This window comes from Bradysia coprophila, unplaced genomic scaffold (genome assembly GCF_014529535.1).
Source record: "Bradysia coprophila strain Holo2 unplaced genomic scaffold, BU_Bcop_v1 contig_232, whole genome shotgun sequence".
Taxonomy (NCBI): Eukaryota; Metazoa; Arthropoda; class Insecta; order Diptera; family Sciaridae; genus Bradysia; species Bradysia coprophila.
This window is the reverse complement of record NW_023503493.1, coordinates 13,231,501-13,292,448: the sequence shown is the minus strand read 5'-3', so window position 1 is coordinate 13,292,448 and position 60,948 is coordinate 13,231,501. Positions and strand designations below refer to the sequence as shown.

General features: G+C 34.8%; 1 protein-coding gene across 1 annotated transcript; it reads left to right on the top strand.

Moving 5' to 3' along the window:
* Positions 1-23,964: 23,964 nt before the first annotated feature.
* On the top strand, positions 23,965-25,566 carry LOC119076772 (odorant receptor 94b-like). Its single transcript, XM_037183722.1, has 4 exons — positions 23,965-24,889; positions 24,954-25,053; positions 25,126-25,386; positions 25,451-25,566. Exons 1-4 carry the CDS (start codon positions 24,093-24,095, stop codon positions 25,502-25,504), a joined length of 1,212 nt encoding a protein of 403 aa, XP_037039617.1. The 5' UTR covers positions 23,965-24,092; the 3' UTR covers positions 25,505-25,566.
* The last annotated feature ends 35,382 nt before the right edge of the window (positions 25,567-60,948 follow it).

The window sequence follows — 60,948 nt, the reverse complement described above, 5'->3', positions numbered from 1 at the left end:
TTCTTGGAGTGCGTTGATTTTGTCTGAGATGAGGCTATGTTTGCTTCTGCGGATGATGGTGGGTTGTTTTCGGTCTATTCGTTTTTACGGTACGATGTAACAGACATATATCCCACCTATTCATACCTACTAAACTATAGAGGCAATGTACTGACACCTCTTTCTACAGACCCTGTGGGCCGAATTCATCACTCATAAAATTTATAATCAGCGTTTCACGCTGACAGGCACCGTTTAATAATTTCTCTGGTAATTTGTAACGAAATACTGTGAAAATGAGTGCGTTAACAAAACATTGATGTAGTCGATGTGGTCCCACTTAGCAAGGTTCTGAAAGAACAGGTTGAGGACTTTGATTTTGGTGTGAAACGATTACTAATACAAGTGCACAAACTGATATTTTATTCATAATACGACGGGATTAGTTCCCTTCTTTGGACGTATTTGTCTCCACTGCTCTTGCCTGGTTTACTTGACTCTGATTGTTTGATTTAGTTTGATGTTTGTCTATCTTAACGAAATTAACAAATATCTGCCCCTCACCCTATGTGCAACACTGCGTACAACTGTTATCACATTCAAAATAATTGCGGCTTGTCAACTTTCGGCACCCTGGACTTTACTTAAATAGTCGAGGAATACTTCCCAATAAATTTCTAAAAATCCAAAACTGAATTCTAGATTTTTAGAAATTTATTTGGAGGCATTCCACGACTATTTAAGTAAAGTCCAGGGTGCCGAAAGTTGACAAGCCGCAATTAATTTCAATGTGTTATCTACCTGACGAACGGACAGAGCAATACATCATCTTCAAGTTACGGAACTTTTAGATGTAACAAGTTTCGTTAAATGTTTCTTTAATTCATTCATTTCTCAATTGTAACATTTTTTTAACGCGGATGACATTTCAAACGACCTTGAAGATGATCTATGGCAGACTAGAATTTTTCGTTCTATTGATTCGGCTCAATTAAATATTTTACGCAAAAGTAATTCTCATGAAAATCCAATTTTCGAGTAAAATCGTTAAATTTCCATTAAAATTACCGAGAAAAAATCTGAGTAAACTCGAAATGGCGTCATTTTTTAATGATTAAGAAATTGATGAGCAGTACTGTTCCCATTAAAACAGTATTTTCTCGGTACTATGTTTTACGCTTCCTTTTTTTTCCGAATCAGGACAGCCAACACATTAAATTATGATAACGAAACTCTCCCTTTGATGCACGTAATTAGAATTTGATGATGTTCTTTTTCTCTAAGCTATTTAGTAGACTTTATCTGTAAGCTTTTTTCCCCGTTTCACTAACGGAAATTAATATTGTTTCTCGGGATTCCATGATTTGTTGACGTCTCCACAATAAATTTTAAGAATTTCCCCGGGTAGAACGTAGTCGGTTAGAAATACAGCAAAGCGCATAATGACTTTCGTTTTGTGTGGATAGTTTATAGCTGTGAACGAGTTAAGCAGACGAGATATGTTGACTTTGATAAATGCTACACAAACAGTTTTACGTGTCTACAGTCTAGATCTATAACAAACTGTTTATTTTTTCTTCAACCATGCATTCCATCCACCTCGTAATATATCCCTATTTCCTTTCCGAATTAATTCGATAAACTTTGTTTGTTTGCTATGCTAAAAAATACTTCACATTGTTCTTCTCTGGGGCAACGATTTTTTTTGTTGTTGTTGTCGTTGTTCGTTGTCGTTGCATGGTTAGACACACAAGATTAGTATCAACTAAATTATTTGAAAATAAACGAAAATATGTAAAGGAAGAAAAAAACCCGTCAGGTACGTAAAAATACTTTCAGATATCTAGTTCGTACGGAGACGACGATAATAATTGTATGTACTTGTGCAAACAAAATAGAAGATTATGTGTTAGATGTTAGATGCGGTGCTTGAGCGAGAATGTACCGTACAACCGTGTATTTATACTTAACCACAGTAAGTCAACACGAGTTACAATCTAAAATTTTCATCATATCCATGTACATATTTACTCACTGGGATAAAAAGTTTTTTTTTTAGATTGAAAAGTAGGTTATAAACTCTACACTGTCGGGTAGGTATTGTATATGTATTATATGTGGAAAGATACGGATACGACGCGCTGCAGTGGCTGGGGTAAGTTAGCAGTTACCTTTCAACTTTTTATTTGTAAATGGATAGATGTTCAAATATTTAGTATTTTAGTTCCAAAAGAAATGATATTTTCGTTTATTAACATCCTACGTTTGTGTATAATATAGATATGTGAGCTCTGTTGTCGCTGGAAAAATTCTTCACAAAATGTATACATGAATTCGCTAGTCATATTCACTGAAGGAAATGTACCACGTACCACACCAATAAAATTCACGGCGAGAAACGCTAGAGGTGAGCTGTCGGAAGCTTTTCTTTCTGAGTGGTACGAGACTTATAAACCCATGTTCACAAATTTTCCAAAATATTCACAGTTTTCAAAAACTTTCATAGTTTTTTTCAGTCGGAGGCATTGAAATTTCAGCAAGAATTTGCTTACACATACAATCAAAACTGTAAAACGTAAAAGGAGTTTTGATTGTTGTGTGGATCACCTGAAAAACAGCTGAAGCAAATTCATTTTTAGGCAATTAGTATTTATCCCTACCCACTCATACTGTCATAAAGATTCTCACAGTATTGTGAAAATTGTCGAACAATATTCACTGGTTGAAATTTAGTCCTCGAACGACTAATTTTGCAGAACATTCCATCCACAGAGAACGCTCTAAAAAGACTTTAAAACTGGTCTCTTCTACTGCAGTACACAAACTCAATGCAGTGCGTAATAATAATCTGCTGTAACATCACACTAAATGTATGCATGGATTACTACCAGACCCAAACAACCCCTACGGTCAATCAGAATATGTCCGAAGTAATTTTGTATGATCAAATAGCCTCTTACAAACTATTCCCATTTAATGCCCAACATTGCCGACTCAATAGACTCTCACTGAATAATTGTGTTAGAAGTTTGTGGGTTCGAAATCGCTGACATAACAGTAACAAAATTCATATTGAATCAATAAATTGTTATTCGTAATAAAATCATTACCAGAGGAAAGCACAGTGCAAACTGGGCGACAAACTCATCTATGATTTACTATAGAAGTAAAACTAGTAGGAATATCCGGGATAGACACTTACGTCACATGGACGAAAAAGTTGAAAACTTTCGGAAACGTGACCTTTAATTTCTTGATGGACATGAACGGTTTTCGACGCAACGAGTACCACACAATCGGATTATTTTTTTTTCTTCGTGTACAAGAACTCCATTCCAAGCCATATATCTCGAAGAAAATACACTCTAGACTCTGACTCAACTTTCGCAGATAGTTGGTTATATAGTTTGGAGCATTGAACAAGGTATACATCACAAAGACGGAAAAACAAACTTATCGATTTCGAGATGGTCTCTGTGTATTATATTCGCTGAAACCGTACAATGGTAGAGGCAAACAAAGTTTTTCCAAACAATTTTCTGGTAGAATGTTTGCAAGAGATACATACTTATATGCTATGTATAAATGTGACTGGACATAAAAATGAAAAGTATACATTACTGATAAAGGAAAAATGTAATTTCATGCTATTTCCGCACAAAATGGTAAATGTGGGTGAAATGTTGCAAAGGTAGCAATTTTTCTGTATTTGCACATCACAAATTAAGATTATCTGTGAACGTAGTCAGTCAATTTACTCGAGGTTTTCCAATAAAAAAAAGCCAGACAAGTTATCACAAGCAGGTCTTTGGCGCCATAATACACCCATTCTCACCGAAAAGAGATTTTTCTTTGCTACATTTTATCGAATTGTTTGGATGATGTAAGATGTATCATAAAAGTATTGTTGTTGCCGGGATAAAGATGAATAAAATCAAAACCGACCCCGATTGAAAAATGGAGAAATTTTACTGAGCCAAATGGGTTGTAACTTATTCTGGATGGACTTAAGCTTGTTTTCAATAGAAATTGGAAAAAGTCATCGATTTTCGCTGAGTCTTTTCAGTGGAAGCTTAGCTCAAGAGCTATGACAGAAATGATTTTTCGATGTGACAGGTATATCAGAACGTTAAATATGGTTGCGACAACGAGATTTTTGAAGGTATAATCTCTCTAGACATGGTAAGACTTCTCCTCCTTATTTGATATGAATATATCAACTTAAAGGTTACAGTTGGGACTAAAAGACGGATTTTTAAAATCTAAGGAAAATCGCCCGAATTTTATTTTGGATCATACTCTGGCATTTTTATCGACTTAAATTGATCGAAGTTTGCATTCGGGTACAAATAGCCACAACTGGGATGCAATCTCAAATTTACTTTTTGCACCAGGGTGTAAATAACGTTTTTTTGATACCAACATCGAAAGTTGATACTTTCGCCCTCGAAATTCGGGCGAAAGTAAAAAAAATGCAAGTTATGTGTTTGAGCGGGGAGAAAGAAAGAATACATAAAGCGAAAGTCAATATATATAATGCGAAAGTCGACTACATAATGTAATAGTCAACTCCTGTCAATAAGTGTACTGCGATCAAAATTGAAATGAAGCGTGCGCCAGTGCTCTTATTGAAATTAACATACGAAGTTGATACTTTTTGTTGCTGAATGATTTGTTAGTTATTTGTTAATTTTTGTGTGTGTTATTATTGTGATTGCTGAATAATTAAATTTTTGATATGCCAGGAGGCTGCCGCCCCCTGGACCCCCGCATTTTCTGGCTAAATGCCTTCATATTTCAACATTTTGTTCTGCTGTTTGCGATACGTATCAACTTTCGATGTTGGTATCAAAAAAAATAGTATGAACGACTCGGGACAAGGGTAAAAAAATTCAACCTGTGCGATTGAGGCCCTTGCCTTCGGCGCGGGCATCAACTCTCGCACACGGTCGAATTTTTTTACTTTCGCCCCTTGTCATTCCATGTACGAATGGAACACTGTTGCGTCCATAAAATCTTGCAACAACAAAGGCATGAAAAAGTACATTTTCATGTGTCGGGGCCGAAAATGAGGGAGTTTCGAGATTTTTCTCGGGTTTTCGACCCCTTACATGAAAAATTTTTTCAGTATCTGTTTTGGAAGATTGATTTTAGGCACTTTCGCATGTAACCCTCACTTCGTTCGGGCTACAACTCGCGAAATTGCCTAAAAACAATAGTCCAAAACAGATACACAAATAACTATTAAAAACTTTAAAAAAAGGACATTAACATTTGACATATTTTCAAATGGCTTTCTACATACACGTTCTGTTTGTTTGCTTATCTACCCTATATTATATCGATGGATAAATCTCGCTGGAATGGAGGATTTGTAAAAGCTGGTATTTTACACTTCCTGGAAAATTCCACAATTTAGTTACATAATTAATAGTGTCGGTTTACTCACTTATACATGTGTACGTAAATAGTAGCATGAGCACCAGCTGGTAAACGACCATCTGTTGGAAATTCTGCACTCCAGTGAAAAAACTACGGCTACAGATCGTAATAGAGATTGTGGCATCATTTAAAATTTACTCAGTGTAGAAGAGAATTGGTAAAATTACGTTCGATCCATCTAGTGACGTCTCAATTACGAGTCAATAAGGAATGGCGAAATCATTTTTTTGTTCGCTTTTTTAGCATAAACTGGTTAATAACTCAAAATGAAGAGGTTGCTATCACTTGATTTTACGAAAAAAGTTTAAAATGAAATTGATTGCGCTCTTTTTCCATATTATTCCACATAGACACATGGAGTATGAAGTTAGTGATGATGCATTATTGCAATAATTTGCAATTTAATCAGAAATGTTCCGATAATCCCACAAGTTTAAAGATTATATCCAACGCACTTCAAGCAAAAATGATACTCTAAATAGGGTACTGAAACTTGACTGGAAGATGCGGGAAAAGGCAATAAAAACGCATCAGATTCAATACGGTACAATTAAGCTGTGTCACAGCACATTCTTCAAACGAATTAAAATTTCTCATATAAGTTGACATTTTTATTCCGAACATTTCTAACTACAAACTAAGCCTACACGCCAAATTTCCTAGTAGTTCAAAAAACTAATCCGCGCCGAGTTAATACTGCAAAATACGAATACACATAATTTTTGACTTGGACTCTGCCAAACAAAAACAAATTGACAACACAATAGCATTACAGTTGATCGCTAACAAAAATTGAATAGACACAGCACTGTCCTACAAGTTCACCACACTAATTTGAACTGAAAGCCAGAGTTCCACTTCCAAGGTCTTTAGGCAATATACCTTGCGATTTGTGTATTTTTAAGGAACATGCAAACGTTCATCACAGAAGGCTATTGAACCCACTAAAATCTAATTTTAAGTCGCTAGAATAACTCCATCAATCTAAATGTGATACTAAGAATCCACGTGTTTCACTAAGTCCTGTGAGCGATCCTGAAGGCATGGACCTGATCTTTTTTGGGCTTAACAGCACACTTTCGTACACTTTCCCAAGCCCTTTCAAGAAATAACACTAAATAACTAAAGAAATCCAACATTACAACTACATTACATTTCACATTGCGCATTACATTACATTGTAATGCAATGTAATGTAATGTAGCGTTACAAACTGCACCTTTGATTTCTGAAGGCATTCGGCGAGATAAAATTTTTTGGTTTGGGAACTTTTAAAGTACTCACAAAAGTTCACCAAAGTGCAATGTGCTGTGACACAGCGTAATTGTACCGTATTGAATCTTATACGTTTTTATTGCCTTTTCCCGCATCTCCATACAAAATTTTACACTGTAAAAAGCGTGAGGATAAAATTTAATACAAAATAGTACTCTATTTGACAGCTGTCATTAATAGTACTTTTGCTTGAAGTGCGTTGTTATATCACAAATTTGGTTATTTATCGCATGGTAAACGTGCATTTCCGCCGAATTTTTTTATTGATAAGTTGTGTTAAGCTTTGAAACACCATCATTGAAGCATCTTGACATAAACTATTGCTCTATTGATTGATTTATTGACATACATAGTCTCTTTGCCTACACGAATGGTTTTGTCTGCTCGACATCAACAAATTCAACCAAATAATCCGATTCCATATTATTCCCTAATTTGTTTGCAAGCGTTCTATAAATAAATAAATAAATGAATAAAACCATTTGCTGCCATCGACATTCTCCAACGAAATCAAGTTTCATCTTTAATCCGGTCACTAAACTTAAATGTACATCATCGTTTCGTAACGGAAAATGTTACAAGATCTTATGACGAGTTCAAAATACACAAAGTCCACGGTTCATTGATCTGAATTTGTTTGTGCATTAATACACATACGCTTCACCTTTACATGCGTTTCAATTATAAATCCTCTGTGCATTGCCAAAACAAGTTTCTTGCCGGTGACATTACTCCTCCTTTAGCATTATAAATTAAATTGCATAAAGAATGTAAGTGTACATATTTGACGACTGTGTGTATGTGTCTGGTAATATTGAAGCACACTTTCAACTGTACTATTATGCACTGCACTCATCATCCTTATTTATACAAACTTATCTCAAATGCATCGTATTCCCTGTTGAATACATTATATTTGTGGTGTATCAAAATATTCCGTGTGTGGGATTCAATGCCCCATAACGAGATACACAACCGCTCCACTTTGTATACTCATCCAATATATACGCCAGATTGGATTTCTTACAGACAACATAAATGAGCTGATATAAAATGTTCATATTAGTAATATGTTATGCAAATTAACTGTGTGATCGTGGGTGTCTGGGAATACAAACACAGCGCCTTGCACAGCGCACTTAATACGAGTTACACTTCTTGGCTTTAGAGTGGATGCTTACAAGTATATGTTGGTAGAGAGACCATCCATAAAGTACGTATGACGACACTAAACAGGGGGTTTTACGAAAATATAACGGGCAACCTATCTGTTTGAACAACTTCTGCCTCAACTCAATATGAGCTTTTGGCTTTTATGAATAGACGCTTCGAACCTTCGAAGCAATTTTAGAAAACAGAAGCCCAATTTTCGACATTATTAGCAAGTGGAAAAGTGATGAAAGAAAATACAAAAGTAGCTTGTCGACGCTGCTGACGTAAATGGTACGTAACACGAATTCAAAACTCCAAATTATAGTCAATGAAACGAAAGAACGATTAAAGTGCCTTCTTACACACTCATTGCTTTCGCTTTGTAATGATTGATTGCATTTTACCCATGCTAGCTGTGGTTCTGTTGGTAACTAAGAAATTAAAAATAACAAAAGTCTGGATTTGCTTCTCTACCGTTCAGAACAAAATAATTTGCATGTGAAGTGGAAACAGCAAAATGCTGGGAAGTCTATCAATATTCAGATTAACGACCTGAATCGCGTTGTTACCTTGAAACATCCACTCTTTACGTTAAGTGCAACCATAAACCGACACATTTCTTAGATGAGTAGTGCTAGTTCTAGCATTATCGAAGATGTGGTACAATTAAATATAAATGACGATGTAGGAACAATCGAGGATATGCAATGTTGTTGTTGCGTTTGATTGTGCGATTAATTTGATGCTGATGTTTTTGCTGGCAACATGATATTGTAACACATTGTCGTCGCATGCAAATAATCTTTACATCTTTACCTAAATGGATTTCTGTAGACTAGAAAGAAATAGACCTACAGGAAAACGGAATTGAAGGCGGCAGAAAAAAATAGGAAAGAGACGGTGGAACAATGAACATTCTAGAAAATTGATATTTTCGCTACCGCCTTCCTGATTATTATTTTTTGCTTGTATCTGATATGTATTTTTATGGTAGAACAACATCAACATTCAACATCATGTGCCGGTCAGATAAAAGGTTTCCATGTCATATGATCGTTCTTTTCTTCGTACACTCACATCAAAATAATTAGCTATAGCTCTTCCCTTTCCCGCACATCACGTAAAGTGGCGAAAAAAAAGAAAATCTGTTTCGACCTCGAGAGCTAGCGGCGGTCACAGGTCAGAGTGGATGGTCAATCTTCAGTTGCTTCCGCTAGCCTCTTTCACAAGACAGCAGCAAAACTTTCCATGAACAACTGTAGGATAGTTTGCATTGAGACATTGCCATCTGCTGATGGAAAATTTGGAAAATTGTGGAAAGATGCTAAGAAATCACCCAAAAAAATGCAGCAAAGAAAAGAAAAGAATTGAGCCTGAGCTCCAAAAGTGAAAGTAAAAAATAATAAAAAACAATAATAAGAAATGTTTACGATTTCCACGCAATTCATCCAGTCACCAACCGCCCGATCCACTCATTAACACTACCGGTCCAGCCAGCGAAAATTCCACAATCACCAGCAAACAACGAAACGGAAAAACAATGCGAAAATATCGCGAAAAAACTTCGATCGAAGTCAATTTGACTGAAAATGTTTCTTAGCCTTCTGTGAAGCAACAATACTGAGCAAAATCAGTACAAGAAAATCTCTTAGTGAGTGAAGTGCGGCAAACAATTCTGGCTGACGAAACTATTTGCAGGGAATGACTTGCCTCGTCAGGACTCAATCTGCAAAGATCAGCCAGTTGGTTTCAATGTGTAAACGTAAACGTTGAAACTCAATTTGCAGATAATGACTCGCTAGCACTCGATCTGCAAAGATCAACTATTGTCGGCTTTATAATAAATTGAGATTGCCTCGTTCGGTTCGTGTTTTTTATGTAGGTGGAAGCACGGGGTTTCGGGGGGTTTTGAAATTAATTGTCGCTATGTTGCTCACATTGCAATGTCAAATATGTCTAAGGTCGTTTAATTTGTGCTAGGTGAAGTCCTTTTTCACTAAGCAATCAGCGTAACCTTCGTCAATAAAAAATCTTGAATTTGTCAACAATGTGTGGCAACATGTAAAAAACAAAAATCAAAACCCCCTCAAAACCAAAATTATAATTGCGAGTGAAGTAACAGCATAAGCAAAACTATAATTGCTGAAGTAATTAACAGCGAGTGAAGCAAAACAGTGAATGACAAAATTATTGGTCGAAAATGATTGGAATGACTTACTAGCACTCCATTTGCGAAGACTGACCTCCTATATCAACATAAAACATTTCCATTTCCGTTTTCCGCAATCTGCCATCCCTAACTTCTTTCACTCACTCTCGGCCAGATCCAGAATCGTTTGATACAGAGCATATGGCATTTAGAATCGTTTGATACCCTTGTCACAGAGCATATGGCATTTTTTACGTTGCGATTTGGAACAACGGACTATAGACAACACTAAGGCTTACCCACAGCGCGAGGCTATTAGTTTAACAAGCGAGAGCACAATCATTCAACAAACAAAGCAATTGCTTTTTCCTTTCCCATGGTTCACGTTTAGGGAATTTACTAGAAGAAGAGACGCTGTTTCGACCGCCGAGTGTGATGGCGGTCCCAGAATAGTACGTAGAACTATTCTATCAGTTGTTTCCATCACACTTGTTCACAAGACAGTCATAGTCATAGTACCCCTGAAGACGATGTTTTTCTTTGTCGGAAAAGTCTTCTGCATGAATAAAGAAATTGTCATCGAGTTTACTGATTTGTTTATGGGAATGGAAGGTGCTATTGGAATTCACGAGAGAATGCCTCCCGGTCCTGATAAGGTGCGTGTGAATGAGAACTAACAGCTTTATATTCCCTTGATTTTCGTTTAATTTATTTGAATTTTTTTTTATTTTATTTCGTTTTTACTTTCGAGTTGCTGATAAATTTTGGGTTTCAAAGGTTTCAAATTTCAAAATGCTTTCTAATGCAAATGCGTAGGCTTTTTCATGCATCGCATGACAAATTGATTAATTTTATCGTGTTGCTCGTCACTAGTTCAAATCGAGCTAGCACAACTGCTGTCTTGTAACGGAAAATTATTGGAACAACTGATGAGCGTTTCAGCTTTCCAACCAGTACAAAGAAATTTCCGAGGCCGAAACAGCTCTCTCTTTGCTCGATAGTTTAACTATCAAAATGATCTCTACAATAAGAATGGTGGGAAAGGGAAGAGCAACAGCTCTGTTAAGAATTACCGAAGAATTGCCATAAGCTTATGTTAGAGTACATCATCCCTCTATTGATCAAAATATCCAGGCTATTTTGTAATTTTGGATAATTATGCTACAACAAAAGGCGTTAACACTTACTCGTAGATATTCTAATAGTCCGTTGCCAATTCGCAACGTTACAGGGTAAACTGTAATGACAACTTAATGACAACTATCAACGCACTATCTAGCACCGAAGCTGACGTTGACGTCACTCAAATAGAGAACTGAACCGATCAAAGTTGGCTATTCTTTTTCATACAATGGCTATCAAAAAATTTTAAAAAAATAGTCAACAGGTGTGTTTTTGGCCTTCTAATTGAGTGATGTCAAAGTCAGCTTCGGTGCTTGACAGTGCTTTGCAACTATACTTCACGAAGACTGTTTACCCATTGACAATATTTATGTTGAGATTTTATATTGAAGTAAATTCTCCAACTCTATCCCACTGAAATGTATTTATTGTAGATAAATATGTTGAAAACGAAATTGTCCATATTTTCTTACCTTACATATCCAACATCGTTTCGTGTACAATAATTTCGATGATGAATTTTTGCATTGTAACCGGACAGATTTGTTAAACTCGTATTTAAGAATTTCCTGTATGCTTAAGGGGAATATGTACACTAATTCTAATCAAGGTGAGTCGAAACCTTAAATGGGACGTCGTAAGAACTATTGTTCTAACTTGTATTAGAGATATTGAGATATTCACTTATAATTATAGGGTGACGTAAAGCCATTGATTTATAAGTTGACTCAGCACATTTTGAATTTAATTATTTTTGCATTTGCCTTTATTGTTTGACATTTGCCTTTATGGTCAGGATTTAGGGTTAGCGTTATGGTTCGGCATTTATGGACGAAAAATCTGACGTTACCTATTGTAAGTGAAATTCGCATTCTTTCTATTGACAGTAAATGATTACACTTACCGTAATTATTCAATAGAATTCATATTTTAATAACTGTTCATGTGATACGCTTAGTTCTTGTTGTTTATGACTTTATTAGAGATGATCGGCCTTTATATTTCCTTGTGCAAACTCATAATTTCACAGGTAATGGCCCCAGATCACCGAAATAAAAATTTGAAACTTGAAGTAGAGATTCTTCTTTCTTATATTCACTGCGATTGAGTTATATTTGTAAATATAACAACTGCAAGAGACAATTTTATATTCCAAGGGAATATTAGGGGAAAAGCTGTATCTGTGAGCAAAGCGTATCAATAATTCACTTCGAACAAAACCAACACTCTACGTGCAAATGTCAAACCAAAGTAACTATCATAGTGCTAGAATATTGCACATGTCAAGTAGCAAAATATAATTTGGACAGGTCAAAGTCACGTTAGTGTATAATAGTGTAAAAATTACTACATTTGACCAAGGTAAATATATGGGCGGAGGTAATGTCATTCAGATGCGCGTTCTAGCACAATAGTTCGTTGTCACTGACATATTTTTTTAAAATGGTTTAAAATGGCATTACCTCCTCACTATATTTACCTTGCATTTGACTATGCTTTCGAACCAGGCCCGGACTGGCCACTTGGAAAATCACAAGTGCGTTTTTCTGAATTCATTCAATTTGCTATATTGGTGTCTTTTCTTCACATCAAGCGCTTTTTGCTACATTTCATTCGCTTTTTCCTGCATTTCACAAGAGCGCTTTTCAGTAGCCAGTCCGGCCTTTGGTCGAACGGACGAAGACAAAAAAAACTTGTAATCTCTTCATTCGGATCTTAAAAAAACTGAAACATTTGCTCCGACTGAAATTGAATAATTGAAGCGGCTGTGACGTAATTTTACTGGAGAATCATCGACTGAATAGCATTCTTCCTGGTCAAAATGTCTTTTACCGTTAACACTTGATTAACAACCGCAAATCTCGTAATATTCTGCCACTTGCACCGAACAAGATTTTGTTATGTCACGTCTTTTAATAACTTTTCGTGGCATATATGCTCGTAATGCTCGTATTTAAGTGAAAATTTTCAAGTATATATAAAACCATTCTTCCTTAAAATATTAATAAACTACAGAAGATCGATATTAAGTCATACAACATGCGATTATGGCATGTGAGAGAGTGATTATTCTTTCAGAGGTCTATGTAATGTATTAGATGATGTTGTGTTGTAAATGAAAATTATTGATTTTTAATGTGTTTTTTTGTTGTTGTTTTGTTTTGGAGCAAAGTTTTTAAAAATTAATGAGGAGAATAAGATCGGAATGGAAAAACGTTTTCGAATTAAAGTTCGGAAATTCTTTGTATGAACTTCTTTGCATTATATCAACAGCGAATCTGGGGCGAATATTCAGATAATAAAATCGACCCAACAAAGTACAGTGCTAAAATGAAAAGAATTATTGAATAAGTGGATAACAAGCAGTTAGACAGCTAGACTTTAAAGTATAATTAGCATTGGACGAAAGATATAAAAGGAAAATATCATCAATAAAATAGAAAGTTATCGTATAATTAGGAAGGATCGATTTTTTGTCACCCATCAGCAGAAACACAAAAAATTATAAACTCGTACATCGGAATAGTCCAAAATATTTAAAAATAAAAAAAATTACAAAAAGAAAATCGTTGAAAGAAACACTTTCCACTCAATTTCACATTCAAATCACATCCACGATAATTGTCTCTTTACTCTATTTGAACGAGAGAACACTATGGTGTTATCGGAATTGACCACTGATCGCCATTTGACAACTTTATCGAATCAATGAACAGTAAAGTTTAACAAGAATTTCGTTCTTCGTGTCTCTATCCACTAGTTATTTATCTACCAAGGTAGGTATGAAGGTATTTTTTCGCACTAGATGTCGATTGTCGACCCGAGGCGAAGCCGAGGTCGACAAGACGTCGTGTGCGAAAAAATACCGGCATACCTACCGTGGTAGATACAACGTTTTTCGCAATTTCAGGCCATAATCACCTTTCCAATGCAAAACATGTCCTACATTTTGTTCCAAAATTCTATTGTATACAGAAATTCATTTGAACGATCAAGAAGGCTGCATTATAATACACATTGCAATGTGATGTAAAGAGACGCGTTGAATGAAATCGAGTAGTCAATGCTTAGTATATACGCTTCAACAATACGTTCGGTATAATTGTGTGACTCTATAGCCGAATGGCTAAAGTCGCTGCTTTGTGCTCAAAAACCTTTTGGTGTCGGGGGTTCGATTTCTGGTCAATGCAAGATTTTTATTTATAAAAATTTAGCCCTCGTTGAAGGTAATAGGTTCTTTAGCGTGCGAAAAAAGTTGATATCGCACTGCGTGCGAAAAAAAAGTTGATAACGCACTGCGTGCGAAAAAAAAGTTCATATTGCGCTGTGTCCGGGAATACAGTGAATACAGGGAATACCTTCAAAACGACATTAAATGGATGCATGGAAAGGTGATGATTATGGACCGGAATTGCGAAAAGTATATTATATCGATGGATAGAACAGCAACTATACAATTTTCTTCGAAAGTCCTTAACATTTTTGAAGATACATGAGTATAATTTTGAGTCAGAAGACTTGCAAAATTGTGAAAAGACATGAAGGCCCTATTCGCTTTATAATTTAGATTCTTTTATCTTTGGATTTTCATGTTATATGTATTATATCAGTATACCATGCACTAGAAACACCACGGTATCGGGGAATCTGGCACACTGTGCCAAAAGAACGCACTTTTAAACTATGTAATGACTCCTTTCACAAAATTTTGGTATCGAAAAATCGTGTGTGAGTTCACCTTTTACGTAGTTGAAAAATGCGTTGTTTTATCACCGTGTGCCAAATTACCCCACGCCATCTACTATACAAAATATTAGTGAAATTCGTGAAATTTCGTGAAATTTTGTGAAATTCGTGAAATAAATTTTTAAAATAGGCCCTGCCTCACACTATGTGGCGTTTTACATATAAGCATATAAAAGTGTTGTACTACATTTGTTCATACACAACAAGTGTAATTAAATAATAGTATGTTGTGTTACAAGTATTGTAATGTTGATTTTTTCAGCACTAGACCCAAGTTTTCGATAAGTCGTATTTCAATTCTCGGTTCAAAATTCATTTGTGCCACCGAGAATTGAAATACGACTCTTTTCAGCACTCATTTTAGTGTTGTAAAGTGACTTATTTCAGCACCCGTTTGATGTGATATTACAACACTCAAAGCAGTGTTGATATGGAATTTGTATGAGTTGTTACAGCATTCGTTTAAGAAAATGCAAAGCAATGTGATCGATCAAATTTGAAGAGTGATTGTTTACAATGAAAATTATGATTTTTTGTGCTCTTGTCTATTTCAATTCTCGGTTGGCACAAAGCATGATGTGTTACACGTATTGTAATGAGATTTTTTCAGCACACGACCCAATTTTCCTTACTCGCTCTTCTCGTAAGGAAAACTTGGGTCTGGTGCTGAAAAAATCGACATTACAATACTTGTAACACAACATACTATGAATTACTTCATTAGTTTTATCATACACTTTGTTAATAAAAGGTCTACACTAGCTAGTTGAAGGATTTTGTAAATGACATATAGCAACGGAATAGAAGCATGAGTACCAATTTGTACAGTGCCATAAGATACACTGTTCAGTTTCAGTACCCTATTTAGGTTACCATTCACGCTTGAAATCCGTTGCATATAAGTCGTAAATTGAACTTATAAGTTATAACTGATGGAACGGGTTTTTTTGGAAAATGCCAATTAGTCGGGAAACCGACAATGTTTTTATAATTTATTTACATTCTTTACACAAAATAGAACAATTCTGCGTTTACAGAATTTCTTTTACGATAATTGAAATATATTTAAAAGGATTTTAATAATTTTGTCCGACTTTCTTCTCAATATTTTTAAATATTCAAAAAGACTGTCAAGAGACTGTCAGGAGGCTGTAAGTTTTTTTAGAACAGTTAACAACTTTCATTTACTAACACACATAAACAAAGGCACATCGTAGCCATGTTAAAACATTGCCGATTGTTGTATAAATTTGATGTGAGTTTTGTGGATTTTCATTTCAATTTAAAAAATATAAAATTGTGTTTTTTTCATGTGTTGTAGAAGAATTATTTTCTTAAAATAAGCTTGTTTGTCAAAATAAATTATAAAAATTCGCTGTTTCCCAACTAATTAGCTATATAAAAACAGGCGAAAATTCGTTTTGATTTTTTTTTCCATATTTTCATTATTGATTTTGTATGAATAATTTAATTAAGTAATTTTTAATGATGAATTTCATGTGAAATTAATTTATCCACAAATAGACATTGGTTTTTAGAAACGCCGTACATTATATGTTTTCAATCTGATCAAAAAACAATTATATCCCAAATTAATAGGTATCGTTCAATAGGTGGTTATAAGCCATAAGTAAAGTAAAAATTAAAATTCCATAAGATTCCAAATTCCAAGACGAAATTCGAATTAATAAGGACGACGTGTACGTAGTACGTCACTTGCGTAATCTTTCTATTGTCTCAGTTGTCGATATAACAGAGATGATATTTCCGTACATAAATAACTTTTAGAAATTCGTTATTGTTTCTACATCAATATCGATGCATCAAATTTACAATGAAATATGTTCGACGAGCGAAAGAAATTGTTGTTTTCATAAAAATTCCTTTCTGAAAATTAGGTTTCACATTATAGTTCATTTCCCAACTAACGTCGAGAATTAAATATTTCGTTTTTTAAATAACTAAATAATTAAAAATATCTCTGGTGCATTTAATGGAATTTAGTCTGCACCGGTATTTATTGTGCGCTTTACCTGAAGCAACAATTTTATGTTTGAATTATAGTGTACTATGAATTAAAACTACGAATTAATTGCGCTGTCTGGATTGGGGGTTGTCCATAAATGACGTTAAGCTATTTTGTTGAATGCCACCGAATTCAGCATTCAAAAAGATTCGAAAATGGTTCAACTATATCTGTCACAATCTCTTAAATACTCACTCCTCCCAATTTGGCCAATGGAGACGCAGGGCCAGGTCTGTCTCCAATTGATTTTTTTTTTTGAAGATATTTCATTTGCTCAATTTGTTCGGGCTACAACAAGCGAAATTGCCTAAAAGCAATCATCCAAAACAGATACACAAATAACTATTGTCGTCGTTATCGATAACAGATGAATAGCAGTAAGTGAAAAGTTAAATCTTAGAAACCAGAGAGCCCAGAAACATAAAAGGCAAATCGTATTCCTTGAGCAAGTAACAGTGCAAGAGAAACCACTGTAACATCCTTTTTTACACAAATCTGAGTTTTGCATTTCAGCTTATATATATTCGATAAAAAATCATTTTGAACGATACCTATTTAATTGGGATATAATTGATTTTTGATCAGATTGAAAACATATAATGTACGGCGTTTCTAAAAACCAATGTCTATTTATGGATAAATTAATTTCACATGAAATTCATCAAAATTCATTTTACGCTAAAAATTACTTGATTAAATTATTCATAGAAAATCAATAAAGAAAATATGAAAAAAAAAATCAAAACGAATTTTCGCCTGTTTTTATAAAGCTAATTGGCATTTTCCAAAAAAAAGCCGTTCCATCAGTTATTATTACAGTAGATTCATTCTAAAAAAACACATTTGACAGTTTTTTTTTAGAGTCATCGATGTTCCCAGTCAATTAAGGCTTGATTTCCGATTACCTAAAAAGTACTACCTGAGATTTTTTTTCAATTTTTGCTGTGTTTACTTGAAAGTTCGCTCTCTAACAGCTATTTCAAGGAGAACTTTTTGTTGATTGGAAACCATACTTTTGTGTATCCAGCCAATGATATTTGGGCGCAAAATATGAATATACCGTAGCAATTCAAATTTTACTCAAAAATATCATTGACTGGGAAGTACTTATTTGCCTGGCAAAATCGCTGACTTTTAGAACTCTGATAAATATAAAATTTACCTAATACGAAAAACATTTGTTCTACGACTTTCACCTGTGCCTTAATATCTGAGCCTTCACTATAGAAAATTGCATAAAATAGCACAATGGTGAACGATTCATTCAAGTTGTTAAAAGTATACGTCTCGTAGGAGTAATTATCTACTGCGCTAACAAATCATATTACCGGTTCCGATACAACTTTCCAATAATATGAACCGCTGACTCAATGAATTTTCCGCTCGCTGCGCTCGTGTACACGATTCCCGTGTTATACAGCGACTCTACACTCTATTGAATATCTCTTTTTTGTTTCAATATATGAACGCCCGGAATTTGTCTTATTAGCGTTGTCTTGTTCCCTCCCGCATTTACCGATTTGGATGTTAAACGTTGAAGGATGGTAAACGTATTGTATGAACTTTTAGATAAGTTACTTTCGCCCAAATATATTTTCACACAAAATCTGCTTCTTCAAACTACTCACAATCGTGAAATTCTTGCTGCAAATAATAGCGGCAATTTTAACCAAAGACCAGAAAGTGCTCAATAGATCGAATAAAATTAATTGGTCGATTTTAACAGACCTTACAATTTCGTAATGATTGACCGTGGCTGGTGTTAGGTTACAACTATAATCGATTACTCAAAACTTGCAAACAAATGAGAAAATTTAAAAAACAAAAATCGAAAATTAACAATTTTTGTTCAATCGTATCTTAGACTTGATCTACTTTCTCAGTGACTCAACAAAATATTATTTCAAGATCGTAGGTACAGATGAAAGAAAAAAAATCAAGTTTTACAACCGAATGTATTCGTTCAATTTTTATAATTAAATTTGTCAACAGCAGAAAGTCAATTCACAGTCGATGAAGCTTAAAGTTTTTATAGATGTAGTGGAAGTGGATATATTGTATGTACATAAAATACATAAACATTCATATAATAATATACTAAACCATGTTTTCACAATTATGTTACATTACAGAGATCTCGACAATATGAATGATTACAAAACTTAATAAGAGCACGGACAAAATTCTCAGATTATAGTTCAATCATTCAAACATATTACTCGACTCCAATCAAAACGATTGTTTGTTCATTCCACTTTTCAAATGTTTAAACCTCACCAATCCAAGTATGGAGTGCTGACCTTGAAACTCAACCTGGTCAAATTTTACAGACCTGTACAGTGTAGAGTAATACCCGACCCACATCTCCAGATACAACTGATACAACTGTCTGGCCGTTGAAAGGTTAGTCCTTCTTTAACAAAAAATTAATAAAATATTTTCAATATTTTCCAAAATATTCCACAATTGAAATGGATTAAAATTGTACATAACGCTCACCCATACAGCTGGCGATGTAAATCTAATTTTTATGTTTGGTCGGTGAGTAAATTTTCCATTGCAATACGAAAAGTTTACTTCTCAATAATAAATTAGTCTTGCTATGTTCCACTACATAACGAAATGCGAATAAAATGCGACATTTTGCCATTAGCAAGGATTTAAAACCAATTGATTTTATAAATGCAATAAGTCTATTAACTTTGTAATAGCATGAAATTTTCAGGGTGGAAGGGATAATACGATTTCGATCATGCAAAAAAATAAAAAAAATAAATCGGTCATAGGATTAGTGAAGTGAGGGGCCGTTTAAAAATTAGAAAACCGTTCAAGTTCGCATACGAAAATTTCGGTGAGGGGAGGTGTTGAAGGCAGAATTGGATAGGGGATTTCCTGAAATCATTTTTCAGAAACAAGGTTGTTTCCGAAATATCAAGGAATGAGGGTTCCAACTCTTCCATCCTCGATAACTTCCAAGGTATGTGTTCTACAGCTTTGGTCGGGCAGGAACAGTCATAGAGTTCAATGAGGAGAACAAACCTGCCAAACGGAGTGGGTCCTGATACAACTGGTAATAGTTTTGTAATTGACAAAAAAGTTGGTACTTCAAGAATCTCTATTGGGAACTACGTTCCAGAGGTCAAATGAAGAAGAATTGCTAAAGGAAAATTCCACTCACACTCCTACCTGTAGAATTCTATGATTTTGAGGACTTTACGCTGTTTTTTAGGTTCCCTTCTGGAATTTTGAGATTATTGAGGTGGTAGTATGCTGTTTTCTGGAATTCATAACTCCGCAAGGTCCACCATCTTCCCAGTTCCGAAACTGTAGTACTTTAAAAAAAATCAGAATTTTTGGGTCACCTTCTGGACTTTTGGGATTATTGATGTGGTGGTAGGATGGTTCCTACACAGTAGTTGAATCAAATGGTAATGCTGCTGCTGTGTGATTAATTCATTTTGAGATATTTTTCAACGAAAAACTGGTAAAAATATAAATTTCTCAATGATTATGTAACAAGGTTCAATGTTCGGAACACCACCGAAGCAATACAACATTCAAAATAAAAAATTTGCATTGATTCGTGAGCATAGTCTCAGCAAAGTTCGTCCGACGTATTCAATACATACGTATGAATATGAAGTCCCTGACACACACCATGACATAGTTCTATGTCGACTGTGATGTTAACTAAAACTTAATTCGGTACGACACGATACAAATTACTAGACAGATTGTACTAACAATCGACCCAATTATAACGATATGTGACATACATCTTGTTGATGTTAAATCGAATGAAGTGATTCATCGTTACTCACATAGATGGCGGTATAGTTATATATAAGTTGATTGTAAAGAACGGTCCGAAATTGGAAATAAAATTTTGTTCAGTCCTGTGGTTTGATACGTAGAACGCTTGCTTCATACGCAAGAGGTCTGGGGTTCAAATCTCGTCAGGGCACGTAAAACAAAAATTTTATTTCCAAATTTCAATTTCATTGTCAAGTAACTTGCAATCTTCATGCATAAAAAATTATGTAACAAATTTCCGGAAAAATATTCTACCTCTTTACGCCATAAAAATAACGAAAAAATGTTGTTGGAAGTAACCGATGTATTTACGATGGTAAGAGAACCAACTGCATTTGAGAAACACTCTAACAAACACACACTGTTTATAGTCCAATACCAAAGTTTGTGTTTTTAACTTCTAATATACATGAAGCTCGACATAAAGTGAACTACTTAATTAAAAACATCAACAAACATCACTAAATATCAATACCCATACCCATATGTGCCTTCAACTTCAATTTATAATTTTCTGCTCTTTGGTCATTTTTAACACATAAATCAAATAAAACAAACAAACAAACAAGCATGTGTGTGAAAAAGTAAAATTGAAGAAAAAATAATAAATTTAGAAACACAAAGTTGTAAAGTTATATAAGATGTATGAACTCTTTCGAAATTACATGACTTTATCATTATATTCAAGGTAATTTGAATATGAATTGGAATTTAATTTTCGCTTCAGTTTGTTGAACTCACGTGCGGAAATGAATTGCTGGTAAGGATTTTGTGAAATTTTCTGATAACAAAATTTATGAATAGGTGCATCATTAATGGAATCCTGATATATTTATATACATAAATGGTACGTATGTACAGTGACTTCGGCTTTAATTTATATAACAGACAAACGTTCCATACTTATTCATAAATCATCCGTTCGACTTTTAATGCAAATTCATTTAATTGTGCTAGTTTCATTCTTTATCTTTTTCATATTTATTTGATTTAATTAATTTATTTTTACATGCACCAAGTAGGAGCACTTGATTTGACTAGGGACCTGAATTATCGAGTAGCTCACATTTTGCTAATAAAATTAATTTAACTCAGTGTTGATTTGAGTTCATTTTCATACAGTGCATGCATTAGGTCCCTTATTTGATATTCGAAGAATAAACGGCGTCTGCCTGGTTTCACTCTGCCGTGCCTGAAGACGTCCGAGGTCTTCTTTTCTCTGTATTTCTATACTTTGCTTTTTGTCGCTAGGGACGAAATCGATTTTCATATGCACTTTTTGTCGCTAGTAATGAAATGGATATATACTTTTTGTCACTCACAAAAACTCAGTGTTTATCGAGCAACACCTCTAACCATTCGGCTATTGAGATAATATTATCGCAGTGAACCAATGAAAACACACACTTTCCGCTTACAAGCATGTAATAGTTATTTGTTAACCAAGGAGAGAAAATAAGAGTTTCACCAAGAGCGAATGGAATTTTCTTATTTCTCCCCGAGGAAAGCACATTGTTTTTAATGCTTGCGTTTTGCGAAAATCCGTATTTTTGTCCACTTAAACGAAAATAGAATAAATTGTGTGTTTTGGTATTCAGCCATTTTAGGTGAGAAAATGATTGTTTTCTCAACCCATCATTTTGGAGGAAAAAATGGTTAATTTTTCATCTAAAATGATGCCTCTCAGAATGGCAACAAACCATTTCACCAACATCATGTCCGGAGCGATAGCGGAGGACTTGACGCTGTCTAACTTCCAAAAAAAGAACGAAGAACATTTTTTGAGACGCGGCAACTATGTATGGCGGGAATTATACTTTCGGCAAAATGTCCAATTTCGTAACCAAATTATTTTTTAAATATTCTCACTTGAAATACAAAGAAAATGAGCTATCACACGCCTAACAAAGTGCTCGGGAACCGAAGATATTACGTTTTCAAAGTCGTAATTTTCAGTACAAATACATACAAAATGGCATGCTCCAAACAATCAAAATCTTTCAACTTACTCTGTATGTTTCTATCTATCTATCTATCGACGGTCGATCTCGGAAAATCCGCAGCTGATCTTGAAACTTTGCAGGAACCTTAGTCAGGCCATTAGAACTTAAGTTTCATTCATCCCAGGAATAATAAGAATTTTGTGGAATTAATTAATTAATTTTATCTCATCATCTGCCAAATAATTTTTAAAAAAATTGACTGGAAACAACAAAAATTTTACCAAAAAAATCTGCGTCACAAAGTGGCAGATGTTCAGGAACAAGAAAATTTATCTGCCCTTGCGACGCAGATTTTTTTGGTAAAATTTTTGTTGTTTCCAGTCTTTTTTGGTAAAAATTATTTGGCAGATTATACTAAGCCAGCTTGTTTGAACTAATTGGGTGTAAAATTTAATTTCTGCGTAACGAAGCTGAAAGCGTTCTGGTATTTCGAGGAATTTTTGCTGTAACTTCATTACGGAGGTCAAACGAGGAAGAATGGCAAAAAGAAGTGTCTCCCATCTGTAGATTTCTCGAATTTTGACCGTTGTTTTGTCTCTCTTCTGTACTTTGAAGATTATTATGGTGGTAGTAGAATGGTTCTGATAATTTCATTTCTCCACATGGTCTACAATCTCCCAAAGTTCTTGACGTAGAGGATGCTTTTGGGGTTCCATTCTAGAATTTGTTAATTATTAAGGCGGTAGTGGGTTGGTTCCTACTTGCGTGAATTGGTGGACACAAAATCTTTGAATGAAGCATTTTATCTGACGGGAAGAATGTGAGCAATCTTTAACTTAATTTATGAACGTCCCTCGCTGACCTTACATTATCGTCAATCGAAATAATTCTTAAATTTAACTAAAGAATGACGAATGAGTCAATGCTTCGACGGTCTGTGCGGGCAATTGTAATTTTTCCTTTGATTCGTTGGTTTTTCTTTCTGAAGTTTCTGTGATGTTTTATTCAATTTAGTTTTTAAGTACATGTCAGTCGACATAGTAGATAATAAGAGTGTTATTCGGTCTACAAACCTCCCACTAGTCAAAACAACTTTAAAAGCAATAACACAGTCTACTAACATTGAATTGGCGTAACAACGTTTATAATAATAATCACAAGTTTGTGCAAGGAAACTGAGTTTGTATAACTAGTAGATGGTAAAGCATTGCCTGTAATTTGTTCCACAATAAAATAGAGAGAATTCGTAATGCATGTAGCCTACGAATGCATTTCATCTTAATTATTAATTTTTTGTGTGCTCTGTTTTCTCCAAAATAACTTGTGGACTGGACAGTATGTCCGTTTCATTTCAAGTGGAAATTTCGAAACAAGAACATCCAAAATAATTTGTGGACTGGACAGTTTCATTTCAAGTGGAAAGTCGAAACAAGAACAACAGGCAATGGAGAAAGAATACAGATTGAAGGTACCGGATACAGTCCAGCGAATGACTAAAATTTATCACATCGTCGGACTGTGGAAGAGTGGGAATGGGAACGTTGTTTCGATGCAACAGGCAGCTTACTTTATTTTCTTTTTCGGATTTATACTGGCATCGTTGATCGGAATTTGGACAATTGACGATGCCGATAACGATGTATTTCTGGTATCGGTTGTTCTGGTTGGAATAGTACAGACGTATCGACTGTACTTTATTATCTGTGAGCAAAAACGAATTGTCGATTTCATGCATACAATTAGCATTAACAGTACAGCCGATTATAAAACCTTTTACAACGCAAACAACAAACTAAAAACGTTTGAGACATTTACCAAGTCTTTCTTTGGCATTTTATTCCTGTTATGGGTTTGTGTTATAAGCTTGCCTCCTGTTAGGAAGCAGCTAATATTCGATATAGCCTTCCCATGGGATTACGAAACCAATGAATGGGCTTTTTGGATGGGACATGCATATGTAGTTGCAACGTATACTATGTCAATAACTATCTTTATGTTTGTATTCATGATATGGTACATGATGCTGATCTTTGTGATAAAATATGAGTTACTGGCGAGTGAGTTTCGAAATTTGGGAGCAGTGAGGGAAGGAAACGCAAGCGAAGAGACTGTGGAAAATATGACAAGAGCTCAAGACAAAATAGCTTCACGTTCGACAAATTTAGCCAAGTCTGAAGGAGGAGAAACATCTTATGTTAAAAATTTGGTTGAGGCAGTCAAACGACTCTACACAATTAATGGGTACAAAGACAAAAAAAATGCTAAATTTTTGGACGAAAATTTAAATTAATTTTCACTTTACCAGACAACTCGACGGGTTTGAATTAAAATTCTCCACAATATTTCTACTTCAAATTATCACAAGCAGCATTTGTATCTGTGGAGCTACCTTCGTGTTGGCGTTCGTAAGATTACTCAAAAAACTCAACTTTCCTTTTTCGATTTACCGTAACCCAAACTATTTGATTATGTACCAGACCCATGACAACTTCTTTCAAGACGCATTTTACATCATCGAGATCATCTACTGTTTGGCCGATATTTTTGCTGTTTTGTACTTGGCAAACGAAATCATGTTATCTGCTGACAAATTGTCTTACTCTCTCTTCGAATCCAATTGGTTTGTTCAGACGCAATCCTGCAAGAGGAATATTCACATTACGATGGAATATCTGAAACAGCCGAGATGTTTCGTAGTTGGTAAATTGTTTCCTATGAACATCGAAACATTTATTGTGGTGAGTCGGAAACAGGGCTTTTCTTAGTTCAGTTTTAGTTTTTGTCATACATTTTCATTTACAGATCGTTAAACGTTCCTACAGCATGTTCAATAACTTAGGAAGTTTTAAACAGTAGATCGTTCCGTGTAAACTGTAGCACACTTATCAATGATGTTCGGCTGGGTTGAGTTAAGATAAAAAATCAAAATTCATTGATGTTGTTAGATGTTTCACAATTTAAATAAATAAGGAGTTTATGGACAGGACACAAAACTTCATGTTTCTTTCGGTAGAATGGTTGTGGAGCAAGGTGGGGTTGAACAAAACTTAAATAGAGTCGCGACACCACCTCTGATTTTTAGCCCCGTACGAAGTACAAAGGGGCTTATAGGATTACGATGCCGTGTGTAATTGATGGAATTCGAAGCAGACAGTAAGGGCAAAGTGTTTGCCTATCTTCATAGATGACGAATCTGCAATAGAAATTTTGTCTGTCCGTCTGTCCGTCTGTCACGTCGATATCTGGAGTAAATCAAATCCGATTTCAAAAAAAAAAAAATTTCCCTGAAAGATAGTCGAAATAGTGAGGCTAAGTTCGAAGATGGGCATATTCGGGTCGGCCCTTCGTGAGTTAGGGCCACCTAAGTGATTTAAGGTCTTTTGGTGATATTTATGGCAAAATAAACGATGGAAATGTAAATGACACGACAAATGATAGGTATTGTCAATACCAATCCAGGAAAAAAAAGTTTTTTAAAATCGGGTGAGTGGACCGTGAGTTAGGGCCTTAGAAGTGAAATGCTACTAGGGCCCTATGTGTATTTCACATATAACTCGAGTAAATTTCATCCGTTTTTCGTAATTTTTGTTTCACTTGGAAGGTAATCAAAGGCCGAATAGAATGTTGTTGAAAAAAAAAAAATTGGGCCCTTGGACTAAGGCCACTACTAGGGCCCTATGTGTATTTTACATATAACTCGAGCAAATGTCATCCGTTTTTCGTAATTTTTGTTTGATTTGGAAGGTAATCGAATGCCGAATAGAATGTTGTTGAAAAAAAATTAAATTTGGGTCCTTGGCCTAAGGCTACTACTAGGGCCCTATGTGTATTTTACATATAACTCGAGCAAATGTCATCCGTTTTTCGTAATTTTTGTTTGATTTGGAAGGTAATCGAATGCCGAATAGAATGTTGTTGAAAAAAAAATTAAATTTGGGTCCTTGGCCTAAGGCTACTACTAGTGCCCTATGTGTATTTCACATATAACTCGAGCAAATGTCATCCGTTTTTCGTAATTTTTGTTTGATTTGGAAGGTAATCGAATGCCGAATAGAATGTTGTTGAAAAAAAATTAAATTTGGGTCCTTGGCCTAAGGCTACTACTAGGGCCCTATGTGTATTTTACATATAACTCGAGCAAATGTCATCCGTTTTTCGTAATTTTTGTTTGATTTGGAAGGTAATCGAATGCCGAATAGAATGTTGTTGAAAAAAAATTAAATTTGGGTCCTTGGCCTAAGGCTACTACTAGGGCCCTATGTGTATTTTACATATAACTCGAGCAAATTTCATTCGTTTTTCGTAATTTTTGTTTCATTTGGAAGGTAATCAAAGGCCGAATAGAATGTTGTTGTAAAAAAATTAAATTTGGGTCCTTGGACTAAGGCCACTACTAGGGCCCTATGTGTATTTTACATACAACTCGAGCAAATTTCATCCGTTTTTCGTAATTTTTGTTTCATTTGGGAGGTAATCAACGGCCGAATAGAATGTAGTTGAAAAAAAATTAAATTTGGGTCCTCGGACTGAGGCCGATACTAGGGCCCTATGTGTATTTTACATATAACTCGAGCAAATTTCATCCGTTTTTCGTAATTTTTGTTTCATTTGGAAGGTAATCAAAGGCCGAATAGAAATTAGTTGAAAAAAAATTTAAATTTGGGTCCTCGGACTGAGGCCGATACTTGGCCCTTCAAAAAAATAAAATTTTGGGGCGATTTGAAATTTTTGTTTCATTTGAAATGAACGTCGTACGGGGCTTCGTAATTGCGCTATGCGCAATTTGTAAGATGTACATATTACATAATAATTTTACTTTAACTACATTAACCGGCGCAATAGGCTTACGGTCAAAGTAGGGTGACAGACGCACTAGGGTCACGTACGCAATAGATATACGGGTTTGTACGGGGCTCAGTCGCAGCAAACGCTCCGACTGTTCTGGTGGCTCGTTTTTCATGTTCTTATTGAGGGACTCGAGTAATATAAGGAACCACATTCAGTTCGCGGATTCATCCAGCCGTTTTGGAGAACCGGCACTCATGGCCGTGCGGGACGGACGAGTCAATTTGAATACAGATTGTTACAGCAACGGATAGAGGGACCAATTCTAAGCTAATTCGTGTTAAAATGGCTTCCCTCGACAACCTGACCACTTAGCTACAGCTAGCTAATGTCGAAATTTCGACATTTATAAATGGTGATATGTGACATGGTGAAAAGATGAAGCGAGTTTGAAACTCTTTGAATGGCGATATTGGTAGAGGATTCCATGCTCCGAGGGGTGAATAAACTAAACTATTGCCATACCAGTCCCACAACAACTATCTGCTGCGACATTTTGTTTGCAGCAAGGTCACTCTACGACGAAATTTTCAATTTATCATCTATCTTCAAGTGCCCGTTCCTTTAGGATGAGTGGAATTGTTATCAAATTTTCATAAATAAGTGGTTTGAGTTATTTGAAGCAATTCTGACATTAATTTGATCAAAGTGCTCTCTCTGCATTAATGAGCGGATTTTATTGACAACTCGTCTCAATTCTCTCATTTTCTGTGACGTCAGTTACTTTCGCTGTTCGTTCGTTCGTTGAGTTTGCTCTTCGTTAAGTACTTTCTCACCTTGAAACGATTTTTTTTACTTTCGTCCCTCATATGCCGGGCGAAAGTATAAACTTTCGATGTTGGTATAAAAAAACCTGGAATCAGTGATGCTTCTGAAACTTAACAATAAAAAATGAAATAGTCATTTGTGTTCCTGTCACTTCGTTCGGCCTACAATCCGCGAAATTGCCTAAAATCAATCGTCCAAAACAGGTACACATGTGAATTTTCATGCAAAGTCCAGAAAACCCGAGAAAATTTGAAAAATTGACCTCATTTTCGGTCCGAAGCATGAAAATGCAATGAAATTGATCAAAAATACATTTAGAAAAGTGGCATTCAAGTGACCTGTCCCGCCCAAAAGGTGGGACCTAGTAAATTATCGTTCATCTTCCGCTGAAGCCTTAACGTAAACATTACAACGAATTTATAACTTTCTTCGCTAAAACAAATATAGTTTTCCATAACCGTTCAAAGTAATGACTTCTAAGCCAAGCAAATGCACACTTTTTCTTCCGAAATTTTATTTAGACATAAAATATTGAAAAGAAAAACCAACTTTTAATAGCTCAGATGTTGCATGAATATGAAATCGCAACATACCTACCCACACATTCTTTGCCTACATTCGGTGTTGTTTTTCTTCGAGCTTACAAATTCTTTATCGTTGAAAAGTAGTGTGGATATCGGAGCTGAGCGGAATAATGCAACAACATAATAATATACGTTATTCATATGGTGAAAAGTTAAATGGAACATAAAGGCTACGAAAAGCTCTCGGGCGGTATATACTCTTTTCAGCGTTGTTTGTGGCTGTCATTCATAATTTATTTCCAATGTATTATTTCATTAGATGAGAGCAGATGAGATGAAATTTACGGAAATTGCTTTTTTTTCTCGAGACTGCGACCCCCTCTAAGGAAACATTTTGAGATTTTAATATAAGCACGTCCATATTCAATTATTGTGCTTTCGCTCAATACCACACTCTCTCACACTTTCTATACTTTTATTATTAAACAAGTTGGTCAGTGGAAGAGGATATAAATTATTTACGCTTGAACTATTGGTATGTGGAGTGTGGAGTGGAAGCAACTGTTTTTCGTATAAGGCAAACGAAGTTTGTAACACATGTAAGGCACTTATAAACAGACGTAAATTAGCGCTGTTAAGGTTTTTCGGAATACGACTCCATTCTCAAAATAAGATATGAGAAATTGTCGAAATTGTTGAAAAGTTTTCTTTTAGATGTATATTGAAACCACATTAGCTAACGTTTTCGGTGAATGTGACGAAATGGTGCTGTTTCAAGCACTAGATGTTAGCTCGACAACAGCATAGGTCTGGTTCATGGGAACACAAAGTGAAACACTGATGGTCTGAAACTGTTGTATGAAACAGATCAAGTTACCATACCTATATTAAATACTCAGGTACGTACATACATGTCTCAGCATTGGTAATCTATGTGAATTAGATTGTAAATTGTGACTTCTAACTTTCTGCCGCCTGTCTGTACCATCAATGTATTCCTGCATATGATTCAATGAACCGGGTCAAAAGTTGCTCCTTACAATTTGCAAACTTCAATCATATCGCCAGATCTGTTACTTCTTTTGTTTAAAGCAGCCCAATATTTCGTACAAAATCTTTTACTTCGATTTTTTAAACAATAAAACCTTAATTTACCTACTTGGTTGTCGATAGATGATGTATAGCCATTTGTAGAAGGTTGAATGACGGTCAAAAAATATGTTATGATCTGCCATCAAACAAAAATGATATCTACCAGAAAGTCGCAATTTTTATGTATAATTTCAAATTAAAGTTTCCGCGAAATGGTTTACATAAGGCTACATTTAAAATTTGGCTTATATACATGTCACATACAATATACCAAAATTTCCTACAATTCTACACGACAGCCGACGAAAAAAAAACCAACCAAAACAATCATAAATTTGTGCCGGATGACATGAAACAAACATCGCCATGAGTCCTTTAAATATTTTTATCTGTTTCCTTAGTCTCGATGATATTTTTTTCGCTTCTTTTTTTTGCTTGTATACGCAATTGAGAATCCAAGATAAATAGTCGTAGATAATAAACTGTTTACACTACATTGTCAGTATTTTCCATGTGAAATAGTTTCAATCGGGGAAAATAATGTAGAAAATGGGAGGGTAGTGGGATGAGGGGAGTGGGGAGTACGAATCCACAATGTCATATTGTATTCATTCATATATCCGTTTCTAGTCGTAGGTAGTGTACCCATATTGCTATAAATATAACTCTACATTGATCAATATCAGACAATTTTTAGATAAATATAGATAAATAACTTTATTACTATAGCGTGTGTTCTCTCTCTCGTTTTTTTTTGTTTGTTTTTTTTTGCTAGTTGTGTAAACTATCAACCTTATAACACACTATAACATCGGATTAAAGAATAAGGATGTGGCGCCATAATAAGAATTTACTTTTTCATTCCTGCCTGTAAGTTTATTCACTTTTTAGAGGTATAATAATTTCATTAAATCGCGAAGAAAGTGTTATGCAGTATGTACTGAATTGTCAACTTATGTAGAGGACTCGTGCGAAGGATACTGGCGAGAAATGTATCAATGCCTTTGATGGATAAAAAAAAACCTAATCACTCTTCCAGGAAAAACCCGGATGGCCTGTCGATTGTCGAATAATTTGGACAAGTTTTCACACTTCTTCAAGAAGTTTTAAATATTGTTTCATCCTTTTAAAGAAAGCAGTCATTCACAACAACAAAAAAATAGCCAAAGCGACAGTTTTGAATGGTTCAGTGCCTAAACACAGCCTTCCACCAAAATGAATTTCCCTAGCGAGTATATCGCATGGATAAAGTCCACAAGTTCAATCAAACTTCATTTGGGTAGTTGCAGTGCATTTTGTGGCTGCAACGATGCCTGCATGACGATGATCCAAATACGATCACAATACGTCTAGCCTACATTTAGGCGTGCTATCAGTTATGCGCCCTATTTTTCTCAGACTATTTGCATACTTCAAGGAGCGATTCGGAAGTCACGCTGTGGGACAAGTTCCTTAGCTCACATACTTTTACGACGTTGCCTAGCCAGTAGGCAATCTGGCCGACAAGTTTTTTATCATTAAAATTTATTGACTCAAATATAAAGAAACATTTTTGAATCGCCTGTACCGTTGAAACATCATAGTTTCCACTTTTATGAGGTCCAACTTCGGTCGTTAAACAAGAAACTCGGATCCGTTCTTTTGGTAGCATGTGCAATGCATAAAACTTTGAACTTCTTCCTTTCTTTTCTGGCAAAGTTTTACGTGTAAAATAAGCGAAACCCTAAATGGTTCAAAATCATCGTATACATTATACTGTGTATGGTATACAACACATCATACGTTATCTTCTCCCCATCGCATTTTGGAAGCGATAGTGGATAGAGGATATGTGTACTGTACATACATATATATTACATCAAACTTGATAGAACTCGGAAAGTCTTCAACCATACACAAGTCAAAAAGGTTAAGTTATTCATTGTTTTTGTCATATTTTCTCATTTTTTATGACGGGGTCGTAAATGCTGTTGTTTATTTGGAATGTTAATAATGGTTGACATACATTTTGCCCAGAAATTTCCACATATGTACAGTAGAATAAAATGCGTCTATTTGATGACTGAACACAATTTCTCAAGGACGAAGAACACAAAAAGATTTTCAATTTATCCCTTTGGCGGAGACACACAAATTTAATCAACGATATAGACATTCGGAGGTGTTGTCTAAGTTACTTGTAACATTTTTTCTTTTTCATTATTTTCATCTCCAAAGTAGTCGAGGTCGAGATAAAGGCGCACTTAATAGGCTGATTCAATAATGCGATGTGACAGTTCATTCCATATGCAAATGGTTGATTCACACCATTCATACCCGGTAGATAACTTGTCTCAAACAACTAGTTGTGGAAAGTCTCTCCATTGCAGGACCAATGGTTTGAACAGACTGATTCTACGAAACAGAACAGTGAAGCTTCTGTTAAGCAACTGTGATTTTACAGTCACATCGGCTGAGAATACTATTCGCCGAATAGTTAAATCAATACAGGAACGAAAGCGAATAGCATCCACTCCAATAAAGACAGCTGCGTTTTATGAATGACCTAGAAGAGATTGGTTGTTGCTGTATGCTGTACGGAAAACATTTCTTTGTTTCTTCTTTACCGTTAACGGTGGGGTTGAACAAAACTTAAATAGAGTCACGTCACCATCATGTTCTGGTTGAGGGACTCGAGTACTACTCGAAACTGTATTCAGTTTCCGGATCTGTACAGCCGTTTCGGAGAACCGGCACACGTGGCCGTGCGGGACCCACGAGTCAATTAAATACAGATTGTTACAGCAACGGATAGAGGGACTAATTGTAAGTTAATTCGTGTCAAAATTGCTTCTCTCAACAACCACGGAGCAACAGCCAGCGAAATTTCGACATTTTTGAATGGTGATATGTCTAAGACGAAAAAAGTTTGAAACTCTTTGAAACTGAAGAACATGAAAAAAAATCAGAGGTGGTGTCGTGACTCTATTTAAGTTTTGTTCAACCCCACCGTGGTTATCCGGACAATGAGTTATTATTTCATTGACGTGAGCATTGGCGTTAACACTCTTGCATTCTCGCTAACTAACAATCTGTATGCGAGTGCATATGACTTTTGACATTTGTAGTTGTTTAGTTGAATACCTCGCATTCGTCTCGGCTAAACAAGCACTTCACTTGTCAAAATAACAGTTTCCAGAGCTCATTGCTCATACCACAAAGTGGATGCCTCATTTAAAAATGAATTACTACTTTCGCTGCATCGTACTATAGAATGCTGGAAATTTTTGCACCAGACGTACATCCAACGTTGAATGTACGGCTGGTACGCAAAACAATTCTGCGAAACATTGAAAAATATATCGAATTACGGAACCCACGAATAAATGGTAATTGCGGAAGACAACACATTTCGAGGATGAATTCCCCGGTTATATCGTAAATTGACCCAAAATTATTAATTCCCCCCATTTTATCTACACACGACCCGTGTATTAAGCATAAATAATTTGCAATGCTTACAACAACCACTCTGGCTCGAAAATTATTGGCTATTTGCATTCGCTCTTTGTTTATATATATTCTGCCCTGACCTTTCACAATAATACTCCGTTTCGTTCTCTAATTTCGTTAATTGCTTTATTCGTAATTTCAATAGACATTGCTTGAATTTATTTTACGTCGTTTTAGCATGCAATGAATGTTCCCATTTTTCGAATTACTTGTTTCATTGAACGCTCCAGTTCGCTGGGTTTTGTTTATTTGCTGTCGCACTGTTAATAAGATATTAATATTAGTCGGGTGAAGGTGTCATCTAAGCACACGATATTAATCTAAACGATCTATAAAAAGACAAATTAGTGAAATGAAAAAAAAAGTGAACAAAGGATGAAAAACAGTTTTGAAATGAATAATGTCGAGTACCGACGGAGTGTTGAAGGTCGGTCTTTTGGAAATAGATTTATGACTTTGTCGCCGGAACTGTTGAATTTTAATTGAATTTCTTTTATCGATTTTAATTTAACCGGACAAGGTTCGTCTGCATGTCAAAGTCATTGTGGCTAGACAGAAAGGAATTTTGACGTTAAACTGTCTATAGATAGGCTATTAACATTAGCTTTCTAATGGTTTTTCAAAATGTTTTTAATTAAAATTTATGTGTTTGCCAGTGTTTCTTAAAGACATTTGCGTTTTAAAAAATGTCTTTCCTCCTTTCATCAAAACCTAAGGCTCCGACCAGGTTCAGGTTGACCAGAGCCTGATCTCAACCTAAACCCGAACATAACATTTCAGGTTCAACCTGAATCTGACCTGATTTAAATCAGATGTAGGGTCAGAAGAGATTCAGGTTCAAGTCAACCTACATTAAAATGTCTGGGGTATAGTTGGAGAGATGAAGAGTAGGGCAATATGTTTGTTCAAAGAGCATACGAATTGTCAAATTTCTGTCAAACTTCATCCATAGAGACATGACCTCATCCACATTTCCATCATATGTAAAATAGCGAAGGTTATGTTGCTCTGGATCCGTTGCCGTTGGTGATGTCGAAATTTTGGTTTACAGTTATTTGGATAAAATTATATTTGTACCATAAATGGTCGAAATTTGAATTCTTATTGGTGCGAAGTTAACCAAAATAGCTACAAATGAGACATATTTGACATTGAGAGAGGCGGGAAAAAGGTTTAATTTTTTTTTTAGTTGAATGTGATTACTAGACCAACTTTGATTTTTTGGGGACGCTATGTCGACAAAATTCATTGAAAAAAGTGACATACGCATCTGTTTAATTGGACGCTAACACCTCCAGCAAAATCAATCGAATTCCACTCTATTCCACTTCCATTAAAAACTATTCTTCTCGATATAATCACTTCGAAATGGTATGTGTTCTTCATTCGATTAAATGTGATACACCTAATAAACCATTTCAATGGATCGCAATGTCGAGGAAATTGTGTTGATAAAAATGGTATATCCCAAACGCTCATATGTTATCACTTTTATATTATACCATAATTTCGATTAGAACTACCGAATGGGTAGCCATTTATAACTGAAGTAACATTTATTTTGTGACAATAAATTCCTAAAAATGGCAAGACAAGATAATTGGATAAGACACTACCAATTTGTGAGAAAAACAAAGAATGAAATGGAAGGGATATGGTGTACACAAAGATTGAATATATATATGAGTGAAAATACAGAAGGTATAGACAGGCATTTATCTGTTTCGTAAGGATAGAAAATATGCTGAACGTGTTATAACATAAAAAAGTAAATTTAATTTGGACAGTCTTGTGCCATTAGAGGGAACAACTGCTGTATGTAGGCATTGATTTTATGTCTTTTCATACTCAAACGGCAAGCTCGCAACTGTTATAAAGTGCCCACAGAGTGCTACTACTGAGTGTTCCAAAAAATGCCTAGATGTCTTTGATGAATATTAGAAATTATTCTAATAAAAACATTTGGAAATCATCGATAACTTACAGTGAACGACATCTCAAATGTCTCACTGTCAAATTTTTCTGAGAATTTTATTGTGTCATTGCAAATTCACAATGACATTCTCTGAAAAAAATGACAGTGAGACATTTGAGATGTCGTTCACTGAACCGCATCCGGAAAATCTCGGAATGATTATGAAACCAAGAAAATCTTCGAAAATCAGTCTCATTCGAGATTTGCTACTTCTTTTGTTTAAATTATATTGTAGTGTTTGATCCATTATGTTTTACCGTATCAGTCCATCATACATCATACATTGTCCATAACAGAATACTAGCCACTACAGTCGAAGAAAAATAAGAAACTGCCAATACAATCCAATCAATGCTATTTATCCCACATGCATTACCAATGTTACGATATTTACGTATGTGTATGTATTATAACTTGTAAATCGCATGTGGATTAAATAACATCGTTTGGATTGTATTCGTTGAAAAAATCGAAATCTATTTTTCTTTGACTGTAGCTACTTTTCCAAAAGGTTAATACTGCAATGCATAATCCGTTTACTAACTTTGCAACATTAATGTCTTCCGTTAAAAGTAACACAAAAATATAAATCACTTTTTCCATCAGCTCAAGTGGTAATTAAAAAAGGCGCTGACTAACAACGTATAAATGAAAAAATAAAATTCGTCCAGGGAAAATGTTGGTCATTTACTTGCTGTGACAACATTTTTTTAATGCTGTAAGCGATTAAATAAAATCTTCTCGTTTTTTGCTTTTAATATTCACTTCAACTAATAAATTTAGGTATGCTCGGTGTATAAACTTGTGATATCGCAACAAATTTTTGTGAAATATATCTAGCGGAAAATACACCCCGTTAGAAAAATACGAACGAATTTATTTGATTTATTCGAAGTTCGTAACGGCCGTCACATATGATATGTTCCTTTGAAAATCAGTTTTAATGTTTTAAAATCAGAAAATATAAGATCAATGCAGATCAATTAATGTTTCAGAGCGATTCAAACAGCGCCTTGAAACATTATTTGATCTGCAGTACCAAAACGTGATTCCCCTGCGAAAGTGAAGACAAATGAGAATACAAAATATTTTTTTCCTCGACTCAGTGACGAAAAGTGTAACTTCTGTTGCCTTCTTTGAGAAGAACGTTGTAATGCAACTCGATAAAAAATGTTTTTGTTAAAACACGATGTGTCTTATCACAATCGGCATTTGGTTTCGAATGACAATGCACACATCTAGTGCGTAAAAAGCATTTATCCTCAGTGGCACACGCTTACCAGTCTCTCATACGGTTTGAAATCTTTTACATTGCCAGATACGAAAAAACACTTGTTTTAACGACTTTTGTTTTCAAGAGCTTCAAAATCTAAATTGGTTTCAAAATGAAAGTATTAAAGCTAAATGACGAAATGTTAAAATCAACAGACCTCCCACTTCTCCTTATTTTCCTTATTCTCCTTATTTTTGATGAACCCTCCTAAATCCTCCTTATTTTTAGTAATTTCTCCTATTTTCCTACTTTTTCGACAAAAAAACGAATGAACATAGGAAAATTACCTCATTATCGACACAAGCTTATGCACATTTATTGGCTGGAACTAGAACGTTAGTGAATACAACCGTTTTAAATGAAAAATTTTCGCTCGCCTCGCTCATATATTAATTTATATCCAAACAGGTACCAATTATTGATTAAGAACAGTAGAACACTTTCAATGTCGTTGTATGAGCTAGACCTAGAGAGAATCATTGTGATATGAATAGTTCTATCAAGGCGGAAAGAATTATGAAATGCAAGGAGTTCAACCGCTGGACTTCAATGTGTAACTCTATGATTCAAATATTTGATCTTGTATCTGAAAAAACATTTAGCATGCAACAGTGTTCTAGTTATACAGAGTAGCATGATTGATTCTTCTAAGTGGGAAGTGATCTTTCAGCTTATAAGTGTTAGATCCGAGGGGGAAATCACTCATTTGATTTACACGCGATTTGCACACGATTTACATGATTTACGTGATTTACACGAATTGCACTGGATTTCTCTACATTTATCAAGGATTTTTCATAATTATCATGTCGATTATGTTCAGACCAACAAGGAGAAAATAAAACACTTTCAAATTAAGAGAAACTACCAGGTAATTGCAGTGGAATCAAGTGATTTACATTAACGTGTAAATCACGCAAATCATGTAAATCGCGTGTAAATCAAAGAGTGATTTTCCCCTCGGTTAGATCTAACACTATATGTAAGACCCGAGAGAATCGCATATCAATCTCATATTTTACAAAGATTCGCAGATTAAATCAGATTCTGGTTTTTTTCACGTTTCGATTTGGCAACGCGCTGTGGATACATACATGAAGCTCGGACGAAGATAACTACGAATAAAGTGAACACAAGCCATTCGATTTTTTCATAATTGAGCCTTAAATATTTTGTGCATTTTTTAGCATACAATTGCTAAAAGTTTCTCATATGCAGAACGAGCACCAGCTGAATATCACCAGCTGGTGTACAAACAAAAACCCTTTGTATTGTATACAATTCAAATACATCCTACACTCAGTGCATTTCTACGTTAACGTCATCTACGCGCAAACACGTACGAATGAAGTAAACACATTGTTAAGAATTTGTTTTGATTGTTTATCATACAATAAGTGTGTGTTAGTAGATCCAGCTGGTGATATTCAACTGGTGCTCATTCTGCATATGAAAAATATTTACAGGCTGTAAGTAGCTGTTTAGTACTTCTGAACCTACTTTTTCCGATAATCAAAACCTTCCTAATTCAGATCCTACTTTTTCAAAAATTCCTCATTATCCTACATAAACTTTAAGAAAACTATTGTCAAAACCACTCTAATGATGGTTTTGGAAACGGACATAAAAATTTTACGACTCAAGCTGAATATGAGTAAACTTTCTAAAAATGTCGTCTAATGAAACAGATTATAAATCGCTTGTCGCCAAGCTAGAACGTTTGACAAACGAATTAGATTGTTGTTTTAGTCCTTCTTCTTTGCGAGTCCACAAAAAAATGTACCTTTAGCATATTAATGCATAACTGTATCGTTTGTCATTCGAAAAGTCTTTATTTGTAAAAGTTTTGTTTCAAAATTTTTTAAATAATTTTGGCGTTCATTTCTTTGATAACAGTCACGAATCTCCTTATTTTATGACTATGAAAACCTCCTGAATCCTCCCGATTTTTAAAAAAATTCCTCCTTATTCCTGAATTAGGGACCTCATTTTTGGCGTGGGAGGTCTGAATCAATTTTTCTTCAGACAAGTCAAATTTTCGAATTTTCTTATTTTAACATTTCATCCATCACAAATTTTGATTTTCTACGATACGTGACAGCCGCGATATACACTTGTATATTGAGCCCTGCTAGCACTAGAAAACGTAGAACAAATGGTTTTTTGTATTTGGTGATGCAATAATTTAGCATAGGTTTCTAGCCATAGCTAGACTTACACGTTATAATGTAACAGTTATATGCCCGTATTTGAGTTCATAGTTCTGGCTACGTAAATCCAGTCTTTGACACAACCCTCAGGGAGGTGATGTACATTAAGTTGAGAGGTCACCGACTTATGAACATATTCTTAAATGTGTTTATGAACACCAGTGCGGTCTCACTATTTTCCATATATCCTTCGATGCTCAAATATCTATAGTGCCACTGAAATCGTTACTGTTCATCTACTAAATACCAAAACGATATGTCAACAACATCAAGTTGAACTCGTCACCTCATCTCGACTATAACGTTTAGTGTATCTAAGAATTCCTTTAAGCTCATGTTCATGTGTTTTTCCAACACTTCTTTTCTTCTAAGTTTTTGACGCTTCTCGGAATCATATTACGGATTGTTCAAAGGATACATAAAACTCTGAATGAACTATTAATAGATGGATGATGTAGATAGATAGACAGATATATTTGGTTGTGCTCTGAAGTACCGTCTGCACTTTCAGCAAATAAAACAAAGAGAAAAAATTACATTTTAATCAAGCTCAATTTATCTACTGCAATTTCAATTTCTTTTACAACCTTCACCATAAAATCGAATATAGCTTTGATGCACAAATAATATATCTCCGTGTTATACACATTCTTATCAAAGCCAGCATGACGGTACAAAATTGACTTCTTCCATACATATAGATTGTTCCGAAAAAGAAAAACCGAACATATATACAACTTCTAGAATCGGTTCAACACTACAAAATATCTCATATTACCAAGTGGCATTTCAACACATGAATATCTATGCTTGAAAATCGATAAATTCCAACCATTGATAATGATGTAAAGTAACTCAAGAGACTCTCTGTAACACCATGTTATGTTATCTGTCAAGCCATTAAAACCATTCGTAGTATAGCTAACAACAAAACCGATACATGTCATCCCTTTTTCCATTGTATACCGTATAAATCTAAAATTCTCGTTCCACCGCAACGCAACGTCAACTCCTACCCATCTGCATTTTATTTATAAACATCTCTGTAAACCATATCGGGATCGAGGGTGGTGTAAGGTATTTTATTTATTCTTTATGCCCCGTTATACGTATATATATATGGAGTGGAGTGTATAGAGATATACATTATACCCTTATGAAAGAGCTCATAATTTATCCATCTATATGTAAAAGACGAAGAAACAAAAAATAAGTCAATTGCTTAAGGCGTTTGTGTTTTAGACTTTTTTTTTTATTTATTTTTGTTTTTTCTTCTCGGCAAGAAAGAAAAAAAAAAAGTTCAAAATTGTATCTTTTGTGATTATAAATTGCGTATGATCTTCGTGGCCTTAATTCGGTATTATTATGTCTCAACTCATTCATCAGACTAGAGGGTTATTAGCTCATTAAAATCAATTTAAACAAATTTGCAAACTAATCCTAGCTCTTCCCTGATATACGATAATGTCAAAAGCGTTAAAGGGAACACTGCAAACAAAACAGCGAGTGGAAGGAAAACGAAGAAGCAAAAAAAAGTTTATCGAAATTTGAGAAGCTGTTATACGATATACAAAACCACTTCAACGTCAACTCTTATATTATCCGTTTTCCTATGTTTTATTTCCAGTCTGATCTGCTTGCTATATCTAACAGTCGCAATATGTATATCAAATAGAAATACGTGTATGCTTAGTACACACAACCGTCGCCTATATCATATTGCGAAATATAACGTGCTTTTAGGTGGTGCTTTTTTTTCTCCCGTTTCGTTTTGAATAAAATGTTATTTTGGTATTGTAAGGTGCCAGTAGGTACACCTCAAATCGAGGAAGTTTCGTTAAAATGAAGCACGCACTGCGCATGATCGATATATGTATATGCATGAAACCCTGGATTCGATAAAAACGCTTTTTCCCCTTTTTTATCGGATGCTTCCACGTTTCAGCATACACATTTGTTTTTCCATCCCATATTCCGTACAGACACAAAAGGTATATGTACATTTTCGATGCTTTTCCCTTTTGGTTTACGTTCCAAACATTGGGTCAACACGCACAACAATACCCTACTACACTTTCGATTGTATGTGACTTTTCGTGTATGTACAAAATATGCCATCCGAGGACTTTTAGGAGTATAATGATCTGTTCGAGCCACAATTGAAGACGAAACAAGGAAGAAGAAAAAAATGGCATTAGCTTAACCAGAACATGTCCTTGAACGGGGGATTCGTTTTTTTTGTTGTTACCAGAAATGATTCCCCATTATGAATAATTGTTCAGATTGGTTTGAGGTTATTGAATTAGCATAAATACATATTTAAGTTGGTTCGAGAGTTGAGGTCGAAGCGTACAGTACAAAAAAGAAATGATTTTATGTACGGAACGGGGAAAATTCAATTATGAAAAGATCAATTATTTGTTTGGTTACACCGGGAATGGTTGTGTTAAGAGGATTTTTTTTCTATTCTTCGGCAGAACCTGCGCATTATTTTGTTGTTGTTGCATATTATGCTTTCGGTTTATATATACTTGACAATCTTTTTGTACTTAAATAAAGTTCCTTTCAACAAAAATCCGAAATTCCGGCTGCTTTATTTTTCAACAAGCCATAGAATGTTTAATATACCGTAATTGTTTTGCCATTACGCTTGGATGATGTGAAAGGAGTGGAACTATTATAAGTAATTTCTGGCATAATATTTTTACACACCCAAAATAAAAAAGTGGTTTCTATATTATGTAAATTTTGAAGATTCATTAATGTATCCGCGCCCAGTGCTTCTTGTGCACCACGTTAAATTTTTTTTTAAAGAAATTCATATTTTATAACTGAAGTTTCACCAATTCAATGTGAAATGAAATTTATCTGCGATGTTAATAACAGAGTCCAACACCGAGGAAAATTTTGTATTCAAATCTTTGGATAATAAAACAGAGGCGAATATTTTTACAGACTTAAGGCTAGTACAGAGTACATGAGACCATGCTAGGTAAATGGGTGTTTACATCATGAATGGAAAATATTTGACAGTTGGTTCATACGTTTTCTGTCAACATCTTTAAATCGTTGTGCATGAGCATGGGACTATTTTTCAAGCATTTTTCGAGAACTGTAGGATAAGGATAAGGATAAGGATAAGTAAATTCAAGAAAATTCAGAATGTCAGTGAACATGAACGTTGTTTAACACGGTCGCTAGTTACAGTGACTAACATTCTAAAGCCAGCCAATCTAGGGAAATTTTAGTGTTTCGATGATTTTGATATTTCCCAGTGTTTAAAACCTCAAAGTACATCAAACTAATACGGCTGTACATACTGGGAACTTCAAAAGCATTGAAAATTTAAAATTCCATACCAGCGGCTGGTTTTAGAGTCAAACCACATTGAAATTTTCTGTCGTGAAGTGACAGTTTTGACATTGACATTTTTGACGTTGTCATTTTTGAAATCTGAAAAATTTCCTTATAACCTCAATTTAAAACGTGAACTGAACACAAAACTTGTCTTAAAACAATTATTTTTGAATAATATTACAGTTTTATCGTAAATATTACAATAAGGATACGATAACACTGTAATATTATTCAAAATTAATTGTTTAAAGACAAGTTTTGTGTTCAGCTCACGTTTTCAATTGAGGTTATGACAAAAAAATTTCAGATGTCAATAATGACAACGCCAAAACTGCGTTGTCACTTCACGACAAAAAGTTTCGATGTGGTTTGACTCTTAGAATGTAGGTAAATAACTTTCGCAATAAATATTTATAGTTTCGTCAAATGTAACTGCAAGTGCAACGAATTTACAATTTTGGCTTTTGACTGTTTTGTTAATGTTGTGATTCTTCGAGGTAAAATTATGTAATGAAAAGCTGGATCCACCTCTGTCTGATCATAATAGTCTACGTCAAGAATCTGAATGAACATATAGCGTGAATAACTGTAAGAGCGCATAGGAATCTCAATTTTAACGATGTGTTAAAAAGACCTTCTCATTTTAAATTGTCACCGTGAATTATCGTATTCTTCATAAGGGATACAGCAATAGTTATTTGTTCAACGAGGGAAAAGTAGGAAATTGCATTTCGATGGTGTTTTCACAAGTCATCCGAGAAAATGTAATTTCTTTCTTTTTCCCAAGGTAAACGCAACGTTTTTCACAAAAAAGGCTTCCAAAGTTTCTTCAGAGGTGAGAAAATGACTATTTTCTCACCTGCGCTATGAAAAGTTCATCGTTCAGTTAGACAAAAATGAACGATGTATTGACGCCAACAGTGCGTCTCAGAATTTCAATTTTAAGTGAACGAATTAACCGAAAAGTAACGCTTCCTTTCATGAGAACGCTGCGTTAATTCGATCTTCTCACTTTGCGTTCTGAATTTTCAGCGCGCTTATGGCATGGATCAAATAATTAGCTGATGAGTACGTTGCTCAACCTTTCGAATATCATATTGACAAAATACAAAAAAGCTCACAAAACGGGGAGAGTGTTCGCACATAGCGTGAATGTGTAATGAAGTGTGAACATTCTCTATCGACGGTCCCAAAAAATTAGATTCGTTAATACCAGCGCAGAACATTACAATCAAAGCTTTGCCTGAAATTTATGAGGGTTAATTCAGGGGTTCGGGCCCAACCTAAATGTGAAGGAATTATTTATGAGCTTCACCCTCAATTTTAATCCGCATTGGCAGCGTTTAAAACACAATATTCTTTTTCGAAATTCTTCTTCGGAAACCGAAATCATCAGGAAGATTTCAGAAAATTCAAAAGGACCAGGCCGTTAATCCGAGATTGTTGTCTATGTCCATGTACATAAAAATCTATTATACAACAACTAACCCAGAACTTTAATCATAAATTCTTTTCCTTTATGAAATTAAAACTTAACGTGTCCGCGTTCTTAGTGTGCTGTATGTGCTAATGAATTAGGTCAAGACGAGGAGTTTATGGATTAATGAATGTTATATGTATGAATTCCAATGTATACCCACATCGGATTGTATATATACGGCGGTTAATTTAGATTCATTACATTGCTGTCTTACACTGTACACATAACTTTTGTGATATGAGTGGAAAGGGTATAATTAAAGAATGCCTGGTAGAGGTTACTTAAGATCAATGCAATTGTAATTAATTCTGTTAATGGTGTATGCGGATGAGAAACGAACTGAACGGAGATACATAACACAAAGCCATGTGTCGAATCGGAATATAAGTTTAAATTGTGTCATGTGTCACGTGTCATCACTGCTGAGTGCTTGGATATTAAATGGGTTTACGTGAGGGTGTTATGTGAAATTTACTCGGTGAGTGGCGTATAAGTAATGTGAGCTAAAGTATGACACCTTTATGTATCATGGAAAACCTATAACCAAAGATTAACATATAAGATGAATTAATGGGGAAACATGCGGTTAATGTATGGGTTTATCAATTTGGATTATAAATTAGACATTTTACATTGGGTGCTAATCAAATACTTATATTGCGGTTGATGACACACCGTTAAGCGAGGACAACTACTCAAAAAAAAATTATTTTTAATTAACACTTGGCATAAGCAAGCATCACACTTGGCATAAACAAGCAGCGTTAGTAACTTTAGCAGCAAATTTATTTTTAAGAGGATGTGCTTCTTGACACTATTGATTATGAATGCGTAATGCTGTACCCATCCCCACTCGCCTGCTTTGAAGAAAAATGTCCTGATTCCAATGGAATCTGTTCTTAAGTAGAGCCCTCTAGATATAATCTTCATGCCACCACTATATCTGATTTACACTTATCTTAGGAACTGTTTTAATAAACGGAATCGGTGTGATATATTTTTGCAGGAAGTGTCAGTACCTGTCAAATATTCATATTCTTTTTGGGACAAAAATTGAACTTGTATTCAAGCGAATTGATTTTGTATTTGGAAAAGATTTCCCCCGCTAAGATTTTTAACTGACAAACATACTGGAATGTAATGTTGATTAAAATTTATTTAATTTAATTCTTGCTGGTTTTTCAAGCCATAGTAAAATACTTGTATTTCGTGTTCAGTTAGACTGAAACTGTCGGGATACCAAAATCATCAGAATCAATTTCTCCAACCTATCGAATGAAACTGTGATCGATGTATTTTCTCAGTCTATTTGTTATTGACAATACATGAAAAGATTCTCGGTAGAAAGTAACGACGAAAGTAAGCAGTAACTACTGGTCAATTGGATGTTAAATAGAAAAATTTAACTTAATTCTTCATAACAAATGAAATCCGAAATTGTATCAACATTTAATTTGTAACTTGGTACAGAAACAGTATAAAATTTAACAAATGAAGTTGACACAACTGGACACGAAAAGTGTAAAAAAGTGAGAGGAATTGTGAAAGAGAAAGTTGTTGTTTTCGCACTTTATCTTGTGAGAGAATGTGCAAATAACTATTTCTTGTTGCTTGAGTTTACAAAAGGGTAATGAAGACTATGTCAAGAAGTTTTCGAGTATCTTAGTTGTACGTAAGTTTTGCAGCCGTGACGCAAGTCCCTTTACGAGAAATAGTTATTTACGTATCTGTTGTAGTCCGAACGAAGTGAATAAACGTAAATAACTAATGCGTGCTTCGGTAACTTTGGAACCAGCAAAATTACCTAAAATCAATCGTCTAAACATATAACTAGTCTGGCCGCAAGCTTCAAACTTGATGTTATTTCCTTTTTTCCCAAACAAATAAACTGTTTTGTTGTAGAGTTCTGTTAAACTGTAACATCCACCGGCAATTAACAAAAAATGTCCTCACTTATAAGTCAATTTATATCAATCGAATTCAAAGTGCGACTACTACTGTTGGTTGACGTGCTAAAAAGTGTATCTTCCCTCGCGTGATACAGCCGCGTTCGAGCAATACTTTCCAATTAGAATTTGAATATACTTCGACCTCAATTACAAAAATAACAAATCGAAATCATTATGAAAATGAGCTAGAAGCACAAGGCCATAACGTAATAATAAAAAAGAATGCGTTGGATGGATGCTAGCTATAAAGAAAATATGCAAAAACTTGTACAAATAATAATTAACAATTTTATCTACCCGAAAGCAAAAGATCATAAATGTAAAAGAGGCAATTTTGTCAAAATAAAAATAAATTGCTTCTACACCACAAATAGCCCGTCATAGCGCCATAAGATGCTGGAAATGACAAAGAAAAGGTACTTACCCCCAAACACTCAAAACACCCGGCGTCGTCGTCGTCTCCACGTCACATCAACTATTAATTTTATCTGTTTTCTCCGATCTTTAACTTTAACTTTACAGCTGTAAACTGTGTAATTTTCACACCAAACACGCCATTATCATTAAATGAAAAGCGCACAAAATAAATTATAAGCGGAGAAAAAGTGTATTTCCAGTGTATTTCTCAGCATTGGAACTTAAACACACCGCACAAACATTTTCATTATCTTTAACCACCGGGTTCTTTTTCCCGTACTTCTTCTGTGCGATGTCCGTTTATTTATATCGTTCAAAGTAGAAATTTTTGTACAAAAAAAATATTAAATTAAAAATGATTTGTACGTGCTTTTACAGTTCAGCACCCGTTAAACCACTCCCTGTCTGCAATTGTCTTGTATTTTGAAAAATGAGCTGCGTTATCCATAAAAATGATTAATGAGATTTTTTTTAATAGAAGGAATATAAAAGGCCAAAAAACAAAAAAATCTATATAACACCACCACCCCGTCCCCGAATTCTAAGCATGGAAAAAAATATACCCAGCATGCATTGTTGATTTCTATTATTTTTTTTTATATGCGGACAATATAAAGCTTAAACGATCGGAAAATATGTTATTTATTACGCTTTAGCATTCAGTTCCCTGATGTTACGTTATACAATATTTTGTACAAAAATTGGTCCCATTTTCATTTTTCATTCAGCGCGGCTTTTTTTTTGTTGCCCCATTCATTCAACTTTTACTTTGTGATTGAAACATCAAATTTCAATTGTGTAGGATATTTTTATGCTCATTAATATTCACATTTGTAACGACAGCGATTTGTTTTCTTCATTTTTATTTATGTTTCGTGTCCGTTTTTGTTTCGTTCAATCAAAGCAATTTCAGTTGTTTTTGAGGTTGCACACTACTTACGATACCGTACAGTATACCTTGCAGTAGGAATTACATAATCCAAGCGGGAAAAAATGGAGCCAACCTTTTCAACTAATGAACTAATCAGACGATTTATCTTGAACGCTTTCACACTTTATATGTCAAATATATGAAAATGAGTGCGTTTACACTTTTGTCTTTCGGGCCAACATTAGACCGTACCTGTTTTATGTTATTTTGATTGATTTTTATTTTCTGTATAATACGGTCCAAATGCCCTTTAAATTTGGACCGTATTATACAGAAACGATATAGAGTGCTAATTTTCTAGTATGTGAAAGTAAAGTTAGTAAAACATTTTTCCTAGCTAGCCTCCAGCTCGTGGAGGAAACCTCTCATTCGCTAAAAAAGCCTTTTAGCATGAGTTAGAAAAATACCTATTTCACAACGCACTGAAACTTCAGAAGCCTTCGTTGTGAAAAACAGAAGAACGTTGTTCCCCCAAGGAACGAATAACTATTGTCCACTGTTTCGATCTGAGAGTAGATTAAACCCGTCTTTCAACGTTTTAAGCATTGAAAAATTATCTGAGAACACTATACTATTTTGCACATGAACGACTTTTCCTTTTAATGATTTCAGACCAATCTATACTACGCCGTAAGTGAAAATGTATGAAAATCGATATTTTTAAAAAGAGGCCCTCGGAATCGATCGGTTAAGGAAATGTCCCCCAGACACGTTTCGGGTCGAGCTTGTTTCATAAATTGAAAATTTGTCTGACAAAGTTACTCTTAATCTTACTCATTCTCACAGTTAGCTTTGTAGGTCGTGGTTCGGAAGTCTGAGTAAGCCGATGGTTCAGATTGAACTTCGTATGGTCCGTAGAAGGCTGTTAGTACGGTCTCAAATCAATTTACATCAGAGATCTAGTATGTGAATGTGTAAGTATATGGTGGTATGCTGAGTCTTATAAACTGTCATGAACGGATTTTGTATGGGTAAAGCTCGAAAAGAGGGCGTTATACATTCCATATACTTCAGTAAATATTTCTAAGGAAATGGTCTGACACTATTACATACTTTTTCAACGATTTGTTTTTCGCTCGGACACATGTTCTAGTGTATGCTTGTAAAATGAAACAAATGCACTCAGCTAACGTTTAATTTTCCAGGTATTAAGGGGGTTATATATAATGAACTGGATTCTTTCCAGCAACGGAATCTCAGAACTCGAAAGCATTTAATATACCAGCACGTGTCTTTTTCCTAAAATAAATTATTTCAAATCTTACAAAGATACATTAAATGGTGATTTACATTTTTCTCTTTCGCCAAAGCGTATACTTCCTAGTTACATTTCATTTTTCTTTTCTTTTTAAACCACCTACTCTCTTCTCAATTTATTTATTCACTCAACGTAAAAAATACATCAACTTAATCAAGTAAAATTAATTTTCGTTTTTGTTTCGGATGTGTTTTGATAATTTTCTTCGCAAAATTAAAAATACGAATGTAGGGCACATAAGCTATATAAAAATAGTTATTTGCTTATCAAGTTTATGGGCAGAACGAAGCGTGGGTCATAATACGCTCGAATTGGAATTTACCATTTTCCCACAAGGCGAGAACACCGTCTTTCAAGTTTGCATTCTGCGAAAATTCAATCTTTCATATGTGCGCTGTGATTAACCTTATTTACTCCACTCCAATGAGAAAATGACGTTTTGCTGACACTGCGTCGCATGACAGTTCGGTGGAGAAAATGTATATCTTCTCCACCGAACTGTCAACTGTCATAAACAAATACTGTTAATCACCTCTTGCACATATGATAAACGCTGTATTCATCCTCGCTCTGCTCTGGCCGCAAAACTTCACTCTTGTTGGAATTTTCTATCTCCTTCCGCAGGTAAACAACTAACTAATATTGTGACCGCTTGACAAAATTAATTATTTCTCCACTGAATTAAAATTCTCAGATGAGTGGAAAATGATATTTTCGCAACGCATTTGAGTGGACAAAAAGAGAATTTTCGCAACGCACACGTGAAAAAAAGAAAAAAATAAATTGGAAAATTGGGTAACCTAACCACAACCAGGGTTATCTTCAACTTTGTTATACAGCATTTTTGCAAGCGCATTTACATGAATGACATGTTCATATAATTTTGCAATGAATGTGATGGGACAATTGTACATATTTAAAAGTTTGTAGGGAAGAATGAAGCGGCGTCATAGACATGCCATCCAGAGGCTTTTTCGGTTGAAAAATGCTAAAATATAGCTATTTTCATAATAAGGTAGGGGATTGTTTTGCGCACTAGATGTGAGATTGCCGATACGAGCGAAGCGAGTTCGGCAACACATCGTGTGCGCAAAACCCCCATTTACTACAGTGTTAGGAACAAGGTTTTATCCAATGAAAGTAGATAAGTAGGTATGGCCAGTCCATACAAGTCGGAGCACATACGGATTTGCATGGCGCCACCTCAAACGAACTCATTTCTAGAGGAAATTTGCACTAGAAATGAGTTCGTTTGAGGTGGCGCCATGCAAATCCGTATGTGCTCCGGCTAGCACTATGAAATCATGTGCCAATCACATACAAAAACAAACATTTTCCAAAGTCTTATCGCTCAGCCGATATTCGTCCGATTGAAAAACTAATTATCTTGCCAGACTCCTGAGATCACAAGCTACACACCGGCATTTTGTTTGATCGAAATCCGTCGCGTAAAAAATTTCATTTTTCTAAATGAGGCGGTTGTCAAACACATGCGACTTATACTCAATATACGGAATATACGAAGATATACTCGATATACTGGATATACTCAGAATATACGCGATATACTCAGTATAAATAAAATGAACGGAATTCCCCTATTACCAAAATTTCTACCAAACATTCACATGCAAACATGAATTCATTTGAACGATCAAGCAACCTGCACTATATACACATTACAATGTGATGTATTGAGACGCGCTAAATAAAATCAAGTAGTCAATGCTTAGTATGTACGCTTCAACAATACGTTCTGTATAATTGTGTGACTCTATAGCCGAATGGCTATGGTCGTTGCTTGGTGTTTCGAAGAATTTTGGTGTTGGATGTTCAAATCCTGGTCTGTGCAAAGTTTTTATTTATAAAATTTAGTCTTTCTTAAAGGTACTGAGCTATGTAGCGTGCGAAAAAAATGTGAAAAAGCCCAACTGCGAAAAAAATAATCAAAAACGCACTGTGAAATAAATACCTTCAAACGACATTAAATGGATGCATGGAAAGGTGATGATTATGGACCGGAATTGCGAAAAATACTTTATTTGCATTTTAGCTAATGTCATCATGTTTCAGACAGACTTTGACTTATTGTTTCAAAACATTTTGTTTAATGAAAAAGACAAATATGACAACGTAAATATGAAATGCAGTTGCAACCGGATGTTCTTCGTCGCTTTTAGCATGCGTGGTAACACTCAAGAACGCTCATAAATGCTATATCGAACATAAATGTTGGAATAACATACAAAATTCGAAATTAAAAGGTAAATATTTATTCTTCTATCAAGCCATTTAATTAAAGCAAGTAACTCACCAGATGAGCATTAGTAAAAAACCATTAAAATGTGAAACGTGACGCAAGTCCTTGTACTTCCAAACGTTCAATTAAATATTGGGTGACGCATTCTGCGTCTGAATGCATACATTTTCTCAAGAAAATATTTTATAAAGAAAATTCTACCGAAACGAAATTGCGTCACAAAGTGGCAAAACCGAGCTTACAAATCAGCTTAAATTCACTTGGCCCAAACATATATCGGCCATATGTCCACCGACTTTGATTCCCAAATTTTTAATGAAGGTGGGACCATTTGGAACAAAAAGCGAGAATTTCCAAATTCAGTCTTGTAACTAAAAAAGCAGTCCGTTTCTAACCGTTTACACTTTAAACAATAGAAATCAAGCCTTACTGTTGCAATTGAACTTGCGTCACGAGCACCCTGTTTTGGTAACAAATCCGGGAATTAATTTGTTTCAAGGAAGGAAAGATGATTTTGAACGTCGTGATTTTAGATTAGCCACTGTGGCAGCAGTAAAGTCAACAAGGTGAATTGTTGTTTGGGTGGAAGTGTAAGCTCGGTGCTTATGCGAATCATATTCTGAGAAAAGTTAATATTTGTATGAACAATCATTATATGTTATCAAAAGGGTCATATCTGTGTCTATACAACCTCGCATCATACTCAGTTCAGTCAGAAAAAGTTCCTTTGATTCTTTCAATTCAAAGTATGATCTATGCTTGGGCAACCTTTCTTTACTTAGACAAATGTACGCTGAAACAACAGAAATAACAGAATTTAAATCGAATTCTCAGAGACGCATTAAACAAAAGCAGTTAAGTAGTAGATGATAACGCGATACGTTTGCCATTTGATTGAACCGTCTAAAAACAACCGAAAAAGAAAGATCGTTAACTCATACCAGGATAATCTGTTCCAGAAGACGCTTAAATGTACTGTCCTTCAACACCATCATTTAGATGAATTGCAACAATTTCTTCCGTCACAACTTTTCGAAGCTTCATTTGTTTCACAGATTGACTTCACCCATTTACATTTTTGTAAATCATTTTCAAACGGCGGGTTTCTTTTTGTATTTTCATTTTCATTGATTTCTCATGGCACCCACATGTAAATACATTGCGGAATGGAAAATTGTTTAAAAATTCAACAAACGGCATTTTTAGTAGGTACCCACTTATGGCAAATTATGTTTCCATCAACAAATGGAAAACAAACAAAAAATCGTGGCGTATATAAAGTATACGCCGTCTCCTTTTACGCGAAGCTTTCGCTTAATATCGTTTCACATAATACGTTTTGTATAGCTCATCTCGAACATTATTTTATTACATAGATGGATCAAGATCCGCAGCCAAAACCATCTATTATTCGAATAAAATAACACACGGATGCACGGTTGTTGAACAGGGATGTGGATGGATGTAGGAAAAAATATAGCTAAGAAGTTTTCTTTGAACTTTTTTGTGTGTTTTTCTCTTGTCTTGAATAGAGTCTGTCTATTTTCGGTAGAGTTGAAAATGAAATGATAAATATTTAATGTTAGAATAAGGATGAGAATGATTAGTATATATACAAATGAATCAAATTCTTGGAGCAAAAAGATACAAAACAAGTGATGGCGGAACTGTCTGAATGTTTTGTTCATGAAATTGAACCATTCTGGTTGCATAATAAATCCATTTTGACGAGAAGTCTGTTAAGAACAAAACTCAACCATCAAGTTTCACTTAAGATTTACCATTTCCTAGAAACGGCAAAGGTATCGTGATAATTGGTGAATCTGCTTCTTCTATTGTTCATACAGTCGCTAAACGGAACTGGTGTGCATACGTTATTTTGCACCAGCTGGTCCCATTTGGAATTGTATGTGACCAGCTGGTGCAAAATAACGTATGCACACCAGTTCGGTTTAGCGATTGTAGTATCGTTAAGTGTTTGATGTAGAATCTTTTACTTCATTTGTTTTAACATATATTTTATTATGTAAGATCACATTAAAAATGGGTCACCGCCTATTTTTGTCATTGCTATCGACACCAGATGTCGATTTTATTTGGAATTTTCTTTTCGTGTTGAACGAAAAATCAACGAATCCTGGAAAAACGTAACGCACCGACTGGTGCATTTAGATCCATTTGACTCTTCGTCATTTATCCAATATTTCGTTTGACCTTTACTTACGTTATCTTTTCGATCGTCTTAATGTGTATCTACACTAATGCCTCCTTTTGAATTTGAGAATAGGGTTCAATGAAAAAATGAAAATATTTTCTCCTCTCGGAACGAAGAGACTTTCGGAAGGATGACAAACTAATCCTAAATTCTCGTAATTCCACTTAAATTTAAAAGGTTACTCATCATTCCTTTACCCGGATTATTTTCTAAGCTTTTTACCAAGTTTTCTTTTATTCATCGCTGTCTGTGTAACTACATGTAATGGATATATACGTTTGTTTATATCAAAAGCATCCGCACCCCATTCGCTTTTTTTGTATGGAAACGACGGAGCTAATATGTGTAGCTTCCACAATGAATGTATCCACCGTGTTTTCTTTATCCAACGAGTATTCTATGCGTCTATTCTTCCTTCAACAAATTGCAAACATATCTTAAAACAGAAATCGATCAGGTATGGTATGGTTTGTTTGTGTGTAGTGTACCTGCCGAACAGCGAGCCCGACGTTACATGGGCTTGTGGTCAGATAACCTTTTTTTCATAAAAATCTTTGTCTTATTTTTAGCGAACGAAATTTATTTATGCTGGGGCTCGTAACGGGTCAAATTCAGGTCATGTGAAATTAATTCAATCCCATCGTTAGTTCATCAATAATTTGAAGGTGGTAGGATTTGTGGTCTCGGCATCAGTGACTTTCCTTTGCATTATATATTGCGGTGGCAATGTTATGTCACGAACATAAAATTGCCCTTTAAAAACTATTTTCCAGAAAATTTTCATTGTAAACTTATCACCGGGAAATAGAAAATGACAGTTATTGAGCTTCTTGAATGGGACACATTGTTCCATTCACTAATGTTCATATTTATACTCCTTCGGATGTGAAGTTCTATAACCCATTATCCATCCTTTCAGCTTGCATTTTATAAAATCTCAGAAATAAGAGGAACGTTTACAGGTTTTCCTTGTTCCAGTAAAGCAACTTTTCTATTGTTATTTTGATTGGTCGAATTGAGAACGCCTTCTACAAAGTCTTTTCGGAAAATATCAAACATGTCAATAGGTGTGTTCATAAATGACGTTTGTGTTTGGGGGGGTATATGAAAACAGACACTTCATACAAAAATTGTTCATTTGTATAATAAAATGGGAAGTGGGACGTAAAAATGCGGAAAAACGTCATTTATTATCCCTCCCTTCCTATTGCCTATATTGTCCACTTTTTTCGTTCTGCTCGTTCTATTAGTTCTATCGAAATAGTTCTACGAATTGGAAAGTAAAAATGTTTCGTCTTTCCCTTAACGTATGTTAATGTATGCTTTTAACGGTTTTTCGCAATGACGGAAATGAACTCTTTCTTGCCTGTTTCTAATGTTATATGGGGCTCGATTATTTCATCCAAGATTAGCGTGCAAAAAAAACTTCTTATTTCACTGCTTTCGCCTCGGGTCGACAATCGAATCTAGTGCGAAAAAATACCTTCATATCTAAATACCTTGGGACATTATAATAGCTATTTTCATAATAAAACACTCTCAGCGCCCTAGATGTGAGATTGACGATACGAGCGAAGCGAGTTCGGCAAAACATCGTGAGCGCAAAACCCCCATTTACTACCGTGTTAGGAACAAGGTTTTATCTACCGTAATGTCATAATCACAATTAAAAACTAATTTAAAAAATCGAACTGAAACATCAACACGCCATGACACCGTCAAATATTTATATTCCCCACAAACAAATCTAAGATCTATACTAGTACTCTGTCAAGAATCTGCCAATTTTCAGTGAATAAATGAGAAATTATCGAAGTTAGCCGTGCGCCGTTCATAAATTGACGTTCTGAGAATTACGTGTTTAAATCTAGCTCGTTTTGATTCTAAAAGTGTCACCAAATTGTGAATATTATGACATTACAGTAGATAAATGGTTTTCTTCCATCGTACGGTAAAAACGAATTTTGACAGGCCGAAAACAAGCGACCGTCATCCACAGAAGCCAGCATAACCGCAACTTAAACAAAGTTCGTTAAAACTTCAAAGTGAGGTTGTGAGGTCGATTCTTGGCTGCTGTGTTGTAGGTCCTGGGTTCGGTAACGACATGAAAAGTTGTCTTCATAACATTTCTCATTTCAGTTGAATAAAAGAAATGCTTCCCTCCACGTATGGACACATCTAATCAAATTTAATTTTACCATTTCGAAATGTAACGAAAGTAATTCCTGAGGGATTAAATTTTAATTTCAATAAATATATAAATCCAGTTCCATATTTCTATTTGCGTTTACACTGTTAAACGGATTGTGACTCCGTGTTGAGAGACATATTTAAGAAATAGAATAAAATTTAAATTCGTAAATAGCCTGGTAAATAGCCAACATAATGTGGTCTTATTCAGCTGGCTGGGCGTATTTATTCCGATCTCTAGGAACATATATCAGCGCGCCTAATTAGTTGATTATTCTTTAGATCTGAATTCCAAACTTGTGTATGTAATCCTTTTTCACTCTGTTTTATATACACAGTTTTGAGTATGTAATGTCTAACATCAGTGAGACAGTGTATCCAATGCCAAAAAACAACGGATTAAAGTAAAATTTACTTTATCAGTTAATAGAACTTTTCAGATTTTCCAATATTTAAAGAAAACATTTCGTTCGTCTGTTTGTTGGTTCAATTTCTCCCAAATGAATCCTTATTTCCAACCATCAATGGAATCTTCCTTACTTTCTTATTGCTTGAGCGTATCTAATAAAATCTTTGAGAAATTTTTGTGTTTCGTTTTGTATAATTCTGAAATTGCAATTTGGCCGTTAGATTAACGACCCCTAAAAATTCTCGAATATGTTCAGGTGTATCGTCACTTTGCAATGTTTTTTATTCGTTTCTCTTTCTTCAAGGATTCCGCACCTTTTGTTGGAGACAAATTGAATAAAAAAGTTGCCACTTCAAATTTTCTGGATTGTTCTTCAGTCATTTACATTTTTTTCGGTGCTAACATTCTTATCTCAGCTGTACGTAGCACTGTTTGAATAAAATAACCGTCTACATTCTCGGTAGATATATATATATGTACGTGCGACGACACAGAAAAAACAAATTTGATAAGAAGGTAATATACGACGCCGCCGCGCAGAATAACAAAAAAAAGAAAGAACCATCTATAGACTGGGTTGTTTGTTTACCGAATTGAAGTCAAGAAGATTAATTATTCGGAATTTGAAAATTTTGAAAAAGACGAAAGAAAATATTCCGAATCGATATCCTCTTTAATACCATCAATGATTATCTTTTCAAACAATTTTTCACAAATTTTATTTATTCGTGTTTGAAGATAACGATCACTTCGTTTATTATTTTCCGGATTATATTAATATTAACGATGAATATATACAGCATCAATGTACAAAATACAGCGTCATGGTTACTGACATACATCGACAAAAATCTCAGATTAAATGACTGCCTAATATTCACTCATGTTGCTAATTTTAAGTAAGAGGTCACTACAGAAAATCGTTTGGCGAATTCTAGCCGTATTTAGGTATAAAAACCTTAAATCTCTTACTTCTCTTGTTGAGTTTTTGTTTGACAGATTCGTTATTTGCTTTGCAATAGGACAATTTTCCTCAAAGTGAATAAAACGATTTTCATGTGAGAATTTGAGAAAATTTAGGAGATTAAATAGAGACATTATCCAGTCATTTCTCAGAGTGGGAGGAGTATATACCATTTTATCTGTCGTTTTCAGTGGACCTAAAGAGAATTTTCACAGCGCACACATGAATAGTTATTTATGCAACCGACTGGTAAATGCTTTTTGAGGTACTAGATGTGTAACGATCATTCGAGGCCTCAAGCCGAGCGTGACAAAACACATCGTGTGCCTAAAAAATCATGTTCATGTTTCGGAACCGAAAACGAGGATTTTTCAAAAACTAACTTTGGCTTTCGGCAACTCACTTGAATTCCGTTTGAGTATCTGTTTTGGACGACTGATTTTATCCACTTTCGCTTGTCGCCCTCACAACATGCAAAAGTATCAACGAAAGTTGTATTTTTTTTCGCTGAGTTGACAAAAAGTTATTTGTTTACCGAGCAGAAAAATACACTTAAAAAAATTTACTTTATATCACATTTTCGTTCTCAACAGATTCTACATAATTTCTAGATCCACAGATTTGACAGTCTTGATATTGAATGGTTTTTTGGTTTGTATCCCAGTAAACTGGTCGTTACATGTGTGTGACAAAAATTTCGACTGGGAAAAAATTCAAATATTTCATTCAATATAACAGCTGTCAGAGTCTGTGGGACTAGAAATATCAGATACTACATAAAACAAAAATGTGATATTAACTAATTTTTGATAGCTGTATGGTAAATTTCAACAAGAGCGAAGTGGCGTTTCCCATTTTCCCTCTGGGAAGAACACACAGTTTTTCATTGATTTTAATATTAACCCTTTACGAAACGTGAAAAAATGTCTATTTTCTCGCCACGGGAAATTTTCTAATTTGAATTGTCATCAAACAAAACGTCAAGAATGACACTTTGATTCTAAAATAAAGGTATTCCCATTGCACACATGAAATAAAAATTCACAACGCAAGTCATTTTCTCACCTCAGCTTAGAGCCTTTGTTGTGCCTTTGTTTACCTCGGGAAAAAGCAACACATTCAAAATGAAATTTTCAATTTTTCTCCCTAGGTCAACAAATAACTATTGGTGCCAATTTTGATTGACTGCCATGAAGCAAAGACGCACGACTATGTAACTGGAAAAATTTGCATTAGAAATGTGGAGGACACGCACTCAAATCTATACATTAAGCATCGGGATTTTTTTTTATTAGTTTTTGCTTCCAAGGATCAATATCTAGGAACATGAAAATAGGTCAAATACGTCAGATGTCGGTGGGCACGTTTTCAAAACCATTCCTATTGAAGATTTTCCTCAGTGTAGAGAACATATTATCTGTTTCGAAGAAAAATTATTTTTATCAAAATTGTTCCGTAATTCTTTCCAACAATGATGGGGTAAGAGATTTTAATTAGTTTCGAAAAGACGCGGAAATTTTGATCTTTTGTTGCTCTTTCCAAATCCGAAACGCAAAGACGAAAAAAAAACCAGACTAAGAAATATTGTTCCAAGTGAACAATCCAAGCTGTTCCGTTCTTTGTGCTTTCATTGCCTTTATAATTGTTAATTGTATATTATGCTGATAATGCTTTATACGTATATTATATCCTCCGAGTGTAAAATTATAAAATTTTGCATAACAATGCCTAGGAAACGAGATAATTCCGTTCGTGTTTATTTTGGTCGTGTAATTCTCTGTAATAATTAAGTCGTTGGTACGAAAGAGTATTTTGTGTGTTTAGTATCTCTTTTTAAAGTGAGAACAGTGTAGCAGCAAGAGCAGCATACATACCGCATTTTTGTGGATGAAAACAATTTTTTGTTGAAAATAATTATAAAAAGAAGGAAGAAACGTAAAGCAAAGGGAATTAAAGTGAAGATTAAAACACACAAATTGTTGGTGTTGAAAATAGAATCGGTACCTTTTGTAGTAGAAGAACGAGTCTAATTCCCTGGTGTTTCAAATTGGAAAATTCATTTGTGGGTAATGTTGATAAATTAGAAACATTGACAAATTAGTGACTTGATACAGGGCCTAAACAATTCTTCATTGTAAATAAGTTACTACCATTTGTGGTACAATCGTCATGTGGGAAGTACCTACGGATACAGATAGTCACAATTAGCTGAACCTGCACTTCGTCATCGAAAAAGTATACAGACGAAGACTAGCTCTAGCCACTCATATAGACGCGGAGCACGGCAGAGTAAAATAAACCAGGCAGTAGCGGTTCATTTTCGAAACGTCAAATAAGGGACCTAACACACTGTATGAAAATGACCTCAAATGAACACTGGCATAAATTGAAAAATTTTATTAGCAAAATATAAGACTACTAGATAATTCAGGTCCCTAGTCAAATCAGCGCTCATGCCTGGTTAACTTTACTCTGTCGTGGACGCGGGGGAGACCTAATTCAAGGTTTTCTTTTGTTCTCCTGTCAAGTTTGACAATATAACAAAGGAAAAGTTTGAAAAAGTGAGGGACGGATTTATTTTTTTTCGTGATTTTTTGTCACATATTAGCAGAAACACGAAAAATAATAAACTCGTATATCGGGCATTCTCAAAATATTGCCTCATTTAAAAGATTTTACAAAAAGAAAATCTATGAAAATAGCACTTCCCACTCAATTTCACACCCAAATCACATCCACTCTGAACCCTCTGAATTTAGTCGAGTTAGTTTAACGAAGACAATAATCGTCAAAGTCGCTAATCGTAACATGAGTATTGTTTTTTAAACGTCAAATCACGAACACAAAAATTTAGTGTCGGTTGTGAAAATTGTCATAATTTCGGTGATTTCGATGTGATTTAATACAGATTTTGTGCGGAAATGTGCTTCTTGTGTTTTTTTAACAATTCGCTTAGCGGTTGACTAAAAATATAGCGGTTGACTAAAAATATTCGTCAAAGCTACCAAAATGATGAGAAATTTATTATGGCCAATCATGTAAACAAACAACAATATTGTCGTTTACGAATAGTCCGTTGCCAAAGCTGCAACGTTAAAAAGATCGTTTGTGAATGGAACCAATTGGTGGGATGTGAGGTTCAAAAGAGATGACCCAGTAGAAATAAAATGTCGGCGGTAATCTCAAAAATTACCTTTTACCGGAAACGCTTCAGTTTAAATGGATGTACGTTTCCGGTGAAATAAATTAGTGCGAAAGCATGCACTTTTGAGGAGATTTAGGATAACACCTTTAGTAAGAGGGAGGGTTGTCACATCCCTTATTCGGTCTCTTTCGCGTTGCTATGGTTGGGTACCTACAGTATGTTACGATCACTAACGAATGCTCCTGATACATTATGATGCATCACTGCAGTCAAATTTGTAGCCTTTACGAAAAAAGTGTCAATCCTCTACCGAGTTTCAAACTTTTAGTGTTGCTATCATCAAATACCGTATCATGTATAACCGACAACGACGAGAATAGTAAATGTAAAATCGAACAAATGAGGTACCAGATTTAAGCTGTAATGATTATACCGTATCGCTTATCGTTTACAAAAGATTATCGTTTCGGTTTTCGTGTATATTGGAAAAAAACGCAATTCCTTCTCATACACATTACCTAATATCAATGACTATAATGCACCCAGGTATGGTCTAATGTCGCCTCGGAGGACTCAACGATTTTGAAAACGGATTCTAACTCCCCCATTTTCATATTATTTTGACAAAAATAATGAGTGCGTTGTGCGTTCAAGATAAATCGAGATTTTGAAGAATCGGCTATACCGTGTACATACAAGCCTAATATCAGGCGGATTTCAGTATAAATTCATTATATCGAGTAGAAATGATCGGGTCAGCCAAGGGGCCAGCTACAGGATAAACCAGGAATGATGTAAATGGAAATACTGTGTCGCGGTAAAAGATTTTTTTCTATAATTCTACTCATTTCTTGTACATTTCGTCATAAAGTTACTAATGTCAACGCGGTCATCGCTCTATTTTTTGTGAACCCTTTTTATGCTATGTCATTTCATGGAGGGAAGTTATTTCATCAGAAAATAGAGCGCAGAGAAGGAAGTAACAGAAAATACTGTGGTACCTTCACAGACTAATATGTTTTCTAATGTCGGCTCGGAGAATATAGAACAGTTTTGAATATACGAATGAATCGGATACACTACTTCATTCGATCCAGGAATTCTGACGAGATTGATTACAAATCTATTACTTCATTTTTTCAACAAATGTACTTTGCTATAAACGACCACACTCGCCACGTTTGTCGACCATATTGTCCTTTATTAATGAATTCCTTTTCGATAACAGTGGTGATAGCCGTTCCTTAACATTGGTGCTAAAAATTCTTGCATACAATTATTTAATGGTGTCTATCTATATTTGCTTTTGTCAAAGATCAACAAATTTGAATCCCAATGAATGTATAACACACAGTCAAACCAGCGAACACCCATTTCAGTATATAAACAAGCTTGATGCAACTCGAGATCATAATGTTCGAAAACTGCATAAACTATGTCGCATAAAACGTTGTATGAATCTCGGTGCTAAGTACTTGATTAGCTTGATTAGGCTCGGATGTGTTTTATAACACATTTAACATTACACGTCTAGAGCCTAATTAAG

Bases quoted from the DNA above. Each gene is read 5' to 3' on its own strand.
- LOC119076772 (XM_037183722.1), top strand. From the start codon at position 24,093: ATGGAGAAAGAATACAGATTGAAGGTACCGGATACAGTCCAGCGAATG. The intron at 24,890-24,953 runs GTACAAAGACAA...TCACTTTACCAG, and splicing joins CGACTCTACACAATTAATGG to ACAACTCGACGGGTTTGAAT. The intron at 25,054-25,125 runs GTAAGATTACTC...ATTATGTACCAG, and splicing joins CTACCTTCGTGTTGGCGTTC to ACCCATGACAACTTCTTTCA.